The sequence below is a fragment of the Trichosurus vulpecula genome, chromosome 1 (genome assembly GCF_011100635.1).
Source record: "Trichosurus vulpecula isolate mTriVul1 chromosome 1, mTriVul1.pri, whole genome shotgun sequence".
NCBI classification, from domain to species: Eukaryota; Metazoa; Chordata; class Mammalia; order Diprotodontia; family Phalangeridae; genus Trichosurus; species Trichosurus vulpecula.
Genome location: NC_050573.1, coordinates 409,001,396 through 409,073,484, shown reverse-complemented (window position 1 = coordinate 409,073,484; position 72,089 = coordinate 409,001,396). Strand labels below are relative to the sequence as shown.

At 39.4% G+C, this 72,089-nt stretch overlaps 1 protein-coding gene across 5 annotated transcripts; it reads right to left on the bottom strand.

Moving 5' to 3' along the window:
* Window positions 1–21,222: 21,222 nt before the first annotated feature.
* Window positions 21,223–54,190, bottom strand: ZNF131 (zinc finger protein 131). Of its 5 annotated transcripts, XM_036742052.1 has the most exons (8): window positions 53,772–53,915; window positions 53,536–53,675; window positions 52,271–52,372; window positions 45,607–45,751; window positions 38,684–39,044; window positions 38,359–38,581; window positions 26,251–26,381; window positions 21,223–23,109 (listed from the first exon to the last, which is right to left on the bottom strand). In XM_036742052.1, exons 2-8 carry the CDS (start codon window positions 53,657–53,659, stop codon window positions 22,444–22,446), a joined length of 1,752 nt encoding a protein of 583 aa, XP_036597947.1. In that variant the 5' UTR covers window positions 53,660–53,675; window positions 53,772–53,915; the 3' UTR covers window positions 21,223–22,443. The 5 variants fall into 5 exon arrangements, with proteins under 5 accessions (XP_036597947.1, XP_036597945.1, XP_036597944.1 ...); XM_036742050.1 differs by lacking the exon at window positions 53,772–53,915 and adding an exon at window positions 54,144–54,190 and having other exon boundaries at window positions 38,359–39,044; XM_036742049.1 differs by having other exon boundaries at window positions 38,359–39,044; window positions 53,772–53,918.
* Window positions 54,191–72,089: the final 17,899 nt, after the last annotated feature.

The following is a 72,089-nucleotide window of genomic DNA, read 5'->3' as shown; positions in this document are numbered from 1 at the left end:
GGTGCTTGCTGTTACAATTTCATGCTGGGATTAGCTCAAGTGCCACCTTCTATGTGAGGTCCAACTCATCACAGCTACCTTTTGTCCCAAATGACTTTAGATCTACATATTTCTATCAATATGTATTTTATACATATACACATATGATGGAATGCTAATAGAGCTGCCCCCAGCCCCAATATTCTAACTTCATTATAGGCCCCACTGAACAGCAGGCTCACTGTACCTACCTAGGTTCCCCCTCCCAATATCTTAGCTTTCATGCCTCACTACTCACTAGAACAACAGATGTGTCCATGTACTCAACTTCAACAACATTATCCATCCTGACCAGACAAGACCACAATAACTAGCCAATCAGAAGACAGCATCACCAGGATATAGAGCAGAATGCTTGATCACCGAACCGTAGAAGGGGCTCACCCTACGATAGGGCCTCCAAAGTATAGTAAAGAACTGACTTAGAGTGAACTTATGATGTAGAGGCTTATTATAATATCATTACCACATATACATACCCCGCAACTGAATTTTTCTGTATGATTATGGGTAACTACATGGGTAGTTCTACTGAGGCTGAGACCCCTCCTCCATTATCTGATCCCTTAACAAACTCCTCCTGCCTTTTTAAGATTAATGATATTCCTATATCCTACGTAAATTTTGATTGTGTAATCAGCATTGTATTCTCTATAAAATTGTGTGTCTTGCTTTACTGAAGTGGCTAATTCCTTTAAGGGACTTAGCCACTTCCCAGAGTGTGAAACCTTAAAACTATAATAAATCTTTCCAACTGGCTTGGAGTCAACCTGAGTCTTTGAAATTCTTTAGAGACATCCCACCACAACTCTACCTGAACCTCATCATATACATGCATGTATACATGTGGATATGTCCACATATGTGTACATACATGCATAGTCTCTCCAGCCTAAACTATGAGCTAGTGTAAACTGGGACTGTTTCTATTTTGTATTTGTATCTCAAGCCTGGAGCACAGTGCCTGGCACATAGTAGGAGCTTAATTAATGCTTACTGATTCATTGATAAGTATGAGTTAGTTTCTTGTGCAAGCAATGTGTTTGAGAGGACATTGACCTGGGAGGCAGGAGATCTGTGAACTGATCTAGGCTCTGCCACTGCTGAGTTCTATCATAGTCTACAATATGGTGCCCCCAGCCTTTTTCCTACAATGGGGTCTATAATACTTAGGCTACCAACATTTCAAGGTGGTAGGGTTGGGAAGGTCCACTAAGCAAACGAATGTAAAGAGCACTCTATGAGGTTTTTGCCTGATAAGAGTAAGTTCAGAGGGATCTTGAACTTGTTCAATGTGAATACTCCATCCATCGTGTGCAAGTGAGGATTCCTTCACACCTCATATTCAACGCTTTTCATTACAACAAATATTAGGTGTGTGCAGAATGGCACTGGGAGAAGATACAATATTGAGATGACATGTTCCCTGCCTTCAAAAAGCTTTTATAGTCATGAAGAGGAACTATTCATCAACATAGATAATTGTAATATACAATATCAAATAATAAATGCATTAGAGTCACAAAACCAAGTATTATAAGTAGGGCAATAGTCATTATCAAGGGGAGGCAGGAAAGGCTGCATTCATGTCCTTCTATAAATCCTCCATAGAGAATCCAACCGATATACAGAAGGTGTTCCTCTTTTATTTCCTTGTATTGAGGGTACCAATGTAATATCCACACTATCTCATTTGATTCAACAATTAAACAGTCCATAAGACATCAGGGATCAGGGGAGACTGGCGGCGTCATCTCTTGCCTCTCATTCTTGCCACACTGTTGACCCATCTTTTCTGCACTTCTCATAATAAGGTGTAGATATAACAATAATGATGAATTTTCATATAGTAATTTTAAGGTTTTCAAAACCGTTTACAGATATCACTTCTTCTGTTCCTCACAATAACCCTGTGAAGTGGATTATCTTCCTGTACAAATGGGGAAATTGAGACAGCCAGAAGTGAAGTGATTTGTGGAAGCTCATACAAGGAGAGAAGGAGGGAATAAGCATTTGTGACAGCACCCTACTATGTGCTGGGCACTGTGCTAAGCTCTTTTTACAAATATTATTTCATTTGATCGTTACAACAACCCTTTGGGGCAAACCCTAATATGATGTCCATTCTATGGTTGAGGAAACTGAGGCAAAAAAGTGGTTAAGTGATTTGTCCAGGGTCACAGCCATTAAGCATCTGAGGCAAGATTCAAACAGGTCATCTTGACTCCAAGTCCAGCATTCTGTCCACTGTACTGCTGTCCACCTAGTTGCTACCAACATCTAACTGCACTCGTCTGACATCCTTCTGTTTTCTTTCACGATCCCCATGATTTGGATCCTTCTGAGACTGCGATATTCCACGATTGGAAGCCATATGTTTACAGCATCAAGGTGGGGGTTGGGGTGGGAGGAGGTAGTATTAGTGTTTAAAATAGGTGCTTTTACAGCAAAGAGCAGGTAAGTATATTTCAAAGGACTATATAATTTCCCACAAATGGGGAAATATAAGCTATTATTACTTTTTTTTAAAAAGTGGATTAGATACTCTAGCAAGTATCTTTTCAATTTCCCTACCTAGAGAAGAGATTGGAATGCAAAATTGTGTTACCATGACGAACCTTAAGGGCCATAAGAGAAGAAAGTAAGATCAGCAGATCAGCTCATTACAAAGCCATCACAGCTCATTACACAGACTCTAGGGCTACAACAAACCAAACAAAAAACCACTCCAAGCCACTTGGATCACCTACCATCTTAGTTTAATCAAGTGAAATTCTTAATTTAGTTGTGATTCATTATTTCAAAAAGGTTTTCTGCACGGTCTCTGCATTAAAGATTAATTACATGCCTAGGGTCCATTAGATGAGATAAATAATCAATATAGCAGATGGGCCTGTTAAAAGCAGAATCTTGTAAGTGGTATATAAGAAGATAAAGGCTTTTGTCAATGTCCCATTAGTGCATCTGGGAGTCACAGTTGCCTGCCCAACTGGGACCTACCAGCAGCTGGAAGGATTGACACTTATTCCTGGAACCCTTCTGGGGTTCCCTCAATTCCAATGAGTGTAAATCATGGAATAGCTACTAGGGATATACTTTGTGCTTGGTCCTCTGTGAAAGGAGAGGGGTGAAGAGAGAAAAGGTCATTACAAAAGAAGTATAAGGCGTACTTTCTTAACAAACTAGGAGTCTACATTCTAACTGTGAAAATCAACTATACACATGAAGTATTTAGTAAGACAATGCTAATTGTACAGTACAGGTGACAGACTGAGTATCAGAAAGGGCTTTAGGGGTCATCCAGGCCAATACCTGCATTTACAGATGGGGAAATTGTAGACCAGGTGAATGAACTGACTTGATCAAAGTACATGGTGAGTAATTAGAAAAAGCCAGAACTTGGCTCTTAACACTCCTCCAAGCTGGTTGACAATAGCTACAAAAGGGATTAAAGAAGGAAGGCTACAATTTAAGCTGAAGTTATCGGCAAAGTCTACAAAGGCAGGCAGAGTACGGAAACTTTCCCCATCAAGGTTTTGATACATCTCTAGTCAGCATAAGAAATTAAATGGGAATTTGGGGGGAGTTTTGCGAATGCCAAAGATGACACAGAAAAAGTTTAGAAACTCAGAAATACATAAAATAGATCTATAGTATTACATGATACCAACATGTTTTATCTTTTAATTCCTTAATAATTCAGACTTCTTCTCTGGTACAAAGAGAGGATCAAAAAATTTCATGCAGATTTTGCAGATGGAGGTGGAAGAGCCCCTAACTTTCATGATGTAGAAGGGATAACTGTACCCTGTTGACTTTAGGTCTGGACAGTTGTGGCTTACTTAACCTTGGATTGCATATCTGCCCCAGGTACACCTAGTGTGTTAGGCCTGCCCCCTTGGAACTTTAGCTTCCCATCCATGCCCTCAAGAGATTAGGGCTTTTTGAGGAAGGGCAAGGCAGGCCATTTTTTGTTGTTCATTCATTTTTCAGTCACTTCTGACTCTTCATGACCCCATTTAGGATTTTCTTGGCAAAAATACTGGAGTGGTTTGCCATTTCCTTCTCCAGTTCACTTTACAGATGAACAGGGTTAAGTGACTTACTCAGAGTGTCTGAGGCTAGATTTGAACTTGTCTTCCTGACTCTGGGCCCAGCACTCCATCCACTAAGATACCTCACTGTCCTACTTAATTTTTCAAGTGAAGTAACATTGGCCTACCTGTAAATATAGATACTTATGCTCTATTTGTCTACTGGCTAAGAATGCTTGTAATTCCTTGAAGAAAGAGATATTTAAAAAAATTGACCCAGACTTCAGGTCTATGTTATATATTGAATACTACTGTCTCCAAAATTATTTGAATAGTTTCCCTTTTTTGGAAATTAATTAATGGCAAAGCATACACTACAATGTTTTTTTTTAAAAGGTTTCTTTGGATGACAATAGAAAATAACTCGACTTAGAGTGAAAATAATTTTATGAATTCTTCCTCCTTTCAAAGAGGGAGGAATGAAAAACAAGTGAATTAAGGCACTGATAGATTCAGGAGTAATACTGTAACCAGATTCAAATATACTCTGGAGTAAGAACAAATCATATGAATTCATTTTTAAGCTCCACATAAATAGAAATACCTTGTATGTTCCTAGTTATTTACATGTTGTCTCCTATTAAAATGTTAGTTCCTGGAGGGCAAGGACCCTTTTTGTTTTGTTTTGTTTGCCTTTCTCTTCTAGTATCTCCAGCAGACAGCACAGTGCCTGACATCTATTAAGTAATTAATAAATGCTTACTCAATTGCTTTGCTGGATGTATAACAAGAGTGTTCCCTCTTCAATACATAATCGAGAGAGTTCTGGAACTTTGAAAAATACATTTATGCTCCACAGATGTGCATAGAACCAAAGGATCCAAAGGTCAGGAATGATTTGTGAGTTCATGTGTGTAAATAACTATGTATCTTAGGAGGTACCAACTTTTTTTAAAAAATGAAAACTGATGTTTTGAAATGGTAGTTGGTTCCCCAGACCCAAGTAAGAACACAAGGAGTCTTTCAGCTGACCTGTAAAGATTACTTTGTAGACTTGGGTTTGCAAAATAACAGGAAATTTTGATTCTGCCCAAACTACGTACATACATATACATATATATATATATATATATATATATATATATATATATATATATATATATACACACACACACACACACACATACCTATATAACTACATATAAAATCAAAATGTAGACATTTAAAGACAAACTTCAAACTGTGTACCCAATCCATGCTTCCAGATACAGAAAAAGTATTGTGTTTAGGTTTGTCCAGTCTCACCGCTTGCCTGTGGCTGAGCCAAAAATAAAACCCTTGAATCTTGCACTAACCAAAGTTCAAACAACATCCAGAAAACCCAGAGTTGTACGCTGCTTCTAGCATGCATCACTCCTTTTGGTTCTCCTCTCCGCCCCCCTCCGCACCGCCCCCCCCCCATTCCTAACCAAATTAGAAAGCTAATTAGGATTCCAAAATTAAACGCTAAATGGGACAATCTGGCCTCAGGCCACAGTTCCTTGCACATCAAACACTCTCTTCCAAGAGTAAGGAGAATGGTGGGAATGGAGATGGGGGAGGCAGAACTATTTCAGTCGTTTTTATTTGTTTCAGTGTTTATTCTCATTTGGCTGAGAGAAAACATCCATAGCGCAAACTGCAAACCCCCAAAGAGGTTTAAATACATACAGGCAAAACACATCCACACACCACCACCACCAGCAGCACGGGTAGGAAGCTTCTTAGCATTTTTGTAGGGGAGAGCTCTTTTTTTTTAAAGGTGAATCTATCGACATTGACAAAGAATCTCTTCAGGGACAGATTATAGTTTCAGCTAAGGAGTCTTTCAAGAACAATTTTTAAAAGTTACTATGGCAACTTAAAATTTGTAGGGTTGTTGCAAAACTACACAAGGACACGTTTTTTGAAACTGTTGTACGAATTATATTAGTTACTAATGATATAAACTTGAGACAGGAGTATTTTTTTAAAAGATTTTCTTAAAAAAAAAAAAAGTAAACTACCACATCCACAAACTGTGCTTAGACGCCTGAAGGCGCTTCAGAATACACTCCAAAGACTTGGAACCTCAAGCATGTTTGGGAAAGTTTTTGCAGGATAGATTTGTTTGTTTCCATTTAGATGCTCGAACTGCAAACACGATTTATTTAATTTCTTAACTTACCTCCAAGGTCTGCATTACATGAATGAGTGCCTAGAATGTGATTTATTCTTTTTATGAGATGAGAATGGGGATAGTAAGGGGACCAGGAAGTCTAAGAGATCTGTCCAAATCTAGAGGACCAAAACGCCATGGGGCGGTGGGGGTGGGGGTGGGGGGAGGAAACCCACCCCAGAGCTGAAGGCAGAGAGTCTCAGCACCTGGGGTCCGAAAGATGTCTCTGTGCCCATACTTTCCCTTCCCCGCAGGCTGTTAGCCTTCGCCTCGGGCTGCCCCACAGAAGTAATGACAACTACACAGGAGCTGTGTCCGAGCCACCTTTAAAGAGCTTATGCCCTTTTGCTAAACAAGGAAGACCACCAGGAACCATACTTACACCCCACCTCCCTCACACATACACATTGTCCGGAGGCTGCAGATCTCTCAAAGAATCACCTCCCCCAGCCCTTTGGAAAATAAAGCTTGTGAATGCTATTTGTGTGAACAGCATCTCTTTGCTAGAGGCTGTCCCCACACTCCTAAACCCACCACACACGTGAGCCCCCTCCAGAACCTAGGAGGGACGGCTTGCTCTGAACGCACCTTTCTCTTTGCAAACACTCCAGGCTTCTACCTACGGGTCGAGTGGTGCTTCTCGAGGCAGGGGGCTTCTCACCACCACCCTACCCCCACGCACCCTTAAGGGACATTCCGGGTTTTCCGTGGGAGCACATGCCCCTGCGATCCTCCAACTCAGCCTAGTCTGGGTCAACTTCCCGCCCTCATTCCAGCTAATTTGAGCCCACAAGGTTGGCGGGCCGGCAGGCCGAGGAGTATTTCATCTCTCCGAGAAGTCCTTACCTGCCCTTCCCCTCCACCGGACCATTCACCTCACTCCCGTGCGCTTGGGCTGTGGAGAACGGCGAACATTCACTTACTGCCCTCAGACCCAGTCTCCCAATGCTGAGAAGCGAACCTGGGCAAGGAAGGAGTGGGGGGCGAGGCGGGGGCGAGACAGGGGCGGCCCGGAGCACTGCTGCCTCCCCCCGCTCCCCACCTCTAGAGAAGGTGGAGGGTCCCAGGAGGGGGCGGTCTTCTTGTCCCTTGGGTCTGGTCCTCCTCTCTAGCCCACGGTGATCCTGTAGCGCAGAGTTGCCTTAAGGCTGGCGGGCAGCCATCAGGGGCAGAGGCAGAGTAGGAGGGAGGCGAGTGACCGAGGGGGCTGTCAAGCAGCTGCTGACTAGAGGAGGATCAGAGGCAGCAGCAGCAGCAGCAGCGGACAAATTCAGGCTGAAACCATGCCTGTGCTCGCCTGCCTTCCTCTCTTCCTTCCCCTGATCCCAGGGCTCCGTACCGGGACTGAGTCCCGAAGCAGCTTTTAAGGGAGAACCAATCCGGTGCTAGGGGCTGGGCCCTGGAGAAAAGTGGAGAAGCGGAGGGGACCGGACAGGGAAGGGGGTAACTCAGTATAGAGAGCGAGGGGGGACTTTGGCTGGGGACTGGGTTAGTTTTTATAGCAGTGGTCAGGGAGGGAGCCCAGATAAACAGAGGCTGGGGGCGAGAATGGGAGTGAGAGTACTGAAAGAGGTGGGGGTGGGGGGCAGATTAAAGGGAGGAGGTCGAGCTGGTGGCAGGGACACAGGTCAGACATTCTTTAAGAGTTTTCAAAGTCCAGGAATGGTCTAAAGGAATTTTTTTTTTCAGGAGTGATGAAAAACTTCGACACTCTCGCGTGTCAGAAGCTGTGAACAGTCACAAACTCCCAAGCCCAGGATTTCAAGAGTTATACAAGGAAAACCACCTTGACACATCCCTTCTTGAGTCAAGGGCATTGCATGCCAAAGGAACAAGGGGTCAAGGGATCGGATGATTCATGGCACTCACTTTGTATATTCCTCTTGGTGACTTTTCAAGGTGCTTCCTCACCTTCCCAATTTTTCTTCATAACTGAAGCTGAGTTCTTTGACCTACAGAGTCCCGAGAAAATAGCTCCTAGAGTTCCACTTCCCTTTGACGGACATTATCATTCTCCAGCTAAAAGGTGCCAGATATTATTCCCTCCTCCCTTTTTTTTTAGTGGTACCTTCGATGTCATTGATAAAAGGTGAGCAGACTCCAAAGATCTACATTTTAAAGATTTGTCTTGGTATTGAAAGGTTAAGTGATTTGCCTAGGGTTATACTATCCATATGTATCACACATAGGACATGAATCTCTATCCACTAAGCCATCCTGCCTCTTCTTTGCCCATTTTACAAATGAGCAAATGCCAACTGCTAATCCAACCAGGGCTGAAAAACAGTTATTGTTCATAACATCAAATACAACTTTAGGACTAATTTTAAAAAACCTTGATAAGATTAATATGATTTTGACTGTCTCATGAAGTAATAGGAAGACCAAAGTTAGTAATTTCACAGAGATACAGGGAAAACATCATCTGACTATTAATTACTGCAGGACTAATATTTATGAAGCATTTTGTACTCAGAAGATTTAAAAAAAACCTCTGCTATATATAGACTGCAACTTATGACAGATGTAAGGGCCCAAAATAGGGGGATATGGTATCGGTAAGGCAAGATTCATGACCTCAAGGATGACCATGAGCATGCCTGTATGATTCAGAATTGCAAAGTATGAAATACTCTCTAGGTAGAAGGTGGAGGAAGTATAACATTTATTTAGACACCAGAGGATCAAATCCCAAGACCAATAACTCCAATTCGATATAGCAGTAATTATATTCCAAAACCAGTAAGCCCATCTCAATATTGCAACAAGGAAATTATAACAGTATGATAGCAAGGAGCCAAGTCGTCCTTCCTCCCTGCTGGGGCCTCCCTGTAAAGATAAACATTTTAAACACTCATGAATCCTAACTGTCTGCTTGCCTGTGTTCTCCCCCTCCTCAGTTCTTTGGTCTCTGAAGCTTCCTGGTTTCCACTCCACTCTCCACTCCACACTCTTCGTGCAGCTCTGTCGTCTCAGAGTTCTTCTCCTCCTTGCGCTCAATTCTGAATTCTCCCTTATGACTTCTGAATTTGCAGTTCTAGGTGTATATACTCTTTTTAGGGCTGAGGGCTTCATGCTCAGTCAGCAAAAGGGTGTGGGCCTGAGGCTGAGTGCCTAGTAAGTAAAGAGAGTAGGCCTGCCTACAAACAAACCTCTAATCAAGCTTCCCTTAATTGGCCCCAGTTGAGGTCTATTGAGTGGGTGGGAAAGGTCTTTAATCACTGATTGACATAACAGATACTTTTATTTTGGGACACAAAATTTTATGACAATTGCTCATTAGGAAGTAAATTGAGACCTTGGACAGCTCCAACGAACTGTATTTTAAGACTGCTAAAGCAACCCACAGGAAGGAGAGGTAATGCATCTCTATCATATTTGTAAGATTACTCTAAATAACCTCAATAATTTTAGCAGAATTTAGCCATCTCTCCACAATTCAGGAGAAGGATGTAAAAATGCTGCAGCTACTTTTCAATGTGCATGTAATCTCCATTCCTGGAAACCAGGATAAAACACCAACATCAGAAAGGGAAGGGAGCAAGCATTTATTAATCACCTATAATGTGCTAGGCACTGTGTTATAAGCACTTTACAACAATATCACAACAACCCTGTGAAGTTACAGCATCTACCTCATGAGGATCAAATGAGAAAATATCTATAAAGCTCTTAGCCCAGTGGTAGCACATAGTAGGTGCTTATAAATGAACGCTATTATCACATTATTATGATGTAGGTGCTATTGTTATTTCCATTTTACAGATGAAGAAACTGATGAAGACAGAGGTTGAGTGACTTGTCCAGGAAATGTCTGAGACTAGATCTGAACTCAGATCTTCCTGACTCCAAAGCCCAGTGCTCTATCCACTGAGCCACCTATCTGCCTCAGAATAACCATATTACATGGAAAACTTTATGACTGGGAAATCCATTTTGCTAAGGCAACAAGCTGTCTAAATGCTAATTAATCAGAAAACTTCAAGCATTGCAAATAGTTCAGTATGCAAGTCATAAAAAGGATGGAAAAAAAAAGATGCTCCATGTTAGCAGAATGGAAGGTTAAGATAGTTAGTAGAATAGTGGATTAGAAGTCAGGAATTCAAGTTGGAGGAGACCTTAGAGACCTTTTTGTTCATACCTGAACAAGAATACCCACTACCCGAGATTCCGGAAAATGGGTCATCCAGTATTTACTTGAATTCTCCCTACAATATCCCTAAAAAGGAATCATTCAGCCTTGCTCTACAGAAGAACCCATTAACTCCCAGGGGTAGCTCATTCCACTTTTGGGTAGCTCTACTTAAACTTGACTTTTTGAAATTTCCACTCATTGCTCCTGGTTCTGTCATCTAGGGCCAAGCAGAGTGAATCTAATCTCTTCCATGTGACAGACTCTAAATACTTAAAAACAGCTATCATGTTCCCTCTCTGTCTTTTTTTCTCTAGGTTAAACAGTTCCTTCAACCCAACTTCACATAGCATGCACTCTAGGCCATTTATCATTGTGGCTTCTCTTTTCTAGACATTAAAGTTTATCAATGTCCTTCCTAATCTGTGGTGCAATAAACTGAACACAATTCTATAAAAGTGGTCTATTGCAGAATACAGGAGGTTATGACCTTTTTAAGTTCTGGATGCTATGCTTCTCTTAATATTATGCCTAAAATTGCATGAGTCTTTTCCCCCCGCTACATGAATTGTTGAGTTCCTGACCTGAGTTTTGATTGCAACTTTGCCATTGGCTAGCTATGACCTTGGGTAAATTACTTAACATTTGAGGGACTCAGTTTCCTTATCTCTAAAATAATAGATTTAGATTAAATGAAGCATGAGGCCCTATCTAGCTCTAAAGTTATGTTTTTAGTGCTTTTGACTGATGCGCACAGGTTAAAGTAGAAATAGAAACAGATGATTCTGAGGCCTGCTATGCCATTTGGCTCATTTTTTCTTTTCCAGAAGTTACATAGATCATGCTAATTCTTTCCATTGGCAATCGCTGATGGAGAGCAATGTAATCTAAGCTTGGATTTCCAAGTTCCTTCTGGGATGTTTGCAACAACTGTGCAGCCCTCAAATATGCATCATCAGTCAAAGATTACGGTCTACTTTAACCTTTTAATCAATTCCTTAGATTACAAAAAATGTCATTAGCATGTTGTCCTTAATCTTTGACTTCACAGTATTTCCCTATTACATGCACTCATCAACTTTTAGGGCAGAATGTACATACAAATTTTAGAAGTACCAAATTATGAGATTGCCATGCCTTAATAGTCCATCACCAGCTACTGGTGAATTTATTAAAAGGAAAGTTTAAATTCTCCTTTAACAATGTAATTAGTAGATTTTATTTTGATTTCATTACCCTTTTCTGCTTTGTATTGTAACTATAGAATTTTAGGGAATAGTCAACACATTTCCTGTCCAGTTTCCCACTGGAAGAAGTCCATTTTGGACAGTTCTAATCTTGTGCTGAACCAAAATCTGACTGCCTGCAACTTTCGCTGGTCCAAGCCAGAAGCCATGGGCTCTGGAGATCCATAGAAAATTTTAATCAATTACATGACAGCCCTTCAAATATCTGACAGCCAGCATCATGTAATTGTGTCCATCTTGTCTTCTCTTGGCTACGCATCTCAGGTTCCATTGCTTACTCTTCACCATCCTGGCTATCCTTCTCTAGGTGGACTCTACTCTGTTAAATATATATCTTAAAATTTGGTGCCCAGGAGTGAATACAATATTCCAGAGTGAAATTGTTTCCACTGACAGTTGCGCTCTCTGCCTCTATAGTGTTAGTATAACATATATATCAGAGTGGAAAAAAAGTAGAACCAGAAGAATAGAGTATTCACTCCCACGCAAGAAGAAAAATGAACAAGAATGATTGGACTAAAAATCTTAATGAAGACTTAGAAGGAATGACTGAAAATTTGCTCTATTCTATGCCTTGAAGTTAGTGATTAAACAAAAGGAAGGGGTTAAGCAAATTGTATTGATTAGTGTTAAACCTTTAGTTAAAAACTTTAATTTTTCAAAATAAAGCATATTGACAAAATGATAGGCATTTTATATGAGCTTCAACCAATCAGCAAGCATTTACTAAGCATCTATTATGTGCTAGGCTCTGCAGGTGCTTGGAATAACCCTGATAGACTTTGCTCTTCTCAGCAATACAAGGTGCAAAGACAACTCTGAAGGACTCATAATGGAGAATGCTGTCTACACCCAGGGAAAGAACTATGGAGTCTGAATGCAGATTGAGGCACACTGTATGCTCTCCTTTTTTTTTTCCCTTTTTTTTTCTCCTTTGTTTTAGTTTTGGTTCTGTTTCTTCTTTCTCATGATTCATTCCATTGGTCATAATTCTTCTTTACAACTTGACCATTGTGTAAATAAGTTCAATTCGAAGTTATATGTAGAAGATATATCGGATTCCATGCTGTCTTGGGGAGGGATGGGGGGAGAGGGGGAAGAAAATCTGGAACTCAAAATTACATGGAACTGAGTGTTGTAAACTAAAAATTAAAAAAAAAACACCTTAATTATTAAAAAAAAGAAAAAAAAGAATTTTGTCAATATAAATATACAAGTCATTCCCCAACTGAAAAATGGTCAAAAGATATGAACAGGCAGTTTTTCAATGAAGAAATCAAAACAATTTATAGTCATACGAAAAAAAATGCTCTAAATCATTATTGATTAGAGAAATAGAAATAAAAATGACCTTGAGATATCATTTTATACTTGTCAGATTGGCTAAAATGATTGAAGAGGAAAGTGACAGATGTTGAAGGGGAAGTGGAAAACTCGAGAAACTAATTCACTGTTGGCAGAACTATGAACTGATTCAACCATTTTGGAGAGCAATCCAGAACTATGCCCAAAGACTTATTAAACCACCTATATCCTTGGACCCAGCAATACCACTACTTGGTCTTTTTCCAAAGATGATCAGGGAAAAAGGAAAAGAACCTATATGTTCTAAAATATTTATACAGCTCTTTATGGTGGCAAAGAACTGAAAATTGCCCATCAATTGGAGAATGGCTAAACAAGCTGTCGCATATGATTGTGATGAAATACTACTGTGCTATAAGAAATGATAGGCTCGATGTTCTTAGAAAAACATGGACAGATTTGCACAAAATAACAAAGAACAAAATGAGCAGAAACAAGTGAATATTGTATATGAAAACAGCAATATTGTTTTCAAAATAACTTTGAGGAACTAAGTAATTTTAAATAATTTTGACCCAAATTAACTACAAAGGACTTATGAAGGAAGATGCCATCTGCATCCAGAGAAAGAACTGATAGCATGTATAAAATGATTTTACATATATACATACATATATATATATATTATACACACACACACACACACATTTGTGTCTAATGGTAGCATTCTCTAGGGCAGGGGAAGAGGGAGAGAAGAAAAAAAGGAAAAAAGTTACATAACTTTATTATATATTCAAAAGGAGTAACAAGTTGTACATAATAGATTTGCAGATTAATAGGCCATCTTTTTGTATCCTACTGTTATGTAAATGCTTGTTATTTCATAAATTAAAAATGAAATGAAAAATGGGGGAAAAAAGAGAGCTGAAGGAAATTCAGATTTGGACAAAGAAACAGGGCAGTTTTATTGCTATCACGTTAAATTTAATATAAATTTAAAAAAAAACAGTGTGACAAGTCATACACAATCCTCTTTTCTGTTGTTTGTATATTGAAATGTTCATGTTTAGTTTTTAATTTCATAATAAAGTTTTAAAGAGTCATTCCAAACTTGGCGGAATTCAGTGACTCGAGAGTTGGAATAGACCTTTGACGTCATTTAGGCTAAACTATTGCCCAGTTCAGAAATCCTTTATGTAGCTGCAGCTGGCTTTTGGATATAGCATCTGACATTTAACCTCTGCTTCAAGACTTCTAGGTATGGGGAAGTTCTCTCTTTCAAGTTCAACCATTCCATTACTGGATGGCTCCAATTTTCAGAAATGTTTTTCCTCATGGTAGGCCAAATTTTGCCTCCTTATAATTTCTATCTGTTCCACAAATTCACAGGTTGAAAAAGAAACAGGTTACAACCCTCAAATGAGGTAAGAGGCTTAGATTTTGGATGTGGGGAGAACCCTAAGGTAACAAACTTAAGTGGCAAAGGGCAAACCTTTTAACTGATGGACCATTGTCTCATCTGCTACCCAGCATCGTCTTGTTGTTGGTCAGCTAGGTGATACAGTGAATAGAATGCCAGGACCCTGTTCGCCTCAGTTTCCTCATCTGTAACATGAGCTGGAGAAGAAAATGGCAAACCGCTCCAGTATCTTTGCCAAGAAAACCCCAAAGTAGCTCACAAAGTGTCAGACACAACTGAAATGAATGAAAAATAAGCTATGCTTTCCCATGACAGACCACTGTTTCAACTGCCACTCACTGCCATCGACTTATGTGCCCCAAACCTCACCTAGTTATATACTCTGAAAAAATCTAATTTTCAGAGGATTGCCACACTTCCTCCCCACCCCACTCTGCAAGACACACATTTATTTATTAAATGCTTCCCTAAGAGACTGAAAGTCAGAAGTCAAGTGACTTGCCTAAAATTAATCATGTTGCATCTGGAATGCAACTGATACCTTGTGCCACTCAAACCAAAGGTTTGCCTCCAGTATTAATGATGTACCCTTGAGGTACAGTAGTGGCATATAACTGTCATCAATTTTTTAGGGTAAAAGACTTAGACCTGGATGAGATCTTTGAGGCCATGTAGTCCAACCCTTCATTTAACTTATGAGGAAACTGAGGCTCAGACAGAAAGTGATTTGCCCAAGGTCACATGGCACACAAGGTCACATGTGTATCTCTTTTGCAACTTAGCAAAGCATTTCACACCTAACGTTACCAAAGTGCAGCCAGCTACTTAGCCCTAGGTAATCATTTATTATACAGTCTAGTACCTCACCTTCACAGGTAAAAAAAATAAAGCCAATTTTTAAGCTTAGTTCTCCCCAAAAAAAGTCATAAGTTTTTAAATTCTAGGTTTTCTACCTCAAATTAAAAAAAAATGCTAGTGGAAATAAAAATTTATAACCATCATTCCTTATGAAAGCCACTTTAAGTCCTTGAAAATATTTTCATGATTAATTTCATGTTAATCAACTTAAATTTAATTAGACAAAGTATGGCATTGGGGTGATATCTGAAATATCTGAGATCCTAATGGTGAAAAACTAAGAACAGACACATGCTCTGGGCCCATTTGGATCATTGTTAAGTTGTACCTTCTTTTATTCTACAAGCAGCACTGACCTGGGGCCTGCTTCTACAGAGCTGATGGCTAAATTTTCAGTGAGTACATTTACACCACAGAAATCAGCAAATGCTACAAACCAGGGCTTTGATTTATTGATCTGATTACTGATTTATTGATGTTGGTTGATTGCATAGTCTCAAGAAAGTGGTGGAGAAAATGTTAATAATGCAGATTAAACTTAAAAGTTTGTTGTGCATACATTATTTCCTCATGAGAGCCGGTTGTTAAACATATGCCAGCATATGACTGTCTATAAGCATCTTTAAAAATGTGGTATCATTAGTTTTGAATCTGTTTGTTATTGACGCTTAATAAACTGCACATTAGTTAGTGGGCCCAGATTCCTCCAACTACCCTGAAAACAAATATCAATAGTGCTTATATACAAACGTACACACATATATACATTTATATATATATTATTTTCTAGCTTTATCAATAGTCATACGTCTTTATCATTTCCTCTAAAATAACAAAAATCCATAGTATAGCCACTATTGCAATTCCAATGTAGTCATGTGTGCCAAGTCTGGCACCTACCTTATAGAAGTATCTTAGCACCAATGAGAATCATATGTACCAGCTATTCCAAACCTAGAATTTAATAAGTATTTATTCAGTTTGCTGATGTGCCAGGTACCGTGGATACAAGAACAAAAATACCAATCCTTGTCCTCGAGGAGCTTATATTCTACTGGAACTGACCTGGCATCATCGGAGAACCCTGTTTCAAGTGAATTCACGAATTGGCATTTAGATCAAGGCTTACAATTAACAAGCACCTTCAGTGTTAACTTGTATTCATCAGAGAGAAAAGATTCTGATTTTCTTGATATCATTCAGGGTTTCCTTATTATTTCTTATAATAATTATCTTTCCACATTTAAAAGGCAGTATTCTATTTCAAAACCCTTCCAGAAGTTTTTGGTTTTTTTTAAAGACTAGACCTGTGATGTCATTAGTATCTCAAATTCCAGGTAAGGAAACCTTCTACAACGCAAATCAGCACCTTCTCTGCAACTTAGATTAAGACAAGCTATTGCTTATTAAAAATCAGTGGGATTTTTCACATACAAAATTTTTTGAAGTTGGAAAAAAACTATGAGGTGAAAGAGTCAAATGGCATCACTTTATAGATGAGGAAATTGACAGAGAGGTGACTTGCCCAATGTCACATAGCCAATGGCTTACAGGCAAGGCTATCTAGATATTATGGTTTCCTATAAAGAGTTAAATATGGTCATTTCCCACATATTTGATGAGCTTCCTTGATTAATTACCCTATGCATTTTCCGGTCTTCTCCAAGTGAGGAGTAATTATGTTATGCTTTGTGTATACTTTCATTTTTGTTATCTGTCAGTTCTTTCCAGTTGAGATTTTTAGAATGATTGACAGTTTTGGTTGTAGTTATAAATGCCATTCATTATTGTGCCATGTGAAATCACAAGAAAGCATGAAGGCCAGTGTTATTTATTTGGTGTGGCAGACTGGGGAAGAGGATTGCCTACCTGCTCCATACAACTTGGAGATGTTAAAAATACTAAGGAAGCAATATTTATGAAGCACTTGTATGCTCAGCAGATAAAGAAATCTTCAGTTCAGGTGTAATAGTTCTTCAGACACATCAAACGATCTACACAGATAACTCTGGGAACATTCTAAGTCATACATTTTAATGGTTTCAATATCGAAAAGCTCTAAATTTAATTGCTAAGCACCATGTTTATGAGAAGGCAGCTTAATTTGATGAAGTTTAATTCATATGGTTTGTTTTCCATTTTAATCCTTAATAATGAATCCCAGGACCACCATTGTTTAGCCTAATTTATTACTATACATGAAAGTAGAAGCAGTTAAGCCTCGAATGCCTTTTGCAGTTCATATCAGATTCAGCGAGGGGCAGCTAGGTGGTGCAGTGGATGGAGTGTTGGGGCCTGAGTCAGTTAGACTCATCTTCCTGAGTTCATATCTGACCTCACATACTTAGCTGTGTGACTCTGGGCAAGTGACTAAGCCCTGTTTGCCTCAGTTCCTCAATTATAAAATGAGCCAGAGGAGGAAATGGCAAACCACTCCAGTATCTTCGCCAAGAAAACACCAAATGAAGTCACAAGAGTCAGACATGACTGAACATCAGAATCAAATTAGAACTTACATTTAGCTTACTTAAATGAATATCATACTTGAAATGAGGCCAACAGCAGTGTGTTAAGAGAAAGAGCACTTCTGGCTCTGCCCCTTACCACCTGCATTTCTGCAAGTCACTTCCACCCTCAGGCCTCAGTTTCCTCATTTGTAAATTGAAAGAGTTGGACTAGATGCTCTTGAAGGTGCCTTTCAATTCTAGAGTCTAGAACCCTCAAAATTGGGCAAATGTGAACTTGACATTTTAATTTTATGGATAAAAATGAATGCATTCATTGACACAGCTAAAACTGGAATATCTCAATTCTCTGAAGTTCCTGCGCCATGCTAACATGAACAGCTGGATTAGGATTAAAATCTACCCAGTTCTTAATCATTTATCATATCTATTTCTGGTCCTCAGGAAATAGCCCAAGCAATAGGAGTAAATTCTAGTCACAGCAGGACTTGTAGTTCTGGGGGAAAGCAGAACCTTAATAATACATCAACTGAAATTTTTATTACTTTCTATAGCCAAGTGGACTCCCGTAATAGCCTAATTCATCTTCCTGACTCCAGTTTCAACCACTCTGCTCTAACCTCCACAGAGGTAAAACTGACATTCCTAGTATGCAAATCGACTAAGTTCCCTCTTCTCAACCTTTCAACAGCTCTTTATTAGTCCCAGGATAAAATACAAAAATCTTCAGCCTGATATTTTAACGTTCTCCACAACCTGGCTCCTAATTTACCTTTCCAGACATATTTTGTATTCTCCCCCTCCACATACTCCCTGATCCCAACTAGATTTCTAACTATTCCTGATACATGATATGACATCTCTTGCCTCCTATCATTGCTCAAGTGGATCCCAAAGATCTGGACTTGAACTTCCTCTGGCCTCTGCATTACGAATACAGGGTTTTCACCCTTCCTGATCCCATGAAGTATTCACTTTCTCTTGAAATGACTTATTTACTTTGGATTTACTTATTTGCATAGAGGTAACATACATGGTCCTCCTGGAGGGCCTAATAAGGCATCCTGTGATAAGCACAAAATAAATGTTTGAATTTAGCATATGCAACAAATAAGACTTAGGTACCTTTATCTTCTCACAGTAATACTAGGTAAACCAATTTAACTACTAGGTGGTACAATGGATAAAATGCTGGGCCTAGAAATCAGGAAGAGTTCAAATCTAGCCTAGTACACTTATTAGCTGTGTATCCCTGAGCCAGTCACTTAACCCTATTTGCCTCAGTTTCCCCATCTGTAAAATGAGCTGGACAAGGAAATGACAAACCACTCCAGTACCTTTGCCAAGAAAACCTTAATGGGGTCACAGAGAGTTCGGCACGACTGATGAACAAAACAACTACTACTAAATACTAAGTTTCTCTGCCCTTCTTTGTGTGCAAAAGGATCCAAATAAGCCTTAACTCTGGTTCCTGCTTGAAGGTCCCCCAAGTCTGCACTCATAATGACACTGTAAAGCGTACTCGACTAAAAGGTCTTCACCAACAGATCCTAGTTTTGACCATTTTGGGGTTATGTCACTGTGCCTGTGAATTAGATCTTTAAAAATGTGAACTTTTTGAGCTGTAAAGGTCCTTACAGAGGCTATCAAGCCCTCTTTTTATAGATAAGAAAAGTGAAGGAGGTCCAAGGGGCACAGGCAGCAGGAAGAGAGTGGGGTTTTGAACTCAGATTCCCTGTTAGACCTGCCATGAGCTCAAGTAGTCTCCATTTAACATAGGTTAGCACAGGTTAGCACTCATATACAACGTGTTAAGAGTCCAAGATATTTACTACATTCAGGATTGGGGGGAGGGGGAAAAGAGAAAGCATTTCTTTCAAAAGATTTCTTCAAAAGTATAGGGAAAGTAGAGCTCTTCCCTAGAGAAGCACTGAGAACTATTTCACATTTCAAATTTACAAAGCCCTTTCCTCACAACAACCCTGTGAGGGAAGTTGTGTGGGATATTATCATCTTCATTTTACAGAAACAAAAGTTGAGACTTAGGGATTTTGCTAGTGTCCCACAGCTAGTATCAGAGTCAGCATCTGAACTTGGGTCTTCTTATTCCAAGTCTTTCCCCAACATCCCACCCCACTACTCATCTCCTCTAACAAATCTAAAGGCTTGTTCCTAAGGTTACATACAGTATCATTGTGCCTGGGAATAGGTATATGCTAACAATGTCAGACTCATGTGAATGGTTTTAAAAGTTAGCACATGATCCTTACATAAAACATTAAGAAGTAAAATGGCAACATTTTTGAAGCCAGTTTCTCATAACCATAAATGTATACTAGGGATCTCAAAATGTCTATTTACCTGACTTTGTAACCTAGTATAAAAGGGATGGTCAGGCTTATTCTTTGGTAACATGAAATGACTAACGAGTCTTCACTCTCCTTAGTGAACACCCAACTCCAAAAAAAATCACAATTCACAAGTACTTGGAGCTGCAGAATAGTTGTCTTCTCCCTGAGAGCCTTAAGGAAAAGGGGCTTGGGTGGGGGATGAGAATTATATATTTTGATGGGGTTTTTTTGGTTTTGTTTTAGGTCTTCTGATGAGAACTCTAACCTGGATTAGAATGCTTTGCCAATCTGAAAGTTCAGCGGCAACATCTGACCCTTCAATGTGCCTTTGGAGCTGATCTTCGTCTTATGAGTAGAGCTCTTGCAAGTAAAGGAGATTATGTTTAAAAATAAACCCGTTTCATACTTTGGCCTTCCCTATTGGTGCAACCAGAGCTATTTTCAGTTTCAGACTCACTAGATTATGACTAAGTCTTTTACATAATGTCTATGAGGACCTCTATCTGGCAAAGCTTTCATTACAGGTATTTCAGAACTCCAAGGTCTCATTGAATGCATACTCACTGAAAATAACATGTTAGTATATTTAATTACATTGCAATAAGTATTAAATGGCTCCATAATAATTCCTTTAAGTGAACAAGTTCTATAGAATAGTTACATAATGGCCAATGATATATACATAGAAGAATCTACATAAACTATATTGGCAAAATTCAACTCTTTTTGTTTACCACTCTGTACAAAGAGCTGAGTAGGTAATTTGTTTCTGTGTTTTACAGAGGAGGTTATCACTGATATTAGAATCACCTTAAATGATTTTAGTGGATGGTCTTCCCCATCCAGCACTTTGAAACCTACGTGGGAATTGTTAGTCATGCAATTTAGAATTCCATTTCCCTCTCCTTATTGGGCTGGTAAAAGATTCCAACCTGTGACAATAAAAATATCAAATAAAAACCAAATTAAAAAAAAAAAAGTTAAAACCAAAACAAGAATCATTTATTGAGCTTGGTTTGCTCCTTACTAAGAATTCTGCATCTGGGCTCATATTTGTAGTCACCAACTTAACCTTTTATGTACATTTTAAAAAAACTCAGAATCAGATACATGCATACACACAAGTAAACTATTAAAAATTAGAACCACAAAATATTTTTTAAGTTTACTTTAAAAGATTAAAATATCTCCTGAAAAAAAATATCTCCTGAATTTTTCAACAGATCAAGGAAATAATATCACATTGGTTTACTTTGTGTGGTTGGTTATAGTTTATTTTCCAAGTAATACTGATTAAAAATATTTACACTCCTACTTTTAAATCCACAGTTTAGCACTCATATATATGGCTTTAAAAGATTCAGCACAAGATCTTTACATAAGAACGGGGGAGAGGGGAAGGTTCCATTTCAAAACCAAAGCCTGATATATTATATACATATTTTCTCTGTACTTGCTTTTAAATACATTAATTTTAAATGATGCTTTTCTTTAATCTTTTTTCCATCTGGTGGTAAAATACTAGTGCAACTTTTTATCCAAACAAAATTTACCACAGATGCAGCCAAATCTCCCAATTGTAAATGGCCCTTTAAAAAAACTGCCACAGTATGAAATCAAATTGAAATGAAGAATTGGTAGCTAACAATTATAAGCAAAAATATAAAGTACTATAGCATTAATTACATTGCTCTTTGCCACACAAACCTTTAAAGAGCTAAAGAAGATTTGTAGAAGTTTAGTCAGTGTTGAAAAAGGCACATGGGTGTGGGTTTTATTATTATTACTATTGTTTTTGCATTCTGAAACTTTTAACACCATTTCTCTGTCCCTGCCGCAGAGCTGGTCTCACTGAACATTGGGGTGGGGAAGAAAAAAAAGCCAAAAGCTAAAATTTACCGCACAGTGACAAATGTGTTTTTGTTCATGCAGACCTGTGTTTTCTACATATTCTAACATGCATTAGAATACATGAACATGTATATGTATTCTAATGATTTCACATGTGATTTTATAATATGCAAAAATGTTTCAGGAAGGGCAATGACCTGGGAAAGAGGAAACTTTATCACAACGAAAGTAGCTACATTCATACCAAACAGTATAATAAAGTGGCAATCCACTTAAGTTTCCACTAATTAACTTTTCAAAACTACTCCACTTCTGGGAAAATTCTCTCCTCTGTGGCATTAAGTGAAAAGAAAAAAAAAAAAGAAAAAAAAAATCTGTTCTTGATAATACGAGCGGTTCAGCAGTATAGGAAATATTCTAGCTTTGGTCCACCTGTCTGTCTTCCTAAGGATAGTCACACTGCCCTTAGTTCAAAACCCCAAAATGTAAATTAAAAAAATATTCATTTGGTATTTCGTTCTAAAACTGGCACAGCTGTTCTGTCCTAGGTTTGTGTTTTTAAAGTTTGTCCATCTACCATTGGTTCAGTCTTTAAATCTTCACCTTGTTCGTGATCTTCCTTATTGGCCTCAGCAGCACCTGCTTGGCTCTGTTTACTCTCTTCTAATTCTCCCTGGTCCATGATTTCAGGGTCCCCTTGCGCTAGGTCAGCTTCTTCTAGAAGATCATCCTGTACTTCCATTTGCATTTGATTTACACGTTCAACATGCAGTTCTTCCACATGTACTTCAGTCCCTTCTTCCGTATGAATTCGACCTACTTCTAAGTAACTAACTTGGACCTGTTCTGGTAGCTCCTCCACCTGTGTGCCTTGCACCTGATTGTCCTCTAACAGATCTGCATGGACCTGTTCCACAGTTACTTGGGCTGAATCCACCTGGACCTGAAGGAGTGGCAACACATGCACCTTCCCCACTTGTTCTATAATAGTCATTGATGTCACAGGTTCCGTTTCCACTGTCTCTACAGAAAGAAGCTCTTCTGTCACTATTCGTTCTGAGATGTTGTGTATTTCCTTGAGATGCCTCCTTAGTTCATTTCCTTGCATAAACCACAAGTCACATAAGGTACAATGGTTGGGTTTATCTCCTGTGTGTATTACCAAGTGATCTTTGAACTGGTCCCAGCTGTTAAACACACTGTTACAAACCTGAAATAATTAAGCACATGACAAACTTTCAAACTAATGTACATTATTTTTAAAAGAACATTCCTTAAAACAAATTCTGAAGTGTCAGGAATATGATGAATTTACTGCAAAATAATTAAGTTAAAAAATTTTTTTCTTGCTTTCATTATTGGACACATTTTGCATATGTGCACAAAACATCTTTCAAAAAATATTAAAAGCTACCTCAATGCCCATTGGATATAAATTATGAAATAGGGAGGATTTTCTATCTCACAGGGTTTCGAGGCAAATGATTTGCACTATTATTACATGTCCGAGTTCAATTTTTGACAAAAGACCAATATTGTTAAAAACATAACTGCAAAATATGCCAACAGGGAATATTCTGATACGTCATTTCTTAGTTAAAATAGGGAAATACATACAAGTAGAATTTTAATTTAGAAAAAATAAAATGCTACTCTAAGGAAACTATCTAGATGGGAAGAGAATTTTGAGATCTCAACTATTTTAACTATTTCTTGAACTAACAAAAAGTCATATCCCTGTGCTGATGGTATGAGACATAAAACTACTACTTGGTTCCCCATGCTGAAAGTCACAAATAGTGAATAAAGGACAAACTCCTTGGCCTAGCATTCAAGATGCTTGATATAGTGTCAACCTACTCTTCCAGCTTTATTGTCTACATATAACCTGAGCTCCAAATCAGACTACTTATTTCTCAAACATGCCTTCCTTTTACTGTCAGTGCTCATCTCTTCCTCTGAAATTCTATGGCACTAATTACATACTATCTTTCATTATAATTATTCATATATTAAAACTCTGAGATCTTTGAAGTCAGAGAACTGTGCCACTTTTCATACTTGTATCTCTAGTGCCTAGCACAAAACAGATACTTAGTATTTGTCAACTTGAATTGTTAAAAATAGTATGGAAGATTAAAAAAAAGTAGACTGTAAAGCTCTGGGGGCAGAGGCAACATCTTAGATTTTCAATGAATTTTTTTAAATAAAAAATTTCATATGAACAGGAATTTATGTTTTCTCTAAATTTTCTCCCAGACACATGATTTCCATTGAATCTTACTAAAAGTTGAAAATTGAATAAGAGAGGGATCTTTAGAGGGCAGGGTGAATAGGTCAACTGGGAGGTGTATAGAAGGGTGTTTAGATTTATAGTAAAGGGAGGATAAGGGAGGGATCCATGAAGGCGGGGTAGGTTAAGTAACAGGAGGGCAAGATAATGGGTAGAAGTAGAGGAGTCAGGAGGGATAGGAAATAAGAGATATTCATAGACAAAAACAAAAACCAAGAGTAGAATTTGTTAGGGAAACTCTGTCTATGTGCGTATGTATGTATATATATGTGTGTGTGTATGTATATATCAATACCTATATACCTATCTGTTTAATTGTAGCCTTCTGGGGATGGGGCGAGGAAGGGGGGAAAAACAACAAACTAGAAAGTACACAGTAGAGAACAAAAAAAGCCTGGAAAAAGAAAAGATGGACAGTTTTCAACACAACGTGTAGTATTCATTATACAGGCTTTCTTGAAATGGAAATTTATTGCTACATATTTTGAATCCTCTCTTACGTTCTGTTGTGCACATGACATGCTTTTTTTTCCTTTCCTTATTTTGTGTTAAAGTTTCAATATTTAAGTTTATAATGTCTTTTTCTTTTCTCTATTGTGCATTTAAGTCTAAAATTTTAAAAAAGAAAAAAGATGAAAATTTAAATGAACAAAGGAATTGAGGTGCTGATGGACAGGGAACTCACTAATGCATAAACTGACTACATTAGGAAAATTCCCTTGCAAGAAATGAAAGTTATAATTATGAAAAGACTAAATTAGTCTAACAACTCTTAACTACTCCATCTGGAATAAGGAACCTATATATTCAGGTACTGAAAAATACTGGGACCTTTTTAGATAGGACAGCAATTTTCTATTCAAAGAAATATAACAGTGGTCATTCTTGATTTATGTAAGAGGAAATGTTCTCTAAAATTAAATTTGAGGTAGTTACAATGTTTTAAGTTATTGAAAGCCTTTCTTTAAAGAATTTAATTACCAAATAAAAATAAAATGAGACTGTACTTATTCAGTGTCTGGCATAAAATTTCAGTATTTATAATCAGCTCTTTCCTCTCCTTCCTGAATATTTAAAAGCAGTAAGAGGTGTGAATTCTTGCCTCATTTTTGGTGAAAAGAAGTCAAGTCTTGTTTTTAACCCAATCCCTTGGCATTGTGTTTGTGTGCTTGTTCCAGAACTGAAATCTGTTACATCGTTAAAAGAAATCAAGACACACATTAATGAAAGAAAATGGCAGCTAATAAAATCCTTAACATGTTCAAGCTTTCTATAATGACTGACTTTGGTAAAACAGTTTTCAATAATAGTTGGCACACAAAGATAACTTACAAAAAATATGAGATGGTACTGAGGTACACAAAATTCAGAGAACCATTAACAGAAATAGTCAAGAAAAGAGAAGGCAATCAGGCTGCTCTAAATATAGATCCCCTAATAATTTGCTATCTATTCTTAGCCAAGCTACTCTACATTTTCAGTTTTGTTCTTTCACTTCAAACGTACAGATTCAACAAACAGATCTCCTGTAATATTATACACATTTACATCTATGTGTATCTTAAGTGGTCCTACGATATTCTAAAACTAGCAATAAATAGAAAGTAAGAGTGACATATTTCCCTAGGCTAACAAGATTAAAACCCACAGAATAACTGGGACACATATAATATAGGGAAATATTTCAGCTATCAGACGGTTGAGCTAATGGCTTAGGTGGACATAATGAAGTAAGTGAATTTTTCAATATAAAGTACCACTCCAAGAGCTGTTATTATCTGGAATTACAGAACTCTTGTAATAGTTCTGGAAATTTAGGGAATAAAAATCTCTGTGCCCCGGGTTGAGCTAATCTTTCTTCCACTTGCCACCAAAGGCCAAAATAGTGGTCTTGCTTCTTATCCATTTCTAAACCTACCACCTTAATTAAACCTTTTCCTTCAGTTCTGACATCCTAAAAGCAAGAGGGGAAAACCCCACAAGGTCTCACTTTCAAATATTTACAAGAAAGACTCCCTGTGTAAAGAAAAAGGGAGGGAAAAAGCAAACCCCACATACCTGACATTCATAAAGCTTCTTTCTTCCTTTTTTAGCCCCCACACCAGATTGGCATGCAGTCAGATGACATTTGAGTGTGCTATTCCTAGCAAAACGTTCATGGCAATTTGGACATTCGAAAGGTTTTTCACCTATTAAAAAAGAGACAGAGAAATAGACACACAAATTAAAGAAAACAGGAATAGCAAGATCACTTCAAAGATTGATTTTGGCATTCTTTGTAACTGGATTGTGAAAATGCACTGGAGTTTCAGGACATGGGAAATTTGGTGAAGTTCTTACAGAATCTGAAAAAGGGAAAACATAGCAGTATTATTCAGGACTTGAAGTTTTTTAAGAGTATTGCAATGATACCTGTTGATGAAGCATCCTTAACTTGGACCCACATTCCTTTAATGATCTTCTAATTTTTTCTTAAGTAAAAATATCAACTGAACAAACTCTGTCCTATCAGTAATACATTTTGGGGGGAAGGGTTACATGTATCACTAGTGTTAACATCTGCCCGGAGGTGGCTTAATCCTGAAGAATTTTAGAGCAAGAAAGCATCTGAGATCATCTAGTCCAATGTCCTCACATTACAGATCAAATTAAGGTTCACTTAGCATAGCAGGTTATCAATGTTTATGCTTAACTATCATTGAAAGGTACAAGGACAGACATACAGACAAACATTTGTCTGTTATGTGGAAAAGGAATTAAGCTTATCTTGCTTCCTTGCTGAGGGAAAAACTAGGACAGAGAGACAGGTTTCAGGTTCAATGTAAGGTAAAAATTTCTAAGTAGAGGTATGCAAGAAGAGAATGAATTTAGGAATCAGTAAGTACATTCACTAGAAGTCTCCAAAGGAAGCATGGATGACCAGTTCTTAGGACACTGCAGAAGGGATTCTTGTGCACATATGGATTTCACTAAGAAATGATCCCTCAGATTCTTCCAACTCTGAGATTACTGATTAAGTATTTTAAAGTCAGTTAGATTTTTAGTATAAAATGATTACTTTTGAACTATGCCCAAAGGGCTATAAAACTGTATACCCTTTGATCAAGCAATACCACTACTAAGTCTGTATTCCCAAAGAGATCATAAAAAAGGGAAAAGGACCCACATGTACAAAAATACTTGTAGTAGCTCTTTTTGTGGTGGCCAAGGATTGGAAATTGAAGGGATGCTCATCAACTGGAGAAGGGCTGAACAAATAGTGGTATAAGAATGTAATGGAATACTACTGTTCCATAAGAAATGGTGAACAGGTGGATTTCAGAAAAACCAGGTAAGCCTTTGATGAACTGATAGAACTGGGAGGAAATTGTACACAGTAACAGCAACACTGCGCTATGACTGACTTGTTAGGCTTGGCTCTTCTCAGCATTGTAATGAACTAAGGCAATTCTAAAAGGCTCATAATAGAAAATGGTATCCACATTCAGAGAAAGAACTATGGGGTCTGAATGCAGATCAAAGCATACTATTTTTTTTTCCTTTCTCGTGGTTTTCCCCTTTTGTTCTCATCCTCCTTTCACAACATAACTAATGTGGAAATATGTTTTTAAAAAAAGTACTGAGGCTGATAGACTTAAAAAAAAAAAGAAATGATGAGCAGATAGATTCCAGAAAAACCTGGAAAGACTTACATGAACTGATGCTGAGTGAAGTGAGCAGAACTAAGAGAGCACTGGACGCAGCAACATTGTGCAATGATTAACTATGATGGACTTAGCTCTTCTCAGCAATACAAGGACCCAAGACAATTCCAAAAGACTCATGATGGGAAATGCTAACCATATCCAAAAAAAGAACTAGAGTCTGAATACAGATTAAAGCATATTATTTTCACTTTTTTTGTTTTTTTCTTTCTCATGATTTTTCCCCTTTGTTTTAATTCTTCTTTCACAACATGGCTAATGTGGAAATATGTTTAACATGACTGTACACCCATAGCCTGTATCAGGCTGCTTGCTGTCTTGGGGAGCAAGGCGCAGGAGACGATGGGAGGGAGAAAAATTCGGAACTCAAAATCTTGACAAAAATGAATGGTGAAAACTATCTTTACATGTAATTGGAAAATAATATTAAGAAAAAAAAGAAACTGCATTTAACAAAAGCTGACATCAATACAGCACTTGAAAGCTTACAAAGCACTTCACATACATGATCTCATTTGATCCTTACAACATTTAAGACTGTATACTGTGGATACTATTATTCCCACTTTATAGATGAGAAAACTGAGGTACACAGGCACTAAGTGACTTTTCCATTGTAAGTACTAGAAGCAGGATTCAAACCTGGGTCTTTGACTCCAACTCCTTCCACCATACCACCACATAATTCTCCACTAGTTGCAAACCACTGGACTGGGGTAGATAGCCAAACACAAGGTAATGTGCTCGCCCAATAATAGTTATTGTATTTGGGAAGGGGACATAATTGCTGTCTAGAGGATTATCTTTCCATTTAAAAACCTTATGGTAGCAAAAGGTATATTGCTTAAAGCAATTATTTAGGCACAAGCGATGATACCTTCCAGAGGCAAGCATGTAGTATTATGTAAGTGTTTCTAGTTTTTTCCCATCTACACACTCATGCCCAGTTATATGGCCACCTTACATTTGTGGGGCACTTTTATGTTTTACAAAATACTTTCACACCTATGATTTTAAATGAGATCATGTATGTAAAACATCGCATAAATGTGAGCTATGATTACTGTACTTGATTCTCATAGCACTATGTGAAATAGGTTGGGCAGGGATCACCCCCATTTCATAAATGATGAAATAGAGAGAGGGTATGTCCAAGGTCCTTCAGTATAGTGAATCCAGAGTCGACCTTGCCAACATATGAGGCTGCCTCTCTGGCTATCCTACTATATCTGAAAGGGAGCAGGAATCAGAATTCTCGGCCTAGATTACAGAAACTACCAAACAATAGTTCTGGGTACTGGTTTTGTTTTGTCCTTTAAAAACAATTACTGAAGTTTTAACTGTTTACAGATAACTGTACTATTCTACTTATATTCATCCTAAAATAATTAGTTTATTAAGGTTAAATATCTTCTTCTAAAAAGTGCCCTCTATCTTCAGGTTCAGTGTTAGTTCACTGCACTTGAACAACCCAAACAGCACGAAGCGAAGTAACTTCAAAGGAGTGGGCAGATGACGCATGATCCAATTCATCTGGGTTAAGTGCTCTAATCTCTTGTGCTGACCCTACCTTGTTTCACCCCCAAGTCAACTCTGATCTCTCACTAAATTAGAGGAAGTTAGGAGAATATACCAATGTTTATACTGAAATCTACAGCACTCTACAGACCAACAAAATACAGCACGCCTCGAAGAGCAAACATATACGGCAATCTTAATTGGACAAACCTTGGCCTAAGGGATAGTCAATTACAAACTAAGCTAGTTCCCTGAACTTCCTGAATAGATTCTGCTAGTAGATGATGGGGGAAAAAAATCTCACCTGGTTCTTTAACATGTAAACAATTGTGCCAGGTTCTGCATGTTCTTGTATACAAGAGAAAAACAATATAATGCTGTTTACCATAGTCTACCTCCGTTTCAAATGGATTCTAAAACCTAACTAGAATTAAAATTCTCTATTTTCTTTATTTTATTTCATTTTATTTATTTTATAAAACCGTATGTCAGTTATTGTCCTCTATTACAATAATTATTGCTTATGCTGCTTCAGACAGTTTACAAATGCTGTATGGGCTTTGTATAGACTAAAAAATAAAATGGCAGTTGAAAGTTTTGCTATAAAACTTTAAGTCTGTGAAGTTCAGAAGGACAAAATTGTTTAAATTGTTCTCTCTACAGCACTTCTCTCTCTTCCTCTTGAATTTCTTCTTTTCTTGGTTTCCAAGAACTTGTTCAGTCCCCAGTGTTTCAGTGGCTTTTAAGTCTCTCTTGATAGATGATCAACCATCTCTCAAATCTTTACTATGGATGATTCTATCCTTCGCTCTCTCATCCCCTTTCTTTTCTATCCCCCTTCTTACTTCACTTATCAGCTCTCCAACAGGTTCAATTGTCATCTCTATGCAGGTATGTAATAACAATTTAGGTTCGAAGAACTTTCCCACCCATTAATAGGCCATGTGGTCTGCTTAACGTCACAGGAAGCCTAAGTTACATGTGGTGAGAGGAGCTTGCTGGGAGGAAAAGGAAAATGTGTTACAGGAAATGCTCAGAGAGCAGTTAGAGCTGAGGGAAAGAGCAGATGTGCTAGCTGTGCTGGGAGTGTGTTTGTGGAAAGACCCCAGCAGGGAGGGCAGAAGCTTATGGGATGGAGTGGTTCTCTGCTGTGATATTGTGTATTGAGTTCTTGGCTGTTGCGATAGATTTGGGCTCATTGGTTTTGAGATCTGGTTCTCTGGTGTCTGAATAAATGGTTTACTTCTACCTTCTATGTGGAGTTTCTCATATTTTGTGATATAGAACCACACAGGCATTTTGACAATTTTCATCTGTACTGTGATTATTGCCTTGCTAATACAAGGTGAATTCTAAATCTATATATCTAGCATACTCTTTCACCAGAACTCTAGTCATACATCATCAAATGCTTGCTAGACATGTCCTCCTGGATGTTCTGCAGACACTTCAAACAATGTTCAAAATAGAACAAAATACTGCCTCCACAATTAAATCTACACCTACCACTGAGAAGCCTTCTGTTTCATACTGGTTTACTATTCCCTAAATTTGTAACCTTAAAAATCATCCTAGACTTCCCCATTCCTTTCTATAGCCAACCAGTTCCCAAGTATTGACTCTACCTACATATTATGTCTCCTCTATGCTCGCTTTAGTGAGTATAGTATCACTTTAATTCTGGTCCCCATCGCTTTTTTTTTGAATTATTGCATAGTCTCCTAATTGGTTTCCCTACCTCCAGTCTCTTCCCTTTCTAATCTAACTTCCACACAGTAAAATAATCTTCCTGAAGCACAGGTCTGACTGTGTCACTCCCTTTCTCTGACAACCTTCAGTGGTCCCCCCATTACCTCTGGAATTAAAGGCCTTCCAAAAACTTGCTCCTGAATATAGTTCAGGCTTTATTTGACATTACTCATAGACATGCATTCAGTATTCCACCCAAAAGCCTATATATAATCTCACGCTACCCCCAAAATTTAGCAAAACATCTCCTACCTCCATGTATTCACACAGGCCATCTTTCTTACTCTGAATGTACTCGCTCCCTCATCTTTACCTCTCAAAATCTTTCTTTTCAGGGTTGGCTCCAGTGCCTTGAAGCCTGTTCCTCAGTTGTTAGTGCCCTTTCTCTTAATTTACCTTGTATTATACTATTTATACATGGAGTGTATTCTGGAATGTAAGCTCCTTAAGGGAAGTGACTATTGTTTTTTATTTTGTATTCCAGGTGCCTTGATCAAAGTAGCTGCTTAATACATATCTAAATTGGACAAGAAATTCTTACAGTGCTCATATAACAGCTTAGCAAACAGGACTCTATCAGGATAGATGCAGCCTATATACAAGTGCTGCAAAAGATGAAGTAGAGAAATGCTGTGGAGATCTTAAACTCACTTCAATGCAAAGTTAGGCATAGGAGAGGATGATGAACCTACGCTTGGAAAACGTGATTCAAAATCAAGAAAATAAAGAAGTCAAAGGCAAGAAGACTGAACAGAATCTTCATAACTTTTCATCACATTTTCTTCAAGAAAAGTGGTATAGATTTCCATAGCAAAGGAAAACATTTAAAGATTTTTGGCACTCTAATGAACGCAGTGATCAACTGTGGCTTCACAGATTTGGGGGCTGAAGTACACCTCTTGCCTCTAATCATAATGGTGCTGGCATGGAAGGCATGAAAGGAAGCATACACTGTCACGCATGACTGATGTGTGATTTGGCTTATGTATTCATCTGAACTGTATTGGCTTAACTGTATTCATCTGTCACAAAAAAAGTTCTTTTGAGGGGGAAGGGGAAAAGGGAGAGGGGATGTCATGTTTTTAAAAGAGCATAAATAAGGGGCAGCTAGGTAGTGCAGTGAGTAGGGCACCAGCTGTGGAGTCAGGACCTGAGTTCAAATGGGGCCTCAGACACTTGACACACTAGCTGTGTGACCTAAGGCAAGTCACTTATCCCCAATTGCCCTGCCTTCCCCCCTGCAAAAAAAAAAAAAAAAAAAAAAAAGAGCATAAATAAAACCCAGGGCAGCTAGGTGGCACAGTGAATAGAGCACCAGCCCTGGAGTCAGGAGGACCCAAGTTCAAATCCAGCCTCAGACACTTGACACACTTACTAGCTGTGGGACCTTGGACAAGTCACTTAACCCCAATTGCTCTGCCCTCCCCCCTTCCAAAAAAACAAAAACAACCAAAAAAAGTTGGCCAAAATTGGGGGGAAATGAATTGCATGGTACGCACCAGATCTATAGTGCCTTCCATAATAAAATATAATAAAGTCATTGCTTAACTCATTATAAATGTAGCAGTTATTTCATTTTATTTATTTTCATTTAAAAACATTTTTCTAAGAAGACATACACACATTTCACCAAAGTGCTAAAGAGGTCCACAACACAAAAAAAAGATCAAGAACCTCTGTGGTAAATGAAGACTACTGGCTACATAATTGTTTCATAAAACAGTGAAAAGTAGGTGTGAAGGAGACAAGTCTACAAAGAGCTTGGTATGAGATTCAAATTATGTCAAAAATACATATAGATTAAACCAGGAGGACTAAAATGGAATAGATTATAGTGACTTACTGTCATCCATACTGGTAGTGAAACCAGTACATTTTAGATTCTAATTCCTCAGTATCTGATATGGCATGTATGGAAGCAGCAATACCATTTAAAAAAAGTTAGAAAAAACACCTGGAACTAACCAAACACATATGGAAGCAATTTATACTGGAGGCAACACAGTATTAAAGGAACTCAAGAGTTGGTTTTCTAGATCTCCATGGAAAAATTTCTTTAAACAAGAGAAAAGATCAGACTGCAATTTTGCCCCAACAGGGCAACTAAGAACCAAACAGCTAGCACAACTTAACATTCTCAGTTCTATAATATTTTTATAATGATAGCCTATATATGGATGTAGGGTAGCCTTGAAAAAAACAAGGTATGGATAAGCTTTCACAAGTGCAGTTACATAACTAAGAGGTAAAAAGACTACAAAAGCTTACTCTATTTCTTATTGACTGAAAAAAAATTTATCCAACAGGACAAAATATAGTCTTGAAGGTTCTACCTCTGAACCCCTCACACTACTAGATTCTACCTCCATCTCTTATATCCAATGCCTTCTCTCCAACCATATAGTCGAAGACTTCATTATCTCTCACCTATACTATTACTATAGCCTCTTAATTGGTCTCCATGCTTCTAGTCTCTCTCCTCTCCACACACCTGCAAAAATAATCTTCCTAAAAAGGCACGGGTTTGACCATGGCACCACTTTAAAAGCATTTACTGGTTCCCTATTGACTCTAAGATAAAATACCAACTTGGGCAGGCATTTAAGGAGCCACAATTTGGCGCCTATCTATCTTTCTAGGTGCATTTCATATTATTCCTTTTCCCACATTCTACAATGTAGTAAAAATTGAACAACTATCTATTATCTGAACTTATTATTTCATCTCCCAGCTTTGCACAAACCATTTCCCCATTCCTGGGATGCCCTTGCTCATTTCTTCCTCTGAGAATCTTTATCTTCCTTCAACATTCAACACAGGTGCTGCCTCTCTTTGAAGTATTCTCTTCTCTTCCCAGCTAAGTCTTCTCTCCCTCCACAAATTACATTGTGCTTACTCTGTATACATATTGTCATCTGCCAAGCAGAACACAAGACCCTTGAGGTCAAAGACTTTTGCTTTTGTCTTTATATCCCAACACCTAACAGGGCCCTGTATAAAATAAGCACTTAATAGCTTTATTGGATTGTAAATATGTGGAACATACTCTTCAAAATGAGGTTAGAAGCTTTCTACCAAGTTTACTTTGGCTCTATCATCACATCCTTAATCTACTAAATCAAAAATTAGCCATCATACCTGTTCTTAACATAATAGGTGGTAGATATTATAAGTATTATCACCCTGTTATACATACAAAGAAACTAAAAAGTACATGGAGAACAAATGATTTTCATATTCCTATAAAAACAAGCCAACAGAAGAACTAACATTGGAACCCTGCACTGCAACTCTTTGGCTATTTCTCACCTTTAGATACAAAGGCCTACCAACATTATTCAGTAGACCAGTGGCAAATAATGTTCCTTCCTTATTTGTTTTGGGAAAGGGGAAGGCAGATTCTTCTAAGGGGAAAAAGGGTTATAATGGTCTCCTTTTCTTTCCACAAATAACTGCTGAAATTCTTAAAAAGTCTTCTGGACTCTTCATAGACTATCTGAGCTAGAAGGACCTCAAATCCATCTAATCAAAGCAGTACTCAAACAGGAATTCCCTCTACAACAAAACCAAAATATGGATGTCCAGCCTTTGCTTTAAAATCTTTTGTGAGGAGGACTTCATTCTATTTCACTACAGCGATCATAATTAGAGATGATCCTTGATTTCCTCAAATAAATTTAAAATGCTACAAGTTTCACAGATCATCAACTCAAGTTACTTGTTTTATGGATTCACTCTTGAGTGAACTGTGACTTCTTTTCTTTCTTCCTCTCAGATGGGTTCTACACTACTAACTAGGGACTAAGGGACACATACGTAATTTCTCTGGGGATGTGTGACCTTGAGAATCGGTTTTCATATTATAGCTGTTCTCATCTAATACAATGAACTCCTAAGTATTTGATCTATCATATTTACTAGCATAGTTCTTTCCCATACCCAATCTAAAATTCAGGTCTGGAAGCTTAAGTACAGTTATAATGCTAGAAGATGGTACATAATAAGTGAAGGAAAAAAGGAAAATCAAGATAGGTAAGAAAACATAGGCTAAAGAAAGGTGAGTAGCTGAAAACATAGAATGCTGACTGCCTCCCCCCACCTTATCTATGCTATTTGAAGACAAGTAGCTAAGTGCTATTTGCTTCTTTAATTTAACCCTATCTACCCCAAAATTCTCTGCTGGCACAAGAGCAGCTATTTCAAAAGGGAACATGATTTATGAAAACATTTTCCTTAGTTTTCTTCTGTAATGGGAGAGATAAAGATATTTGAAGTTTTTTTTTTTTTAAAAAGAGGAAATGAGAAATTTGCCAGTTTAAAAAATGGCAAAATTGCATACACACACACACACACATTTTTTAAAAGCATTCTTCAGACTAAATTTATAGGGTCCTTTATCACTCAGGTTTTCTAATTTGCTATGAGTTACTTTTTTGAGGAAATGTAGTTTTGACACTTTGTTACAATCCACTTTCTCAATGTTGGTGACAGACTACAGATGGATAAACTGAAACCCACAAAAAATATCAGAACCTATTTCAGGCAATAGTTTCCACACCTCCCTAACGATGGATTTTAAAAATCAGAGCATCTAAGAAACTCAAAATTGGTTTAATTTCTTTTATTTCTTCTGCCACCTTCTGGTGAAGCAGTACAACAGTCAAAAAGATATTCAAGGCAAAGGAACACTGGGTCTGGATAACTGATAACTGAATAATCAACCCAGACTTTAATAACTAACATTTAATTGGGTTTAAATAAGAAAATAAAGATCTAAAATTTTTATTTTGCCCTAACAGATTGTCTTTTTTTTTAATTGGCCAGTAGACAAGTCTAGAAGCACTGTTGTGCCTCCTACGGAGAACAGCACCATGATGAGACTAAGATATGGTATGGAATTCCCTAGAAAGCTGCCCAAGACACTTAGAGGTTAAATGATTTGCCCAGGCTCATGTAGCAATTAAGTGTCAAGAGTGAATATCTGAATCCAAGTTTTCTAAACTCCAAAGTTGGTACTCTATTCATGCTACCTCTAGCCAATATAAAAACTCATTTACATAGCATTTAAAATTCACAAAATAAGAGTGAACATTAGAGATATGGATGATTCTTTAACTATTTCCAAAATGTTTTTGAAATGTGAAATTACAACCAATAGAGGCTGATGAAAAGTACAGTCAATTCTGCTACATAAAGCTTGTTTCAAGAATGTGTTCTGATGCAACTGACAATTAGGGAACATTTTGAGCATGGCTTGAATTTCAAGTTTCTTTCACAAGAAAGCTGGAGAATGAAGAAAACTGCACCACCTCACAATAATACACAAGCTGCAACCTTCAAATGCCCATTTCTACAAGCAAATTTCAGCTACTTGTCAAGTTAATGTGCAATATTTATCGTCTAACTTTTGGTGCTTCAGTAGCAGCTGAGGACTCTGCATCTCTGCTCCCCATGTCCACCATGGTCTCCTGCCCAGTACCAGGCCCAGAACTACTTGCATAAGACTTTGCCAACCCAAAATGAGGAGTGCAGAACCAAGGCCACAGATAGCTCAACACTAGGGATGCTGTCACTATTTATCGTGTTATTTATGTATTTCTTAACCATTAAGATAATATAAAACTGTTCTAACATTTTTATAGATTGCTTTTATTTTTACATGTCTCTGATGAAATTTTTCAGTACTCATCCCAACCTTTCTACCCCCATAAGCACCTGATTTTTATTGTGCAATTCTGCAGAGCATTTTTTAGGAATTTTGGGAATGCATTATATCAAGGTATGGCAGAACTGATTGCACATGCCAAACATTTGATGGGGAGAAGGGAAAATGATGCTAGAACCACCTACTTACCTTTTTACCTTGTCAGAACAGAAAAATAGCCCCATTCCTTTACTAAAATTTAAGCATAATTTTACTAACTTAATATACATGAATTAATTCCAAGAACTTATCAAGCATGCATATACCCTGTCACTGCTCATTGCTGATTAAACACTAAAAAGAAATCTTATATTAAAAGGTGAGGTTGCTTCATATAAAGACCTGGCCTACAAATAGTTTAGGGACATAATATCAATTAACATTTTGACTCTGTATATAGTCAATAGGCATCACTACTTTAGAATCACTACAGCTAATATCTTTGAAAATTAAAAAAAAAAAAAAAAACAGGGCAGCTAGGTGGCGCAGTCAGTAGAGCACCGGCCCTGGAGTCAGGAGGACCTGAGTTCAAATCCGGCCTCAGACACTCGACACAAGTACTAGCTGTGTGACCTTGGGCAAGTCACTTAACCCCAACTGCCCTGCCAAAAAGCAAAAAAAAAAAAAAAAAAAAAAATTAAAAAAAACTTTACATAAAGGCATGAAGGAAAAATAAAATTAAAAACCTTTCATGCTACATATAGTAAGCCTGATTTTACTAGTTTCATGAGATAGTCATGCAAATCTCCATAATATCAAACCAATGAGGAGTTTCAGGGACAGTGGATCACCGATGCCATCTTCAAATGGATGAAAGGTAGAAAAATGTTTGATTGGTCTTTGGAGGTAGTCTAACCTTTCCAAGGACATTTTATTGTAAAACTTCACATCTTTTAATGGGCAAAGGCATATACCTATTCCTTCTACCATACCAAGTCAAAATTCCTAGAGAAAGTATTACATTCCCAGATTCCTATCTCCTAATTACTAAGACAGAGAAGGGAAATATTTGAATATATTTTGAGGAATCACCCAAAACACATACCAGATGTTAACAGATGGCTGGAGTAGACATTATAGAAAACAAGCAAGGGAATGGCTAAGAAAATTTCATTGAAATTAAGATTTCCTAAAGCACTTTGAAAAGCTCTTATTCTCTTATAAATTAAAACTACCACTCTTCATTTGTAGTCTCATTGTACTTTATGTTCTTCCCCTCCTCAAAAAAATATCTAAAATAAGCAAGGTATAAAATTAGTAATTATTTTGGCAAGTTGATAATGACTTTGTTTAAAAACAGCTTGGATATTAGCAATAAAAAAATCTTAGCAATATCAAGGGGAACAGAAAGTAGAAAATGTGTTTGGCATAAATCTCCCCCCTGCCTTTTGAAATAGCAACCATTTTGCCAAAAGTTTCAAGGTTATGTCTGGGGGAAAACAATCTGTTATATACAACTGATATAGATAAGGAGAAAAAAAGAAAAATTACCTGTATGTTTGCGAAGGTGTTCTTTAAAATGCCCAAAATGATCAAACTGTTTGTCACAGTACTGACATACATGAATTTTTTTCCCTGGTCGCTGTTTCTTGCTGGCTCCACCTTCCTCAAGGTGGTAACAGGTGAGATGCTGTTTCCATGCGCTTTCCCGAAGATACCTTTTATTGCATATGTCACACTTGAAACTCTCAGTGGAGTGTGATTTCATGTGTTCCTTAAAATGGTAAAACAATTTAAATGAACGGTTACATTTTTCACAATGGAACAAGTTGTTCACATGTGACAGCTGAAGTTCCACAATTTCAATACCTTCTACCTGTTTGCTTGTGGGATCAGATGCACAGCCATCTTCTTCTTGAATCTGCCCCTTTCTATCACCTTGACGGTACTTGCTGGTAATATCAGCCAACAAAGCCAAAGCAGAATCATCAGAGGAACCAGTGCTCTGTATGTACTTTATAGACTGTTCTGCAGAAGCTACTTCTTCCAGAGTTTCTAGGCCATCTTCTACTTCAATTGTCCCTTCAGTAATCTCCACCTCAATTTCCACAGGCTCTGATTCTGCAGAGGGTAACGATTCAGTGATAACATTGGAAGTTTCAGCAATCTTCCTCTTTTTTGCTTCATTTTTTCCTGTTGTTGCATTTTCCTCTAGTGGTGAGGAATTTTCTTTGTTCCTAAGATGCATGAACAATGACAGCGTATGGATCATTAACTTATATGACACCCATTGCTTCTTGCAAAATTAGTACCATGAGCCTTCCTATGGGGAATATGTTGAAACAAGCAATGATGTAATTCCCAGCAGTACTAAAAGATCGCAAGCATTTTGATTTTTAGAGTCATTCCCCTATTCTACACCAAGAAAGTACAGAGATGTGGATTATCACCAACTGTTTTGTGAATAGTGTTTAAGTTATCTTAATCCAAAAAGCTAGACTATATACACTACACAGTAAAAATACACTCTATGCTATATACAAAGGCAGCTGGTAGTGCAGTGGATAGAGTGCCAGACCTGGAGTCAAGAAGACCTGAGCTGAAATCCAGCCTCAGCTATGTGACCCTGGATAGGTCACTTAACTGCTTTCTGACTCAGTTCACTCAACTGTAAGATGGGGATGATAATAACACCTACATCACAAGGTTGTTGTAAAGATCATAATATTTATAAACAGCACTTAGTACAGTGCCTGGCACATAAGAGATACTACATAAATGTTTATTCCCTTTCCCTATCCTTCCCATCCAATATAATATATGGGCTGAAGCCTATGGGATAGAGTTTCCTGCTTTCCTTTAATGTCTATTGCCAAAGCAAAGCAAAGAGTTCTAGAACTTTCCTCTAAATCTGAAACTAGTTTAACATTCAGATTGGCTATTACAGGCAGAAATACACATATATGTCTTTAAGGTACCTTTTGTCTAAATTATCCAAATGGCCTATTAGGATGGTCTCAGATTCTCTAACTATATTACTTTCACATTTGCTTCAAAGATACACTAGAAATGCCAACTATAGTATCAATATGCCTTAAAAAACAAAAACAGAAAACAGAAACAAAAACAGTATCAAAATAACTAGTAGATAGCAAAATTCACTTTGCTATACTAAAGGTGAATAAATACCCATTACTGTAAAAAAAAACTCAAAAGTATTACAAGTGCTATTATCTTCATATATGAAAGACTATTTAATTTTCATGATTGGTCACTTTACTCCTTTGGGCTTAAATTTCATCATCTATACATAAAATAAGTACTGAACTAGATACCCTCTTGTCTAAAGTGACCTCTATTTTTAAAAGTTAATTAATCTATAGGTGCATACACTACCTTTTACCAAGTAAAATGATCCACTAAAAGTCTGTAACCTGACACAGCAGAAAAAAAAAAAAGACGAATTTAAAATTATTCGACATACTACAGAAAGAATGGACTTCATATTACTCTTTAATTACATAGCTATCTTTTTTTTGAACTTGTTCCATCAAAGTAATTCACTAAGGTGTAACTGTTCTTATTATGTGGCTTATCACATAGCGTTTTTATTGATAGCACATCTAGCTATGACGGTAGTGATCAAGAATTTTGGAAATGAAAAAGTCTAAAACAGTCTGAAGATACACATCAATAATTTCAATGAAAATTGTCATTTTACACTGAAAGCTCAATATTTATAAATAAAATGTGCTAAAATTAACATCAGGGCTATCTTCTAGGGACAAAGAATGAGTTAATCCTTGGGAATGAATATCTGTGAGGTTAGATTCCTGAACAGCATTCGAAGTACCACAAATAAACAAAAAAAGGTGCCATACACCCTGGCTTACTTGACTTGCAAAAACAACAGCTACAACATTAAGATCACACTGCAATCACTTTCAAAATTAACAGGCTCTATTAATAATAAAGCTCCAGGTGAGAAGTTTAAGAAGGCATTCAAAAGCTAGGGTGATCAGAAAATCTGAACTAAACTCTCACTCTGCTACTTATTACCTATGTGACCTTTTCCAAGACACTACTTTTGAAAATAAGGCTACCTTACCATTGAATATATGTCTAAATGAAAGTAACTATTTGCAGGGCAGCTAGGTGGCGCAGTGAGTAGGGCACCAGACCTGGAGTCAGGAGGACCCGAGTTCAAATCCAGCCTCAGACATTTGACACATGGTCTAGCTGTGTGACCTTCGGTTAAGTCACTTAACTCCAATTGCCCTGCCCTCCCCCAAAAGAAAATGACTATTTGATACCATTTTAACATGTAAACCTTGGGAGAATATCCAGTTATTATTGGGTTTAAAATGAGCTTATTTTATAAACAACTGAAGGAATACTAACAGACTGATTTATTGCATTGTGCTCTCCCTGGAGCCATATTTGAAAGTCAAAAAAGATTCTGTTAACAAGTATACTTCCATTTGCAATAAGTAGTAAGACGCATGCTACTTGTATGGAAGCAGGCTGCCCAACTCTCCCATAGCTATTCCAGCAAATGCTGAAATTCATACCAAACCAAATAATGGTCAAGAAATACAATTAGGAACTTCATAATAAATAACCTCTTCCAAACTAGAACAGAACCAAAAAGTCACTCAGAAGCCTATGGGTAATAAGAAAGGGGGCCCTTCACAAGCAAAGCAGAGCGCCAGTGCATCCAGAGACAGGATACATCATAGAATGGAAAGGTCTGGGTCCAGGGGCAGCAATAGTAGAGGGCTCTCCTGAGAAAGCTCCTCGGTGGTCAGAAAGCCCAAACAGTTAGCCCCTGGGTTGTTTCAATGCTGCACAACCCAGGCCTAGGGGCTCTGAAGTCCCTAACACTCATGTCCTGAGACATCCACCTTAAAGATATAGCACTCTGAACCTCAAAAATACAGGGGCAGCACAACCTTGCAGGGTGGGGTGGGGTGGAGGTCAGCACAAAAAGCCAGATACTTAGGCTGACCACTCTACCCAAAAGTACACAGAGGGCAGAACCTGGCCCTGGCACAAAACCGACATTTAGGAACTGAAGGTGGAGAGAAGAGCAAATCAAAGAAAATATCAATCAAAATCAAAAAATTTTGCAAATACAACTATAATAACTGTAAACAAAGACTCAAAGAAAAATCAAGTACTCCCTAGAATTAGTACTACTTGTACTATTCTATAAGTGACTACCTAGAAGAAATGAAGGATTTTTAAAGATGAAATAAAAGTTCTACAGTAAAGAATTAGGAGATTAAGTAGCTTCAAAGAACAAGTAGCAGCAAACTTACTCAAGAATTAGCCTCTCTGAAAATGAGAATTAAAGAAAAACCAATGACTCTGATAACAAATGATAGAAAAAAACCAAAAGACTGAAAAAAAAGTGAAGAAAATGTAAGATAACTGATATAAAAAACAAATAACCTGGAAAATAGCTTGCCAATGATTGGATTTTATGAAAAACATAAAGGACTTGGATACTGTATTTTAAGAAATTCTGAATGAAGACTACCCAAATCTGTCAGACTATGAGGACAAAATATAGAAACGCCTCCACTAAACCACTAAACACCTCCCATCAAGTTCCAAGACTGTCATTGCCAATATCCAGAGCTCTCATGTCAAAGAAAAAAATACAAGCATCCAAAAATAAACTTTTCAAGTACCAAGGAACTAAGGTCAGGATCATACAAGACCTTCCAAGCTTCTACACAAAATGAGAGGAAATCTTGGAATACATAATTCCAAAAGGCAAAAGACAAAGGCATATAACCAATTACTTACCCAGCAAGGAAGAATATAATCCTACCAAGATGGGATAGAGTAGGGAAGGAAATGGACCTTTAATGGAATAGAGGACTTTCAAGTATTTCTAATAAAAAAAAACCACAGCTGAATAGGGGCTTTGATGTCAAACACAAAAGTCTAGAGAAATCTAGAAAATTAAGTTTATTTAAGCAATTGCAAACAGTTGTATAATGACATAATGCTAACATTCTAAGAGGGGAAGGAGAAACAAATATCCCTTCATTTTATCCCTCCTTTAATGTTTTCAAAGGCTATTGAAGGAATTAAATAAGAAAAACACAGGACCTGGGTGTGGTGATTCTTTTCTGAGGGTTTCAAGAGGAGATCTAGAAGGGAGTACACAAGGAGGTATACTACTGTTGAAAGGAGGAAGAAGGGGGTGTAATTAACAATATACAAACAAGAAGTGGAGGGAGTGGGCAGATGAACCTCACTAAAATGGACAATGAACAATTGAGAATACACACAGTGTAAAAACACATCAACAACAGCTAAATAAAGGGGGTGAGAGGGTTAAAAGAAAAGATAATTTGGGGAGGGAATAGTGACAAGGCAAATTGAAACTTTCTGATTCTGAATCAAAGGGAGGAGGAGAAGAAATAGAATTTAAGGGAATGCTTTAGCTTGCCTCTTAGATGACTAGAAAATAGTTGAATAAATTGTGGTAAGTGAATGTAATGAAGTATTACTGCACCATAAAAACTGAAATTATTTCAAAGATAGGCACATGAACTGATGCAGAGTGAAGTGGAGCAGAACCAGGTGAATAATTTGCACAAGGTCAACAGCAAGGTAAAGAAAAACTTTTGAAAGACACAGGGATGGGGAACCCGTGGCTTCTAGGCCACGTTTGACCTAAGTCTTTGGGTGCAACCTTTTGACTGGGTCCAAGTTTTACAAAGAACAAATCCTTTTATTAAGGGGATTTGTGTTGTAAAGTTTGGATTTACTCAAAGGGCCATATTTGAGTACCTAGATGGCCACATGTGGCCCTGTAGCCAGGTTCTCCACCCCTCAAAGAGGTCTGATCAAAGCAGTAACTAACCATTAGTCCAGAGGGCATATGAAGTATGCTGCCCACCTTCCGAAAGTAAGGTAATAGAAACAAGTCAGAAAGGTACACATTTTTGGACATGGTAACTCTGGATTCATTTTGCTTGAGTGTGCTTATATGTGACAACAGACTGTGTTCCTTTTGCTTTGGGTTAATTGAAGGAAGAGGGGTACAGGACAGAAATAATGTAAAGAAAAATAAAAGACACCCACTTGAACATGTTTAAATGCAAGTAAGAGAATAGAAGGAAAGTAATATGTTGAATTTACAAACTTTTTTAAAGCAAGGCTAAGTCAAAAAATGAAGCAGTTGAATGGAAAAAAATCTTTTTATCAAATGTGTATGATAAGGTGGTATTCAAGATACGTAAATAATTAAAAAAATACAAATGACTAAAGCCATTCTCTAATAGATAAATAGTCAAATAATATTAACAAATTTCAAAAGGATAATTGCAAACAATTAAAAACAATTAATTGCACAGGGGCATTCAGTGCATTTGCTTCAAAAGACAAGTCAGTATTCTGATTTTAATTTACTCATCTGCTGTGGTATTATTTGAGATAGATTTTACTATATAATCTCTCTTCTGATAAGCTCTAAAGGAATTTAATATCATTTACAGCAGAGGTGTCAAACTTGCAGCCTTGAGCAGCCCCAACCAGATTCAAATATAATTGGGAAATGTTTAACAAAATAAATAAAAATAAAGTACAACATAATGTTAATTTGTAGTTTTCTAAGTCAATATGCTACCACATCCTATTTGAGTTTATACCAGTGATTTAGTAGTGTTCTAAACAGCCTTGGAAGTAAATATATATATATATAAATATATGTGGGTATGTACATACATATATGTATATATATGCATGTATGTATAAACTCTCCCTTCATCCCCTGCTTCCAGCTTGCCTACAGTCACTGCACCAATATACATACTCTCTTTTGTCTAAAAGGGATCCAAGAAGACCATCCAAAACTGATCTCAGCAACTCTCCTCAAAGGTCACCTCTAACACCATCCCCAAAACTATTTTAGTCAACTATGGTGGGCAAGCCACCCACTTAATTTTATGGTAAAGGGTCTTGGAGATAGTAACTGTGTTCTAGGTTTCACTACTAATCAAATAATGCTATTTTTATTTAACTATACCAAATAAATGTGTGAGAAGGGAGTGCCCCAAACAGAATTTCATTGGTGGTTTAAGGTGTTACTATTCTTGAGATCCAGATTTATGTCTTCAAATTTTGCTTTTTGTACATTTAGAAACAAATGTACTCCTAAAAGAAAAATGGAGCAAACAATTTTCCTAGAATTCTGAAGACAGATCTGACGTTCCTGAACAAACGAACACAAACATGAACACGAACACACGAAAACACACACACACACACACACTTTATTATAATGAACCTTTTAAATGGGGAGTGCATGTTTAGCAATGCTAAAGAATTCCTTGAAGACCAGAAAGACTCCATTTAGTTCTTCTAGATGACACATATGTAAGATAGACCTCAACTCACCCTCCTGACACAGATTTAGGTAGGAACCAGAAATCGGAGAAGAGAATGGAAAATGGGTGGGAAAGAACATTAGATTTGGAGCCAAGGGGCCTACATTCAAACTCTGGCTCTGACACGTAATACACTGGTGATTAGTGTGAGCAAATCACCTCCCCTATCTAGGTTTCAGTTCCCACATCTGTAGAATGAGGGAGATGGAATAAAGACTCTTTCAATTCTAAAATGTACAATTACAAGTGTCTAAGTACAAAAGTATCCTGGAGACCCAATATTTTTTCTCTTAAAATTTCTTTCCAGCACAAAATACGTTTGAATGTTTAACACTGTACATATTTTTAAAACATCACATAGTAATGTACCTTGTTAGAGAAATATAATTACCTAACTTCAAGTGCTTTGATGGCTTCTAACATCTGAAGAAATTCTGCTGCTTTCCATACATCATTTGCTTCTTCTTCGCCTTGTATCATCAGTTTTGCTGTATATGTGAACTCAATTAAATGACGGAATGCCATGTTACTTACACCTGTAAGGAAACTTGAATTAACAAGTGCTTTATACCATCTGAGAAACTGTTATATTTAACAAAAACAAAGACCCAGTGCTAGAAACTTGTAATTTATCACCTTTAATTTACTTTTTGAAGATGCCTCCATAGGGTCGCAATGCCAGAATTGCTTTTTAAAGAAGCTTCTCTCTTATGGGAAAGGTGGATAGCTTACAACTAAAAACTACTATATGCATGACCATAGATAGATAGATTGAGATGACAATGGATAGCACACAAAAGTTGAACCAGATGGTCTTCAAATTCCTTTCAACTCTCAGGTTTTTACTCTAATCTATGTTTCAATTTATGCCACAAAAACCTTATCACAACCATTTCTGCCATACATAAGTACTGTAGAAGATACAAGTCAAAGGAGGGAAGGGTGGAGGTGATGGGGGGGGGTGATAAATAATGGATGGAGAAGAAATAGTTAAAGTACTGACAACTTTAAGGTTAACAGAATTTCAACTTGCTTAGAACAGACAGAACGTTCTCTGCAGAACTTTGCGTTATCAACTCTTTTTATACTTTGGATGTGGTCTTCAAGAAAACCCTCATAGTAGCTGCTGACAATCACCCCAGTAAAGCAGTGGTTCCCAACCTTTGACAGGAGGTCATCAAAAAATTTCTGGAACTCTCACATGATAGTTTTTCTATTAGTATCTATTGATCGAGAAAATAGATAACAAAACCTTACTATGAATTTAGTAATGCTTTTAATTTGCATTTTATCACAATAACATCTACATACGTTTGAGACAGTAATACATGAGACTTTTTTTAACCTACACAAGTATATTTGCTTATTATACAAGTCATGCTGCATATTTTGGAGCTAAAGATGAAAATAGTGATGCTTGGTGTGCAAAAGAATTTTAAGACTTTTGCAATAACTTTTCTACTCTTCTCCCTCCACCCCAACTGTCCTCTAGCCCAGGGTCTGAAGCCCACAGTTTAGGGATCACTGAACTAATGGGCTGAAGGTTATATAATTACTATTAGATCCTCTCAGATAAGCAAGCCACAGGCAACTTGGTTATTTAGATACTGATTATGGAGGGCCCTAGTCTGAACTTCTTTTTCCTTCTTGTTATTTCCTTTTGGTTACTTTTTTGATTACAAGCAGACACTGAGCTGGAAGGCCAACTATTTTGCTATTCTTTGGGCATGTTTGTAAAAGGCTCCACTATGGAATGTAACAAAAATTACTTGTCTCCCTGTAGACTGATATGAAACCACTGAGCAAGGGAAATAAAAAGTAAAATGTTGGTCATGTGTTAACAACACAAGTTTAATTTCAAATATGCAAGTGTTTCCCTACTTTGGTGGTTTGCATATTCTTAGTGCAACATCAACCCAACTATATTACATAGCCAACTGCAAAGGAAGGGCAGATTATTCGAGGCAGAGTGGTATTTGCTTCCAAGTTGATAAGCCAGTAGAGATAGTTTAGAAGGGTAAGCCTCCATCTTCCACAACTCAGCCCAGTCATTCCTAGTCTAAAGTTTGGAAGGACGAGATGAATTTCTATGGGAGTCTCCTAAAGCAAGAGCAAGACGAAAATCATGTGTTCTTCACCCCCTTCCTCTTCCTGGCCCTAATGCTCAGGAAAAAAAAAATCAAAGAGTACGGCCAGTAAGAAGAGTATTTATATATTTATCTATTAAAGAGAATTCCCACAGACTCTTTTCTACCAGAGGATTTGTAACCCCACTGAAGGTGACTATGTTCCCACGTGTGCTCCTTGAGGGTGGAAGCTAGGGTGGTCGTTATTTCCACTGGAAGTTAGAGGCCAGAATTAGAAGTGGCTGGTTAAGTAGAGTACAAAGAATATGTGCTGACTTGAGGGATTTTCAGCACAACAATTCTACAAATACAATTAGAGAGCACTGTGCTCACTTGGAGAAAAGAATCAACACTTAAGACATGTTCACTGCTTTTACATAGCTTAGTGTCAGTTGGAAGAGAAGCCATAGATACAAGTAGCCATAATAGCAGCTGTGGGCTTTTGTAAAAGTAAAAGTAAAAAGTAAAAGTAAAAGCTTTACTTTTAGTTGACAGTAAATCATCCAAACTAAAAAGAATTGTTTCTCCATGGACCATAATACTAACGAAGATGACGATGACAGCTACACATTTATGTGGTGCTGGTGCTAAGTATTAAGCACTGTGCAAAGCACTTTACAATTATTTCATTTTATCTTTACAATAACCCTGAGAGGCACATGCTACTATTATCCTCATTTTACAGGCGAGGTCACCAAGGCAAACAGAGGTTAAATGACTTCCCCAGGGTCACACACGTAGGAAGCATCTGAGGCTGGATTTGAACTCAGGTCTTCCTGAATCCAGGCTGAGTACTTTATCCACTGGGCCACCTAGCTGCCCCACAAAGACAGCCTAACTTGAGCCTTATAAGGACAGTGACTCCAAAGATTAAGAAGATGAAAGGAATGAAACTTGAGGCACTTAAGGTACACAACATTCATGTTTTAAACCTGGTACAAACTGAATCAGATTACTTTTACTTATTCTTACTCATAACTTAATAATTCTTCCAACCATAATCAAAATAATTTACACACCTGAAGACTGCTCAACTATACTAAATCCAAAGTGACTTCCTACTTCTTTAAATTTCCTTAGATTAAGTAAGGGAGGAATATCACTAGACAAGAGATTTGAGAAAGGCTGGGAATTCAAAGAAGAATCAGTATTTGAAAGATAATGCAATAGTCCCTCTGGGTGGCAGTAGTGGAAGCTACCCAAAGAAACAGTAATAGCAATCCAGCTGGGAGAATCTTCTGTTTGAAAGCTGCCCTGGGGCATCAGAAACTGGCAGTGCAGCTCTGTGGAATTCCACTGTGCATGTTATCTTAGTTGTATTGCAGATAAGCAAGAGTATCTATAATATATCCTATCAGTTAAGTTGGCAGTTACCAAAGAAAATTTCAGTATGTAATGCAAGAACTGACCAATAACAACTTTTTTTTAGCAACAAATGAATTTGGAGTTGGTTGACCTGATTTGAATCCCAGCTGTGGGACCCTGTGGGCAGCTAGGTGGTACAGTAGATAGAGTACTGGAGCCTGGATCTCAGGGAGATCTGAGTTCAAATTCAGCCTCAGACATTTAATAGCTGTGTGACCCTGGGCAAGTGACTTAACCTATATTTGCCTTAGTTCCTCATCTGTAAAATGGGGACACACTGGAAAAGGAAATGGCAAACTACTCCAATATCTTTACCAAGAAAACCCCATCATGTATAGTTGGACACAACTGAATGACTAAATAGGGGGGACCTTGGGTAGATACTTAACCTCTCTGGGCCTACATTTCATCATCTTTAAAATGACAGGTTTAGACTAGATGACCACTAAAGTCTCTTTTAGCATTAAATTCTATAACCATGGTAACTTCAAAAAACACCACCACCACGGTTTTTTTTTCTTAAACTAGGAAACCAGGTATGGTAGTGTGCCATACCTATAATCCCAACTACCAGGGAGACTTGAGGCTGTTGGATCACTTGAGCACAAGCATTTATTCTACATTGTAAATGGCTAAGCTGATTGGGCATCTGGAACCAATACAGTGAGCCCTCAGGAGTGGGTTGGGGAAGGGGTGGGGTGGGGTACCAGGCTGCCTAAGGAGGAAACAATTGGCCCTGGTCAGAAAGGGAGCAAGTCAAAGCCCCATGCCAATCAGTAGTGGGAATGGGCCCATGAGTGACTGCTATCCTTCTAGCTTGAATGAGTTAGTGAGTCAGGTTCAAAAGTAATAAAAATAAACTGAGAAAAGTCAAACATATTAAAGATATCAGCAGTTAGAGTAAGCAAAGAAGTTGACACTTTTGAATCCCGGTCTCACTTGTTCCATCAATTTGACCAAAGCTTGAAAATCAGAGCTACAAAGCCTTTGCCTCACCTCCTCCCATTACTAAAAAATTGAAACTAGGAGATTATACTACCCTTCTTTCACTTCATGTGAACATCTAAAATTGCCTTTTAGGCCACCAAGTGTCCACAATAACTTTCCTCCACTGGAAACTCCTTGAGACCATGAGGGTTGAAGTAGATTTCACCTTCTTCAACTTACAAAGGGTGATCCTCTGAACCCTGTAAGGGTCCCTGAGATACTTTCAGTATGGGGCAGCTAGGTGGCGCAGTGAGTAGAGCACCAGCCCTGGAGTCAGGAGAACCTGAGGTCAAATCCAGCCTCAGACACTTGACACACTTACTAGCTGTGTGACCTTGGGCAAGTCACTTAACCCCAATTGCCCTGCCATCCCCCTCCAAAAAAAGAAAAAAGATCCTTTCAGTGGGTCTCCAAGATTAAAATGATTTTCTCAATAAGAAATTATTTCTATAACCCACATAAACAAACTCTTTGTGGTCTTCACTAACTTTTAAGAGTGTAAAGGGGTCCTGAGACCAAAAAGTTTGAGAACGGTTGCGCTAAGAAGTTTACGCTTGTCTAATCATGGATAGTCCAAAGTACTACCTGGATAATCTGTAATTTAACAAGGTAAAAGGTGTCCTCTTTTTTAGTCTTTAAGCTTTTTCCTTTCCCTTTGCCTCCAAAACTTGAGACAATCTACCTTTAAAGACAGAGGAACATATAGAGTAAAAGAAAATTCCAAATCAAACCAGCTAACCTTGTTTTTAATCTTAAATATGTTTGAACATATCTTTAACACTCCCCAAAGCAATTTCTAGAGGCTCTATTTACTATTTTCTTCTTTCTCAAATTCTGTGCAGCATTTTATACTGTTGTCTAGCCTCTCCTTTTAAATATTCTCTTCTCCCCTAGATTTTCGCTTACCTCATCTCCTACCTGATCTGACCACTCCTCAGTTTTCTTTTCCTGATCATAATCCCACCATTTAACTATGGATATGCACCAAAGCTCTGGCCTGGACTTTCTTCCCTATGGTCTTTCACTGACCTATCAGCTCCCATGGGTTGGATTATCCTCTCTACCCAGATGACTCCCAGACCATGTGGATAACTCTAGTTTCTCTTGAGTGCCAGTCCCACCATCACTGACTGCTTATTGGACAATTCAAAATGGATGTCTCATGAGATAACTATGTTCAAAACAAAACTTATCTTCTCCCCCAAGCCCACTCTTCTTCAGAACTACCTTATGTCTATGGAGAATGACCCGCAACTCCTCACTCTTCCTCATCCACATATAGGTATGCCAGTCTTGCTGGTTCTCTCCCTCTGCAACACTTGCATCCTGCCCCTTCTCTCCATTCATGGCCACCAGAGTAGTCCAGGCTCTCATCACTTCTTGGATGGATGATCCCAATAGCTTTTTAATTGGTCTCCTTGCTTCAAATCTTTTCCTTCTCCAATCGATACTTTACAAAACTGCCCAAGTGATTTCCTTAAAAGCATTCCTAAAAACATCACTTCCTGTTCAATAAACCTTATTGGCTAATTGTCTCTAGGATAAATACAAACTCCTTTCAAAACCTGCCTCCACCCTGCCTTTCCAGGATTATCATACTGACTCTCCTTCACAGTCCAAAGTGGTCTTACTATTCTTTACACGTGACAGTTCACCTCCTGTTTTTTGTGCCTTTATACACATGCCTTGAATGCAATCCCTCCTTAGACTTGGGCCTCTTAGAATCCCTATTTCATTCCTCACTGAGCTGCTTCCTATTATAAATCCTTCTATCTTCTATTAACTACGTAAATATCTCTGATTATACATGTGTATGTACGTAATCTCCTTCGATAGAATGTTAGTTCTCAAAGGACAGTGACAGGGACTGTTTATTTTTTGTCTTTGTATCCCTGGCACCAAGCACAATGACTGGCACATCGTAAATGTTTGATAAATGCTTGTTGACTAATAGGTGCAGAAGCAGACACACAAGTACAACTACTTTTCTTTCAAGTCAGAATCTGTATGCTCTCTGATCCCCTTTCACCTCAAACTTTCTGTAACCAACTCATCCTTTCTCAAGCTAACACATGGCTAGTCTCTTCAATATTCCACAGCAAACTTTTATGCCAAGTTAAGATTATGTATGTTTTCTCTAAAGAGTTAACTTCTCCCTTTGCTAGTAAAGAGGCATACTGCTCAACACCTGAGTTAGCAATAGTAGTATCACAATTGTGAAGGAAATTATGCCCTCCAATGATACTTGACAAAACTGTCATTACATAATCGCATTTCATATTGCTGACTAGCAAGATAGATATCCCAGCTGACTAACATTTTAATACACATTTTCACATCTCACCACACAAATAACGTTCATTAGTTTCAACAAAAGTTAGAACACAATCTTAACAGTTATTGTTCCTTAAGTGTCTGCTGTTAATACATAATGCAACAGTTTCTACTCACTGATCATTTTCACCACTCTTTAAAGAAAAACTCTCAAATGACCACTGGTGTCAAAAAAAGTTTGCAATCTCTTCATCATTTTGTAGTTCGTTTAATGTAAAGACTGAACTGAAAACAAGAATTTACCTTCTATTTCCACCAAAGGTTCCTGAGTAAAATCTTGAAAGAATTTGTAGAAGAACTGACTGCAAGCAGCCAGAACAGCCTTGTGAGCTTTAAAATGGTGACCTAAAGTGACAAAAACATATAAAATACAATCCAGTTAGAAAAATAATTCAATGGGAAAAAAGGGACCTTTTACTTGTTACCTCAGAATTCAAGTCAGGTCACTATACTTTTTACCTGGCAAACATTTGTACCTGGAATGGAGAACAAGCCAAGTCTTTATTTCAAGACTTTCAGAGATTTATAAAGGTCATCCTCTCCGAGCTGCATAAATGTTGATCATTTAAAATGAAAATACCTCTGAAAGGAAGCATGACAGCTGTTTAGCAGCCTCCAACATTTCTGATTAAGCAGCAAAGGCCATATCATATTCACTTGAAACTGCTGAACAGAAAGAAAAGCTCAACCTTAAAAGTGTATAGTTTCACTTTGAGAGGGAGGTAGAAGTACAAGCTTTGGAAAGAAGCATTCCTTAGCTGGGTAATGCCATACCTTTGCACCAGGAAGCTTAACAACCACACCTCTTAGCAGCTCACACTTAGCTTTTGGCAGCCAGGATGTTTTGACAAATATTGGTCCATCCAAATGTAATATACAATCAAATTTCACTTGCCATAAGAAGTTTGCTTTTTTAATCTGTTTATTTTTCACTCACACACAATGCACAAGCTGACTCTAAGTTTCCTTCTATTCTAATGGACCCAAAAGGGAATGGTGATGAGGGCCCTATGGGTCTCCCAAATGAGGAAGATTTGAATGCTGCCAAAATTGTTTGAGTTTTTTAATAAGATCAACTAAGCTAGATGTAATATTTCCCAAAAAGGGACTGAAGGAATTTCTTCAAGGGACTGCTTCTCTTAGAGCAGCTTAAAAACTGAGGTACATGTAAAAAGAAAAGTATTTGAGCAATCTTCAGATGGACAATCTTCAAATGCACCCTTCTGACAAACCTCCCAGAGGCCTGCAGAAAGTAAAGCATTATGAGTACTAGGTTTCTTAGAAATTTTGACAAGAAAACTCAGAGCATCAGGCTGTGGGACTGAGGAAGTGACCTAGAGCTCCAATTCACATCAATTAAAGTTGGGGGGGTGGGTAGGGAGGGAGAACTAGGAAGGGAGGAGGGAAAGAAGGGTAGTCAAAAAGGAGGTTGGGGGGGGGGGCAGGCAACAGATGGAAGGGGAAAGCCTCTCTGACCAGAACTGCAGCCAGCAGCGGCCACTACCTACCATCCACTATCAGAGTGATGTCAGTAAACTGGTCCTGCTCCCGCTGCTCATTCAATCGGTCCAGAATCATTTTATGATGTTCAGGAAACTCTTGAATGCATTCCATCGTCTCTTCAGCCTCCATGGCCAGGCGAGCTGCTCTGCAAGACAGTGGCACGACAACCTTCACCCCCCTCCCCGACGGCGGCCCCGCACACGCAGACCCCGACCCCACCACCAGCACGAAAACCACTCACGGGGCGGGAAGGCGCGGCTGCGGGGGAGGCGGGGCGGGGAGCCGTGGGCCCGGGACGCCCCCGGGCCGTGGAGGAGAAGCGGCGGGAGCGGAGTGACCCCGGCTCAGAACTCCCAGCCTGACCTAATTGGAGCCCTCCTGGGCGGGCGGGCGGCGGGGCGGCCAGGGACCGGGGGGCTCGTGGCTCCCCCACAGAGCAATTCCAGGACGGGAGCGGAGGGCCCCGGGCGAGCCGCTAACGGCCCGCCAAGCCCTATCCGCCAGGCCCCGGGGCTCCCGTCGCGCCCGCCGGGGACCCGGTCCGGCCCGCGGCCCACAACGATTCCGGGGTCTCCTCCTCCTCCTCCCCCGCCCTGACCGGGCCGGCGCTTACACTGGGAAGGAGGAGCGGACCGGGCCTGGACGTCACCTACGTCAACGTGCCTGCGTCGGCACGTCGGACGTCGACGTCCTCGGAGCGCCGGCTGGGACAGGAGGTGGAGGGGCGGAGCGAGAAGGGGGGGAAGAAAGAAACGAGACCCAGGCCACGCCCTCTCCTGCCTCCCGGAAGGAGCTGGAGCTGGCGCCGGCCCCCGGCCCAGGGGGAGGGGGAGGGGGAGGGGGAGGGGGAGGGGGAGGAGGGGGGGGAGTTGCCTCGGGATGCCTGCGCAGGGCGGGCCGAGGCTCGGTTCCCACGTGCTCGGTGCGGGGCGCCCATGGAGGCCGGAGTAAGCCGGCCTCCCAAGTAGCCGCCGCGTGCGTCCCCAGAGAAAGAACAAGCGGGCGGGTGCCTCCTTCGCTCTGCGTCCCCAGGGAGCTCTTTCCTTCCTTAGTCTCCCAGCCTTCCAGCTTCCAGGGACACGTGGGAGCCATGGACAGTCTCGCAGAAGCTGCAGCGTGCCCCACTTCCATGCACCCCGAGTCTTTGTAAGCTGCGGCCCCTCCGGGTTCCGCCATCCTGAACACTCACGACTCCGTCTCCAGAGCCGCTTGCCTCTTGGTCGCCCCCCGCGACCTCCCCTCCCAAGACTTTCATCCCTCCCTCTCATTCCCAAGAATTACCTCCCTCCTTTCCCTCCCAAGACTTCCCTCCCTCCCTCCCTCTTTCCCAAGACTTTTCGCCTCCCTCCATTCTCAAGACTTATTTACCTCCCTCTCCCCCAAGATGACTTCTTCACTCTTATTGTAACCAAGACTTTTTCTCTCCTCCCTGCTTCCCCCTATAGTGACTTACTCTCTCTCCCAGATCTTCTTCCCTTCCCCCCACCTCCCAGCCCTTTCGCCCCCACCTAAGGCTTGTGTGCTTTTTTTTTTCTTCTTCTCCCCTTTCCAGTCCGTACCTGTTCTCCCACTTAATACAGTGACACACACGTGTGTGCCCAACTCACCGTCACCTACGAGCTGCAGAAGCCAGGAGCGCGCACCGCTCACTCACTGGTGGTGGCAAAGAGGGCGAGCACGTTCCTGCCACCTGGGGCTCTCCTCGCCCAGGCTTCTGGGTCTAAGAGCAGATGATTGCTTGGTGGAGCAGATGCTTCTGCTGGAGCCCCCTCCCCTTCTCGGGCTGCTGCCTCCACCTAATCCATTTAAGGCACCTGTCTCTAGCCTCCCCCGGAGACAGCTATAATGCGGAGCAAACGCAAGGCCCGTCCTTTCATTCTTTACAATTCAACTTAACAAATGATTATTGAGTATTTTCTCCGAGCCAAGCAGAGGAAAAGAAGAATAGGCCTTTATCCTCAAGGAGTTAACATCTAGTTAGAAGAAACAAGGGAGTCCTACAATGTCAGGCAAAATGGTAAGTGATCTAAGAAGCGAAAAGCACAAGGAGTATTTTCTTTCCCATTCTCATTCCCCCACTCGTGGAGAACTCACTAGGGTGCCTTTCCATTTCTCCTCTAACTTTCAAACACATTAAAACCTCATTAAAAAATGGCAAAATGGGCCTTTTCTAAAATGTTTAAAGTGTTTGTTTCACAAAAGCCTGTGCAATGCCCAGCTTGTGGTATTTAATGTTAATTTGAAGTTCTGTGCTATTGTAACGTGAATCTGTTGGTTGTAAAGAAAAATTTAAATCAAAAAGAAACAGTAAATTAGTGCTTACAGACAGTGTGTTTATAGAGTTTTTCTGCCTAGAATGGGAAGTTCAGATTATAAATTGCATTTAAAAATTTTATTTTTAAAGAAAGAAATCTAACCCAAAGTCTGTGTCCCTCCCTATCGATTGGTCGTTTCCCCATCTAATGATGGGGAAATTCTGGACTCCAACTCCCCTTTATCCTTGTGGTTCAGAATCAACATCTACTGAGGTGAAAATCCTCTCCCTTTTCCTGGTACTCTCACACTTACCTGCTTCTCCATGGTCCCTTTTATCCTCTCCCTCCCCCATTCCATTGCACTGGCTGAAATCCTTCCTTCCCCTTTATCCAAGTTCTCTTTGCTCTGTCTTGTACTAAAGAAAACAGATTCTTCCCTAGCAAATACACACTGCATCTATAGCCAGTTTATTACTAGGTGGACTTTTTATGCCCCTGGAAGCCCAGGGCCCCCAAGAGGAGTAGGGATACTGCTCACTGCCACTTCCAGACTGTACTTCTGCCCCATCACTCAACATCTTCCTTTTGAGGTTCACTCCAACTATCTTTATTACCTGGTCTAAATTTTTGTTATAGTCATCTGCCAACCTCCAGGTTATTTTCCCTTCTTTTGGGAGTAGTTCAGTACCTGAGAGCTCACAGTCTTCCTTTCTACCCCAGCCTCTGTCCTACTTGTAGACTTCAACATGTATATCGATGTCCACTTGAGCACCCTGGCCTCCCAGTTTATCAACCTCTTAAATTCCTGTCTTCCATCAAACTCAGGGATGACTCTACCCTTTGACCTGATTATATCACTTGTTCCACCTTCTCAGGGATTATATCGCCCATAATTGTTCCACCTTCATGATCTAGAACTCTGAAATCTCTGCTCAGAACATGGCCTCCTATAATTCAGTCTCTCCTGCCTCACAAACTTTTTTTTTTTAGAGGGGGAAGGCAGGGCAATTGGGGTTAAGTGACTTGCCCAGAGTCACACAGCTAGTAAGTGTCAAGTGTCTGAGGTCGGATTTGAACCCAGGTCCTTCCTGACTCCAGGTCTGGTGCTCTAATCACTTCGCCACCTAGCTGCCCCACACAAACTTTTTTTTTTTGTCTTTGTCTTTACTATGACCTCCAGTTTCTTCCCACCCCCATCCTTTTCTCCCTGTTCATCACCCCTGCCCAGGCCTTCTTTCTCTCCCTTCACGGAGTTGACCAGTTCAGCCATACGCTAGCAGCTACCCTTGAGTTCTATCAATTGTCATACTTTGCCGAATCCCAACCTTGGATTACCCACACTAGCCACCTACTCAGTAACCTCCAGTGGCTCCCTCTTACCTCCAGGATCAAGTATGAAATCCCATATTTGGTTTTCAAAGGCCTTCACAACCTGGCCCTTTCCAGTCTTCTTACACCTTACTCCCCTCCACATGCTCTACAATTCAGTGGCATTGGACCTCCTCTGAAGAAAACACTCCGTCCCCATACTAAGCCTTTTCCCTGGTTATCCCTCATACCTGGAATACTCTCCTCTTGACCTCAGCCTATTGCCTTCTCTTTGCTTCTGGAGGCTGGTGGATCACTTGAGTTCCAGGGTTCTGAGCTGCAAGTAGGGCTAATGCTGATCAGGCATCCACACTAATGTAGTGAGGTGACCAATGTAATGGGGCAGCTAGATGGCAAAGTGGATAGAGTGCTGGGCCCAAAGTCAGAAAGACTCATCTTCCTGAATTCAAATCCAGCCGCATACACTTACTAGTTGTGTGTGACCCTGGGCAAGTCACTTAATCCTGTTTGCCCTAAGTTCCTCATCTATCAAATGAGCTGGAAAAGAAATGGCAAACCATTCCAGTATCTTTGCCAAGAAGACACCAAATGGGGTCATGAAGAGTTGGACACAACTGAACAACATTGAGCACCTGGGACAGAAGGGTCACTAGGCTGCTTAAGGAGGGGAAAACTGGCCCAGTTCAGAAGCACAGTAGATGAAAGCTTCCTTACGCATCAGCTTTGTGACTGGCTATAGTATATCCAGCCTGATCAGCTGGTATCCCACCTTCAAGAGTCATTTCTTGTTCTCCTTACTCCCCACTCCCATCCCCAGTGCCTTCTCCTCTGAGATTCTCTCCCATTTATACTGTAGATACCTTATATGTTCCTATTTAGTTACATGTTGTCTCCTCACTAGAACATGGGTTCCTTGAGGGCAAGTACCTTCTCTTTGCTTTTCTTTGCATCCCTAGCATGTAGCACAGTGCCAATAAATGCTTGTTGACTGACCGCCTCACCTTCTCTGTGCTTACTCAGGTGTTGCTGAACAACTCACGAAGAATGTCATGCAGCCTCACTGGGTCCTCTACAAATCCATATACGTTACATAATTTCAACTGGATACTCACTGCTGCACATTAATCCTTTTTTTCTCCCCAACAGATCCTGTCACCTTTACTGTCATTTCAAACTTTCACTCCTCAGACTTCCAATACCTACTCCCCCCGCCTTAGAAGAGAACCTCAACTCCCACTTTGCAGGGAAAATAGGGGCTACTCATATGATGTCCCATTTCTCTCCCATCCCATAATCCTAAACCCTATGTCATCTCCCTTTCTCTCCTCTTTTGCTCCAGTCTCTGATGAATTGGTGGACCTCTCCTTGCTAAAGTCAGTACCTTCACTTGAAGTCTTGGTCCTATCTCTTCCAGTCTTCTCCAGGAGACACCCCCGACTCATTCCTTTTCTTTCTCTTATTTTCAGTCTGTCCTTTGCTGCCTTCTTCACTGGCCACCTATAAACATGCTTACTTCTCTTCTATCCTTAAATCTTTTCTTGACCCTGCTGTTCCTCCAAGCTTTATCTTTCTTCCCTTTTCACAGCTAAACTTTTAAGAAAAAGCCTTCTATGCTGCTTGCCTTCTTTTCCTCACCTCCCACTCACTTCTTAATCTCTTGCAATCTGATTTCTTTCTTATCCTACCACTTGACTACAACTACTTTCTCTGAATTTGAAAATATTGTCTTAACTGCTGAAAATCAGTGAGCCTTTTTTTTTTCCTGAGTTCTCATCCTTCTTGACCTCTGCAACTTTTGACACTGTCAGCTATCCTTCTTCTGGACACTTTTCCTTTGACTTGTGTGACTGTTCTCTTCTGGTTTTCCTCCTATCTGTATGATGGATCTTTCTTAGTCTTACTTCCTAAATACTCCTCCTGCCTTTGAAATGTGGGTGTCCTTTCTGCTTTTTGTACCCTCCATCCTTTGGCAATCTCATCAGTTTCTATGGGGCTCAGTTGCTAATTCTATGCAGATGACTCCAGATAGGTACATCTAGCTTTAGACTCCAAATTCTAGTCTTATAGGATCATAGACCTAGATCCGAAGGAATCTTAGACGTTATGGTTTCTAACGTCATTTTTCAGATGAGTGAACTAAGGTCAGGCAGCTAGGTGGCGCAGTGGATAGAGTGCTGGCCCTGGAATCAAGAGGACCTGAGTTCAAATCCAGCCTTAGACACTTCCTGGCTATGTGATCCTGGGCAAGTCACTTAATCTTGTTTACTTTAGTAGTTTCCTTACCTGTAAAATGGCCTGGAGAAGGAAATGGCAAACTACTCCAGTTTCTTTGCCAGGAAAACTCAAAAAGGGCGCACAAAGACTCAGATACGACTGAAAAATGTCTAAACAACAAGAACTAAGGTCAGAGAGTTGAAGCGACTTGCCTGGAGTCACACAGGCAGGTAAGTGGGAGAGTCAGGGTTCAAACCCAGATTCTCTGATTCCAAATCTTAAGCTCTTTCTACTCTTCCATGAGCCTTCCTGATGTCACCAGCTCTCTGTTGGCTATCTCCATTTTGGATGGAGAGGTCTCAAAGGTACCTTAAATTCAGCATGTCCAAAAGAGCATTTTTTTTTCCCAAAACCCGCTCGAGCCTTCCCCTGGCAGCACCATCCTTCCAGTCACCCAGCTTTGCAACTTTGACATCATCCTTGATTCTTCTTTTTTTCCTCTAATCTCTCTGTCAAAACAGGTTCCAGGTCTTAATGATCTTACCCTCCACAATCTCTCTTGAAAACAGTCAAGAAAAGTCTACTCAAAGCCTTTAATTTAATTAGTATCTCATCTGCCTTCTTCCACTGACTTCTAATTGGTTTCCCTGCTTCCAGGCCATACCCTCTTCAGTCTATTCTCTACACAGCTGCCAAAATGATTTTTCTGAGACTAGTTCTCCCTGTCATGCCCAAACTGGAACTGCAGCAGCTACTTAAAGATCTGACCCCAATGCTGATCAGTACAGAAGCTTTACCTTGTTCCATTTTTTCAAACCCGAGCTAGTTCACCCATCCTTACTCAGCTAGTACTGGATTTAGTGCAGACACCCAAATTGGCTTTAACCTTATTGAAGCTTAGAACTGTCCGAAACTCACCCAATCCCCCAGATTCTTCTAATAGTAGGAATTAATAAGTATGCATCATTGTGCCTACCAAATGATATTCTTAAAATACAAATCTGAACAAAAAAAAAAGTTTTTGCGTGCAATTAGAAAATAAGATACACAGGCAATGGGGCATAGAAATTTATCTTGCCCTACAAGAAAGGAAGGGAAAAGGGGATGGGAGGGGAGTGGGGTGACAGAAGGGAGGGTTGACTGGGGAACAGGGCAACCAGAATATATGTCATCTTGGAGTGGGGGGGAGGGTAGAAATGGGGAGAAAATTTGTAATTCAAACTCTTGTGAAAATCAATGCTGAAAACTAAATATATTAAATAAATTAAAAAAAAAGAAATAACATCAAAAAAAATGTTGAATAAAAAAAATACAAATCTGACCATTTTCCTTCACCTCTGTAAAATATTCAATGGCTTCTTATTGCCTCTAGGATAGAATACAAAATCTTAAGTGAGGCATTTAAAGCCCTCCACAATCTGATGCCCACCTGCCTTTCCAGACAGATTTCATATTACTCATCTTCACACATACTTTATTCTGGTCAGCCTGGCCCACTAGGTCTTAGACAAAAAATTTCATCTCTCACGCAAATACCTTTATGCAAGTGGTTCCCAGTGCCCCCATGTCTGTACTGTACTTTCTCATCCCCACTACTGAGAATCTAGCTTTCTTCAAAACAAACTTAGACACCATTTCTTCCATGGGCCCATCCCAGTTATTAGCATTCTCTCCCTCTTAAAATTACTTTGTATTATTTTGTATCTATGTATTTACTTGTGTAGGGCAGCTAGGTGGCACAGCGGATAAAGTGCCGGGCATGCAGTTAGGAAGACTCATCTTCTTGAGTTCAAATCTGGCCTCAGATACTACCTTTATGACCCTGGGCAAGTCATTTAACCCATTTTGCCTTGGTTTCCTCATCTGTAAAAGTTGGTGGAAAAGAAAATGGCAAACCATTCCAGTGTCTTTGCCAAGAAAACCCCAAATAGGGTCATGAAGAGTTTGACAACTGAAATGACTGAACAAAGGCATAATTTACAATTTCCACATGGCAGAACTGAGACTCAGGATCCTTATGTGGTCCTTTTATGTCTGGTCCAGGGCCTCTTCCATGGCCAACACCATGACTAGCCTGACCAATGTTTTTTTTTTTCTTTTTTAATTTAATTTATTTAATATATTTAGTTTTCAGCATTGATTTTCACAAGAGTTTGAATTACAAATTTTCTCCCCATTTCTACCCTCCCCCCCCACTCCAAGATGGCGTATATTCTGGTTGCCCTGGTCCCCAGTCAGCCCTCCCTTCTGTCACCCCACTCCCCTCCCATCCCCTTTTCCCTTCCTTTCTGGTAGGGCAAGATAAATTTCTATGCCCCATTGCCTGTGTATCTTTTTTCTAGTTGCATGCAAAAACTTTTTTTTTTTTTTGGTTTTGAACATCTGTTTTTAAAACTTTGAGTTCCAAATTCTCTCCCCTCTTCCCTTTCCCCCCACCCTCTCTAAGAAGTCAAGCAGTTCAACATAGGCCACATGTGTATCATTATGTATAACCCTTCCACAATACTCATGTTGTGAAAGACTATATTTTGCTCCTTTCTAACCTATCCGCCTTTATTGAATTTTCTCCCTTGACCCTGTCCCTTTTTGAAAGTGTTTGTTTTTGATTACCTCCTCCCCCAACTGCCCTCCCTTCTATCATCCCCCCCTTTTTTATCTTCTTCCTCCTCCTTTCCTGTGGGGTAAGATACCCAATTGAGTGTGTAAGGATGGTACTCCATCCTCAGGTCAAATCTGATGATAGCAAGATTCATTCCTCCTTACTTGCCTTCTCTTCTCTTCCTACAGAACTGCTTTTTCTTGCCACTTTTATGCGAGATAATTTACCCCAGTCTATCTCTCCCTCTCTCAATATATTTCTCTCTCATCCCTTAATTTGATTTTATTTCTTTTAGATACCATCCCTTCATCTTCAACTCACCCTGTAGCTGCTCTCTCTATATATATATATGCTTATCCCCTTCAACTACCTTAATACTGAGGTCTCATGAATCATACACATCATCTTCCCATGTAGGAATGTAAACAAAACAACTCAACTTTAGTAAGTCCCTTGTGACTTCTTTTTCTTGTTCTTTTTCTTGATTACCTTTTCATGCTTCTCTTGATTCTTGTGTTTGAAAGTCAAATTTTCTGTTCAGCTCTGGTCTTTTCACTGAGAAAGCTTGAAAGTCCTCTATTTTATTGAAAGTCTGTATTTTACCTTGGAGCATGATACTCAGTTTTGCTGGGTAGGTGATTCTTGGTTTTAATCCTAGCTCCATTGACCTCCGGAATATCGTCTTCCAAGCCTTTCGATCTCTTAATGTAGAAGATGCTAGATCTTGGGTTATTCTGCTTGTGTTTCCACAATACTCAAATTGTTTCTTTCTGGCTGCTTGCAGTATTTTCTCCTTGATCTGGGAGCTCTGGAATTTGGTGACAATATTCCTAGGAGATTTCTTTTTGCGATCTATTTGAGGAGGCGATCGATGGATTTTTTCAATTTCTATTTTGCCCTGTGGCTCTAGAATATCAGGGCAGTTCTCCTTGATAATTTCTTGAAAGATGATACCTAGGCTCTTTTTTTGATCATGACTTTCAGGTAGTCCAGTAATTTTTAAATTATCTCTCTTGGATCTATTTTCCAGGTCAGAGGTTTTTCCAGTGAGATATTTGACATTGTCTTCCATTTTTTCATTCCTTTGGTTCTGTTTTATAATATCTTGATTTCTCATCAAGTCACTAGCTTCCACTTGCTCCAATCTAATTTTTAAGGTAGTATTTTCTTCAGTGGTCTTTTGGACCTCCTTTTCCATTTGGCTAATTCTGCCTTTCAAGGCATTCTTCTCCTCATTGGCTTTTTGGAGCTCTTTTGCCTTCTGAGTTAGTCTATTTTTTAAGGTGTTGTTTTCTTCAGTATATTTTTCAGTATTTTTTTGGGTCTCCTTTAGCAAGTCATTGACTTGTTTTTCATGGTTTTCTCGCATCGTTCTCATTTCTTTTCCCAATTTTTCCTCTACTTCTCTAACTTGCTTTTCCAACTCCTTTTTGAGCTCTTCCATGGCCTGAGACCAGTTCATGTTTTTCTTGGAGGCTTTTGTTGTAGGCTCTTTGACTTTGTTGACTTCTTCTGGCTGTATGTTTTGGTCCTCTTTGTCACCAAAGAAAGATTCCAAAGTCTGAGACTGAATCTGGGTGCGTTTTCACTGCCTGGTCATGTTCCCAGCCAACTTACTTGACCCTTGAGTTTTTCTATGACTGCTTGTAGAGTGAAGAGTACTATGTTCCAAGCTTGGGGGGGATGCGCTGTTGATTTCAGAGCTCTTACAGCCAGCTCTGCCAGACCAGCACTTCTCCTTCCCCAGGAACCCCCAACCTGGACTGGACTTAGATCTTCAGCAGGCTCTGCACTCCTGCTCTGATCTGCCACTTAATTCCTCCCACCAGGTGGGCCTGAGGCCAGAAGCAGCTGCAGCCTTAGTTCTGTAGCTGCCCCACCTCCACTGCCCCCAGGGTGGTGGCCTAACTGTGAACTCTATCACCCTGTCCCCAGCAGCTTTTCCCAGTAACCTTCTCTGTTGCCTTTGGTGTTTGTGGGTTGTGAAGTCTGGTAACTGCCACAGCTCACTGATTCAGGGCGATAGGGCCTGCTCCGCCCAGCTCCTGGTCTGGTTGGTCTGCACAGCCCATGCTGGGCTCTGCTCCGCTCCCAGCTCTGTGCAGTATAGACCTTACCCAGAGACCATCCAGGCTGTCCTGGGCTGGAGCCCTGCTTCCCTCTGCTATTTTGTGGGTTCTGCAGTTCTCTGTTGTCTTTGGTGTTTGTGGGTTGAAAAATCTGGCAACTGCCACAGCTCACTGATTCAGGGCGATAGGGCCTGCTCCGCCCGGCTCCTGGTCTGGTTGGTCTGCACAGCCCATGCTGGGCTCTGCTCCGCTCCCAGCTCTGTGCAGTATAGACCTTACCCAGAGACCATCCAGGCTGTCCTGGGCTAGAGCCCTGCTTCCCTCTGCTATTTTGTGGGTTCTGCAGTTCTTCTCTGTTGTCTTTGGTGTTTGTGGGTTGAAAAATCTGGCAACTGCCACAGCTCACTGATTCAGGGCGATAGGGCCTGCTCCGCCCGGCTCCTGGTCTGGTTGGTCTGCACGGCCCATGCTGGGCTCTGCTCCGCTCCCAGCTCCGTGCAGGAAAGACCTCACCCAGCAACCATCCAGGCTGTCCTGGGCTGGAGCCCTGCTTCCCTCTCCTATTTTGTGGGTTCTGCAGTTCTAGAATTGGTTCAGAACCATTTTTTATAGGTTTTTGGAGGGACTTGGTGGGGAGCTCACACTAGTTCCTGCTTTCCAGCTGCCATCTTCTAGCCTGATCAATGTTGAGACAGCTTCTAATCACTTTTAAATATTCTGTGAATGTGGAAAGAATTCTGGATATGGAGTCAGACCTTGGTTTTAATTCCAGCTCTGCCATGTGTATGTATGTACTTTGTATATGACCCCAGTAAATCACTTAACCTTTCTGGGCCTTACTTTAGTTCCTCATCTCTCCATTTTAGGGATTAGACTAGAAGACCTTTAAGATCCTTCGCTATTCCTAATGCAGCTAAACAGAGGTGATGAATCCTGGTAAGTCATTTTAAAAACAGTACTGTAGCAAAAGTACAAGAAAGTACAGTGGGGGTCAGGCTTAAGTGAGCTGTATGCAGAGTCAAGAGGAATCTTGTGCAGGCCAAGGTCCAAGCCCACTGGAAGCCCTTAATAAGCATGATCTTCAGAACAATAAATGCTGTCATCACCTCACACGTGGTCTGTCAAAGTAGTCTGCTTGTGGCTCCGCCTGCTTCCAGTCTCCCCAGTCCAATCCATCCCCTAATCAGCTGCCAAAGTGATTTTCCTAAAATTCAGCTACAACCGTGTCACTCCTCTACTTAGTGAACTCCAGTAGCTCCCTATCTCCTTTAAGATGAAACACAAAGTGTTCTCTTCGGCATTCAAAAACCTGTAGAATGTACAAAATTTATAGCAGCTCTTTTCTAGGAGTAAAGAATTAGAAATTGAGGGGATGCTCATCCAGGGGGAATGGCTGAACAAGTTGTGGTATGTGATTATGATGGAAAACTACTGTGTTACAAGATATGATGAACAGGATGCTCTCAGAAAAACCTGGGAAGACTTGCATGGACTGATGCAAAGTGAAGTGTACTGTGTACAAAGTAACAGCAATATTGTAAGATGACAGTCTGTGAATGGCTTCACTATTCTCAGCAATACAATGATCCAAGACAACTTTGAAAGACAGTGAAAAATGCTCTCCATTCCCAGGGAAAGAACTGGTGGTTTCTGAATACAGACTGAAGCATACTTTTTTTTAACTTTATTTTTCTTGAGTCTATTGTCTGTTTTTTTTCCCACAACATGACTATTATGGATATGTTTTGCATGACTACACATGTATACACATATATTGAATTGCTTGCCTTCTCGATGGATGGTGGGGGTGGGGAGGGAGGTAGGGAAAGAATTTGTAAGTCAAAGTTTTAAAAATGAATGTTAATTGTTTTTACTGGGGGAAATAAAATACTAAATAAAAGCTTAAAAAAAGAAGAAATAAAATAAACCCCGTAGAATCTAGCCCCTTCTGATGAGAGCACAGTCTCTGGGAACCCCTTGAACTCTCCTTGAATCTTCCCACTTGATCTGGCCTTGGCCTGAGGCTATAACCATTAGGCCCAAATGCCTACCTTGCCCAGCCCTCTATTGTCCAGATGTTTCCCACCCTTAATCCTGTTTCCCATTCTTAATCCTGATCAAAATATCTATACCCTAGCCCTCTATTGTCTGTCATTTCCATGTAGCCTTCAGCTATTTCCCACCCTGGGGTCTGACCTCATCTTGGTCCCATCAAGCTCCTCCTTAGACTCCTCCTCAGGTCCTCCCTAAACTCCTCCTCTGGTCACCCCAGACCACCCCTCAGTCCCTCCCACAATCTTTGTGTATATAATCTCCATCTTGCCTCCATGAAGGTGGTAAGATCCAATCTAGCTCAGATTGATCTGGCCTGCTTTCCTTACAGGTGTCACAAGGGGTGGGGTCTCTTGGGGCAGGCCTATTTGCCTAACTCCTAATAAACTTTGTCTTTTCCCTTGGCTGAGAAAGCTTGAGTCGAATTCTTTCGGCAGGACCCGGTGTGTCGGTAGTTTGGGGTGTCAAGCTCCGCTCACCCCAAACCCTCTTCACTTCTACCTTGTCGTTCTTATACCTTACTTCCTCCCACAATGTATTCTTTGTCTCCTGGCTGTTCCATGAAGTAGTCTTATCTCTAGGTTTTTCTCTGGCTGTCCCCATTCTTAGAATGCTTCCCTACTTCAACTCCACCTACTGAGTTCCTTGGCTTCTTGTAAATCCCATCTTTTACAGGAAACCTTTCCCAAACCCTCTTAAATCTAATCCTTTCGCTCTTAATTATTTCGTATTTATTTTGCATGTAGCTAGCTTTGTATGTATTTGTTTGCACTTTGTCTTCCCCCTTTAGATGGTAAGGGTCTTGAGGATAGGACTGTCTTTTTCATGGTATTTTTTTTTTTGTATCCCCAGTGCTGAGCACTGTGCCTGACACATAGCAGGCATTCAACGTTGGTTGATTGATGCTCACTCACAAGATAGAGTCTGTTCATGATTGCATCTACCAAGAATTTTACTTAGAAAAAAAGGAGATAATTATAGAATGGGATGGGATTAGGAAAAAGCACAGGCAATCACAGATTAGTTCATAAAGTAAATGAAAATGAAGTCATTCACCATGAGTTGTAGCATTGAACTATGGATTAGAACAAGTGTTGTCTAATGCAAGAGTTCTTAACTTTTTTTTTTGTCATGGACACCTAGGTGACAGTTTGGTGAAACCTATGGGCCCCTTCCAGAATAATGTCTTTAGATGCATAAATTAAAATACAGTCACAATGGTAACCAATTATACTGAAATTGTTATAAAAATATCTTAAAATACTAACCTCAGGTTAAGAACCTCTGGAATAGCACAGTTATTTGGTAGGTATAGGTTTGTGTAGCTGCAAATCAAAGTACACAAAAATCGCCAGAAAATCAATGCTGAAGGTGATTCAAAGGACTATGAAAAGATGGATAGTGGGTATGAATAGGTTGGTTGTAGCTTAATACCAATTTGCATGGAAGGTATGGTGCAAAATATATTCATTCAGGAAATGTATGAGTAGAAAAAGTCAGGTGAGGCATCTAGCATAATCAAAGACAGCCCAAATGTTGCACTGGTACCCCTGGAATATTTGAGGATAGAGTGAGTCCTCCATGCTTTTATATCATCATTCCCCTATGGAGGACTTGGAAGAGAAAAAAATTTCATAGAATGAGAAGGCATGGAGGGATGTTCTGCAGCATTAGAGGAAATATCTACATTAATTGGGTCATGAGTTTTAAAGTTGATGTTTGGATTAAAAAAAACAAACCAACAACTGAAAAACCACCTAACTCAAGGAAAGGCTTACAAAAGTCATTTTAATGTCACTCTTCTATGAAAGGATATGTTACCAAATACTGGGCTACACTAATTCCATGAAGACTTGGAGTCAAATATGTTCGAGAATTCTTTTGGAAAATCAATTCAATAAACATTTATTAAACACTGTCAGGTAGTGGGGGGAGGTAGTTTATAAATGCTTCTTTTGGTCTTTGGTCTAAGAGAAAGATGGCCAAGTGTCCATCCTTTTATTAAAATTCTGGCAATATTAATAAAATGATTAAGTTACCCAGAAAAAAAATTGTTTCTTCCTAAACCTCCAATTTTCAGAGAGTAGCCTGGTTCTAAGCCTTATTTACAAGTGGTTCACTGTGCCTCCAGGAGCTTTTAAAGCCTTTTTGGGTCTAAGTAGTATCTCACTAACAGAAATACTAATAAACAACAACAAAAATTTAACTGGAACAGAAATGGAAACAACAAACTATAGTACTTATTCCTCAAATGAGCAACTTTCCACTTTGTTCATTCTTAGCACAGTCTAGGAAGGAAGTTTCCTCCCTCCAAGTTTCCAATTGAAAACTGGTTAAAACAGGGCAAAGTCTGTATCTGAAAGTATCCCTAAATGAAGTCTAGCTAAATACCTTACGAATTAGAATTTTTAAAAAATTTATAAATCATTTATATAGTGCTTTAATTTTTCAAAGCCCTTTTTAACTCTATTAATCTCATTTGATTTTCACAGCCTTGGAAGGTAGGTCCTGTTCCATTTACAGATGAGGAAACTGAGGCTGAGAGAGGTTAAGAGACTTGCCCAGGGTTCCACAGTTAGCAAATGTCTGAGGTCAGATTTAAACTCTTATTGTCTCCAGGTCCAGCAATTTACTGTGCCACCTCGCTGCCTCTGTCTAGAAACTAAGAAATCATTTAGGTGGGGAAAGATTTTAAATTCAAATCTTCTTGGCCTTATTTTCTTTATTGTTAAAATGAGAGGGTTGGACTTAATGATGAGGTCCCTGTAGCTCTAAATATGTGATCCTGTAATTTGTTTACACCCGTGGCTTATAATGGTACAGTCTTAGATGTACTCCTTATAACTTGGCTCTTAGGTCTATGACTCAAGATCTACTACCTTTGCCACCATTTCTTTCTTTCTCTGTCTCTTTGCCATGATAATATCCCTAGTTCTATCACATTGTTTCACAGGAATTGGAAGTTGTGACCCCTCTGCTATCAAACTCAATCCTTGGGACCTAGAGCCTCATAGGAGATGGAATTCCTAATTGTACAGGTAAATTTAGTCGTGTTGTCCTTCTAAAGCTCTGCCCTACAGAAATTTTTTTTTATTGTACCACTTTACCAAGGTTAGACTTTTGATAAGCTGATGTGCATCACATTAATATTTAAATGGTAATCGTGTCCAACACTGAGTTCCTTTTGGATTTGTTTGTAAAATCTATCTCCTTATCTCTATAGGCAGGTCTGATTCTGGCACAGCCCTGGGTTTCTGGTTCATTTGGGGACCATTAGAGCCTATCTTGGAGTAGATCTAATCCCAGAGTGTGGTAAGTAGTGGGTCTTAAGTCACAGGTTCTGAATTTGAATATTGGCTCTGCCATAGCTACATGTATAACCTTAGATGAGTCATTTTTACTTCTCTGTGCCTCAGTCTCCTTATCTCTAAGATGACTGGGCTATGTAGTCTCTATCCTTTCTATCTCTAAATCAGTGATTAACTATGCCCTTGGAATATTTGATATTAATTGCATGACCTGAAGTAAGACTTTCAGCTCATCTTCAATTTCCCCTTAATCTAGACCTACATTGTTAAGTAAGACTTAGAACCAAATTGGTCTCTGAAATTTGGGGATTTGGGAAGAAAGAACCATTTATAAATTACCTCCTTCCTGAATTAAAATCATCAGCCTCCCTATGATTTGTTCATGTCATAGTCAAAATAGAAGGAACTTTATTTTATTAAACTCTGTTCCCCCTAGACCAGGGCAGTCCAGCCTTAGGTTTTTATTGAAACAATAGACAGTATATTTTGATTTGCCATTTTAGTGAGAGCTCTGCAGTAACTGGCTTCCTTTACTAAAGCATTTATGTAAATTTCTATGCTTGTAGGTGAGCCTCATAAATAGCACTGCAGGCCACATTCCTGCAAACCTCATTTTGGACAGCCCTGCCCTAGACCATCCCAGGGTAATTTACTATACTAGTTAATAATTCGATATGAGATAGTTATCCCAAATTTTAAAAATTAGTTATCTTTTATTCTGAACCTAAACACCAAAAAAAAAATCCATAAACATAGTAGAACACAAAAAGCTGATTCTCTTTGAAACCAAGAATCTCCATTTCATGCTGCTTGTCTTATTTTAAAAATTCCATGTATTATTATTATTATTTTAAAAATTCCATGTATTACAATTCAAAACTGTCCTGCTTGTCTATGCTTCTGTTCTCTTGTTATCCAAAATTGAGAAACATACTGAATTGTGAAGTGCTTTTCAGAAGCTAAATTGTTTTAAAGGAACTATTGTATTGTATTCCCTAATCTTCCTTTATCCAGTATGATAGTTTGTATATCCATAAGAAGTAATCTCTTGTTTTGAACTTTAAAATTTACGATTAAGTATTTCAGTATACATTCTACCATGAGACCTTTTAGAAGATATATTTTGAACATACTCTGGTTATATCCGAACAAGTTTATTAAGCACTATCTTATATGAGGCAGGCACTGGGCCATATACTGGGGATATGAAAATAAAAATTCTTATGAATAAAGTAATCTAAGTATTTTTATTCTCATTTTATAGATGAGGAAATAGAGACTCTGAAACAAATGACTTCGTTAGAGTGTATGTACATCAAGTGTCAAAACTGAGACTGTCAGTTCAGTCAATAAGCATTTATTAAGCTTCTACTGTGTGCCAAGCTCTAAGTCCTGGGAATAACAAACCTTCTTCTTCTCAAGAAGTTTTCAGTCTAATGCTGATGAGGGTACAGTCAGTGGGAACCTCCAAGTACCTGATGGAGTACAGTCTCTGGGAACCCCCTTGACTCTCCTTGAATCTTCCCACTTGATCTGGCCTTCCTCTGAGGCCATAAGCCTTCCATTATCTAGGCCCAAATCTCTACCTAGCCTAGCCCTTTATTATCCAGCTGCTTCCTACCCTTAATCCTATCAAAATCCAATTCTCTTGTTTCCTATGGTCTTGACCTGTAGTCACCCCAGTCCTATCCTCTTTAGACTCCTCCTCAAGACCCTCCCTAAACCCCTCCTCTAGTCTCTCCAGATTACTTGACCACCCCTTGATCCCTCCCACAATCTTTGTGTATATAATCTCGTCTTGCCTCCATGAAGGGGCTCAGATTCAATCTAGCTCTGATTCTGGCAGGACCCGGTGGGTAGGTGTTTTGGGGTCTTGAGTACCCTTAAAAACCTATGGTTCCCTACCTCACCCTTTTCTTTAACCTCATCAATGCGGGAGACAAAATGTTAAACAACTGTACAAACAAACTTTATACAGGGTAAATTGGAGATAGTCAACAGAGGAAAGAAGCTAGAATTAAGGGAGATTTAAAAGAGCTTCATGTAGAAAGTGGGATTTTAATTGGGGCTTGAAGGAAATCAGGGAAGCCTGCACATGGCAATGAGGAGGGAAAGCATTCCAGGGAAGGGGGACAGATGGTGAAAATGCCCAGAGTCTGGAGATGATTGTTTTCTTCAAGGAACAGCAAGGAGACCAGCATTGCTGAATCTGAGAGTAGATGCAGCAGGGTGTGTGTGTAAAAAAAGAAAAAAAAAGACTGCAATGGTAGGGGAGGGGCACGTGAAGAAGAGCTTTGAATGCCAAATAGAGCATTTTTTATTTGATCCTGGAAGTAATGGGAAGCCATTGGAGTTTATTGAGTAGTAAAATGAGAGTCTTTTCCTCCCAGATTCTTTTGTGAAAGCAAGCTAGGCCATCTTTTGCCTCAGAATAGGTGTTGCCTCAGACACACTGAGACCTGGGAAAGACATTGGCTTCAGAGGGCCAAGGTCTCCCATTACACCCAGGGCACTTGCCAGTCATCCTGACCTATGTCTTGCCACTTACTGGACTCTAATGAGAGGAGGAGAGAGTGAGGCTGATGACTTTGCAGAGCTCTGCCTCACTTAAGTCCAATTCACTTGCAAATCAAGATGTCACCCTGCTGATGTCATTGGTCCTCTTCCAGAATGAAGGACAAACAACAACAATATCCATTTGATTCAGCCAATCAAGCATTTGTTGAGTAACTA

Coding starts and splice junctions, on each gene's coding strand:
- ZNF131 (XM_036742050.1), bottom strand. CDS start 53,659: ATGGAGGCTGAAGAGACGATGGAATGCATTCAAGAGTTTCCTGAACAT. Junction 45,752..52,270: donor ACCTTTGGTGGAAATAGAAG/GTAAATTCTTGT, acceptor GTTTCCTTACAG/GTGTAAGTAACATGGCATTC. Junction 26,382..38,358: donor ACACCTTCGCAAACATACAG/GTAATTTTTCTT, acceptor CTTTTTTAATAG/GTGAAAAACCTTTCGAATGT.